Consider the following 72,089-nt stretch of genomic DNA (forward strand, 5'->3'; position numbering starts at 1 on the left):
GTGGATGAGGAGTAAGCCTTGGGCAGGCTTCTTTATTAATTCCTATCCTTGCTTTTGTGGACCGTGATCCGACTTGGCACTGTATCAAACTATGTTGGAAACTTTATTTTCGAACTTATTTGCTTTCGCTTTATCCATCAAACTCGGTTTGTAATAACTTTTATCCGTACTCTGATGATGAAATGTATCTGCGAACTTTATCCTGTACGATGAAATGTATCGCGCGCACCCGCTGGCAAGTCAAAAAATCTCCCAGGCGATTCTACTCAAAACGTCCGGGGGCTCGGGGGCTACTGTCGGGGACCAAAACTAGGGTACCCGAAGAGGAGGGGCTAATGACCATCAACATTGATTCATCCGCGCGATCAAGAGCACGACTACACCGCTTACCAGGTCCCGTCTTGTCTGGCCATCGAGGCCATGGGCCCTGCCTCATCTGACCCCTGAGGGTTGGCTCTGCCTCGATGGGCGCTACTGGCCGTGGGCCCCATCTCGCCCGACCCCCGAGGGTTGGCTCTCCCTCGGCTGACTCTCGAGGGCTGTCTCTGCCTCGCTCGACGTCCGAGGGCTGGCTTAGCCTCGCCCGACGTCTGGGCTGGGTCCGCCTCGCCCGACCATCAAGGGCTGGCTCCACCTCGCCCAACATCTGAGGGCTGGCTCTACCTCGCCAGACCACCGAGGGCTGGCTCCGCCTCGCTCGACGTCTGAGGGCTAGCTTCGCCTCGCCTGACCACCAAGGACTGGCTCCTGCCTCGCCCGATGACTGAGCGCTGGCTTCGCCTCACCCGATGTTTGAGGGATGGCTTCGCCTCGCTCGACATCTGAGGGTTGGCTCTGCCTCGTCCGATGTCTGAGGGTTGACTCCGTCTCGCCTGACGTCTATGCGTGACTCCTTGACAACAACATGCGCAGCAGATAAGGCAAGGCGCTCAAAGTCAACCGCAATACCGAAGACCGTACCCTGCACACCTGCAGGACAGTACCATCAGGCCATGCCAGAAGGGTGCTTTGCGACCTTCGAGGCATGTCAGAGCCCAAACAGTGTTGTAGGCGCTGATATTTGCCTTACAGTGTTGTGGGCGCCGTCATTTGCCCTTGGGCACATATCCTTACGGAAGCTCACAACAACCACTATGGTCTAGAAGGAAACTCGCATCACCCATAGTAGCGGACGTGTGATCACTGTGTTGCCTGCTCCCTGTATAGTCGCTGATCAGCACCGTGGTCCGCCGCACCGCTCGTCGGGGCGGGATGGGATGTGACAGCCCTCTGACAATGCCAGGACATGGCATCGTCAGCGGACAGACACCCAGCGCGACCCTGTCAGGGTCAGCAGACATGTGCCCGGCGTGGGGCTATCCCTGTCACCGCCTGCCATGTCAGCGGGGCCCGCACAGAGGAAAAGGAAGACCCGACGTTCTTGAAGGACTTCCTTTGCCTCTCGTTTTCCTCTTTTCTCCCATCTGTAACCCGTGCTCTCCCTTGACCTATAAAAGAGAAAGCAGGGAACCCCACTAAAGGGATCAATTCATCACATCACGCATCACGCCGCATCACAGCAGAACGACTAACCTCGAACACATAGCTGAGCAGGGACTAAACTCTCAGTACCCATTCGACCTTTCCATCAGAGACCTGGGACATGTCCCTCTCTCGTCTGTTTGTAACTCCTATAAACTTTTTAGTGCTAATAACATGAGCAGCAGCCACGAACTGGACATAGGGACATTCTGCCCGAACCAGTATAAACCTCGTGTCTTTTTAGCACGTCATCCGAGCCAGACGCGCAATAACACAAATTTACTCGTTGGTGTTTACTCGAAACACCGACAGTAACTTTCGCTTCCACTTCTCATAATCTATACATTCTAAATTATAAGATATTTTATTTTTTTAAATATATTGTTTTTACTAGATATTTAGTATAGTATAAAAAATATGTATCTAAAAATTCAAAGTGTTTTATAATTTAAAACTAAAATAGAGGGGGTATTTGTTTAAAAAAAGGAAAAGGAAAAATATCATTCATCAATAGATAAATGTAAAATTCTGACTTGTTAAATATAATGTGAAAGTAGAAGGAAGAACCTCTTATTTAATCATTCGATTCGAAATGAGACCGGCATCAGAATAACCAGGCACAAAAACAGAATATACATAAATATCAACAAAAAAAAAATACAGACGAAGAACCGAAAACTCAAACTAGGATCATGATATGGCTTAGTATGCCTATGCATAACTTTGTTAAAGCCCCATGAGCATTCTTGAGGCCGTTCCAAAGATAACTTTCGAAATTCATAGGACGTGTTTGGAGGGGCTCCGGCCTCGCCACCGTACCAGAGCCCAAATTCATGGCTTTAACAGCTTCTCTTTTCATGTTTTGTGCTAGAGCCAGAGCCGTTTTTAGCTTGCTACATGTAGCCGGAGCCCAAAATCTTTTGGCAGCTATTTTTCAACAAATAGAAAACGGGCAGGATAAATATAGAAAACATAGAGATAAGAATTGTGGTGCGTGTGCATGAGTTTTAAAACCAACACATGAACTTCGTATAACAAATAAAAAACAATTGCGTTCAACCCCGATTGAATTTAAAGTTCAACAACACACAAGTTTAAAAATGGGAGAAAAGGACTAACCACTGTTCATGTCAAACTCCTACATGTCACATTAGCGGAATGGACAAAGATAATAAAGCCAGTTCGATGCAATCAGCACATATATCAATGTAAAAAATAAGATGTGGCATACAAAGTCCACTCGCTCAACAAATACAGATACAAGCTAACTCTAGAAATATTGCCGTTGACATTTATACCCACGGCAAACAACTGCCGATGAACATGGAGATATCAGATATGTACATCACTACTCTTAACTAAGAACTGAGGATTAATTAAAGTAAGAAAGGTCCACAGTCAGATTGATGAAGCAAGACCGGAACTGCCACCATCACATCCCAGCATTTGGATTGTTGCCAGCAAGGATGAGAGATATCTCCAAACCTCTGCTGAACGCCTGGTTGAACAGAAGCCGCGTCTGGAAAGTGGATATGAATGGAAACCACGAGCAAATGGCTATGGGTATGAAAATGATCATCCCCGTGCCAGCATCATAGAGGCGAGCTAGGGCACGGACAGTTTTCCACAAACCCAATTTCTTCACGATAGGTTTCCATGCCATGGCAATCTGTGAAAAAAAAAGACGAATAGTAAAATTTCAGCCAACATTTACAATGCCGAGTACAAAAGAGAAATGAAAACGATGAGAATAATTAACTGGTCAAGAGGAAAGCTAATGCAGTGAACAGAAATATATACGAATATAACTGTGAAGTGTTTGCAGAATGAACCAAAATAAAAGGCAAATCAACATACGGTCAAAAAAAGTTGGCATTAGAAGCTCACCGAAATGATTCCCCACCCAGTTGGCACAAATGCTAGAATGGAAGCAAAAACATCTCCGATACTGAGTTCCGTAAACAAAATTGCCAGGACCAGACCAGCCAAAACCATCAATAACGCTATACTTTTGACCAGACGCAGGAACAATTGGAAATGTACCATGGCCTTGGGGTTTAAACCAAAGACCTGCACAGTAATACAAATTAACATAATGAGTGCCCTGCTCAGCAGATGCCAAATGTAACAACAAAGAAATATATTACCAAGAGGAGGATGAAAAGGCCACCAAGCACAGCCCAAGAAATCCAATACACCTGCAGTGCCAAGGATTAATTTACGACTATTATTTTGACTATAGAGCACTACAAGCAAATGTGAACTGAAACACTAACATACCGATAAAGCTGTACTTTCTCTGCTGACATTCATGTGGTAAACAACTCCGTATTGGAAGACGAAAAACCTCAGGCTTAGTATGGTTTCCAGTATCCTCCCTCGAATGCTGTAAATATGTTGCTGAAACGAAGTGTTCCAAAATGAGGAGTTATAGATCCCATGAACAAAAGTGAAAAAAAAATCCAACATTTTCCAATGGTAAATGTCAGAAGCTTCCAAGTATGCATGTGTCTTAATGACTTATTGTTCTTTATTCAGACATGTTATATCTGAAGAATAGATAAGCACCAAGAATAAGGATTACATCATTGTAGCAGATGTAGTTGACAATATAGCAAGCATCCAACTTTAAAGCTATGCAAGAGTTTTAAACATTATCTAAAAAAATGCAAGAGCTTCAAAACCATAAGAAACACGAGTAGGCTAATCAGGTGCAATAGTACTACGTCCAGTCAACAAACAATACAGCACATTTTGCCTAAAGTGAATACAGGTCAAATTCAATTACCAGTTCTTCTTCCCACCAAGCTTCCCAGCTTTCTTCTCCTTTAACACCAATACCACCTCGATAAAACAGCCAATTTGTCCAGTCTCTGAAATCCTCGACGATCCTAAGGGGGTGAAGGGTTTGAAATATAATGTTCATAATGACAATTTGAACTTACAGTACATAGATACACAAAATGCTTAGTTGCTTACTTCTGCCATTCAAATCCAGATGGGTTAAATAAGTAGGGAGCAAAAAGCCAAGACAATGCCATAAACCAACTGCTTATAGAGAGTAAAATATAGCCAACTGCTCCACCATTGTTAAACCCATATGCTAGGAAGATAACCAACAAAAGTGCAACCTCCATCCTACAAAAACCAAGCACAATCAACACAAATGGTATTGTACTAGAAAAATTCCACAAGCAACTTTGAAAATAGCTTCACGTGATAACAAACCCTTTCACAAAATGGCTTCGAGCATAAATACGGTAGTTCTCAGCAAATTTGATATGTCGTACCACAAAACCTCTACCAGTTGCTCTATACTGGTAATATTAAAAAAAAAAGAATCAGATCAGTGTTCAGACATTTAGAAACTGATAAGCAACACTTAGTAACAAAAAGCCTACCTTTGCACCTCCATGTAATATTGCACGGCCAAAGTAGTGGGTCCTTGTTCCAAGTGAGAAAGTGAAAAATACAGAGCATAGTTGGAACTGCATTGTAATAAATTGAACAAAAGCCTGCACATACGCATTAACAAATAATGACATTTGTTATCACTCTTGGGGAAATTTTAGAAATGGCGACTGTGATTTGTGAAACAAGCTGAAAAATAGTGATAATGTTCCACATAGTAGTCAGGAAAAATAACTAATTTATGTAACCAATCGTCATCGGTGATGGTACAACGATTGGGATTGTAAGAAATATAGTTCCTCAACTAAAAAAATACTTGATGCTGTTGACTTCTTCCGGTCTATCATTTACAACTTTGACCAGATAAGGCCTAAGCAAACATGATTTTCTGTTACACCATATTAAAAAATATAATAATTTTATGAAGTCAAGAAGGTACCTTTTAGGAAATATATATATACATGATTTTTATGTTTGTAAAATATTTTTTAGTAAGTTATTGAAAGTCAAGGTTTGAAAAGATTGGAAGACAGTAAAAAATGTCAAGTCTTTATGACTACAGGCAGTATCATAGACAAAAGTAACCAACCATAAATACTTCTACAGAATTCACAGGCTAAGCCAGAAGCCAGCAGGGAAAAGGGAATACCGATAAGACACCTGATTCAAGGATGAAACCAAGAATCATGGGAACTGCAGTAAATGCACCAATCTGGAAAAGAAATTGAGTGTTCAGAGCAGCATCCAAGGCTGTGTTCGACAGTATATCCGCTCTATTTTGAATTGATTCTCCAACACCAGATAAGGCCTAAGCAAACACACGGTAAAAAGAATATGTCAGGACAACTATGGAAGAAACCAGATAATGTATGCAGAAAAGAACTGATAGAAACCAAGGCCAAAAAAATGCAAGAAACTTATGTCACGCCGAACATGTGACTGCAGAAGCCTTTCATGCTAAGTCAATGCAAAACTATTGAGGAAGTACTCTTGCACCATAATATCTAGCCAAGTACTCTCTCCATTCCAAATTGTAAGTCGTTATGGCTAGCTTTTGCTACACACCTAGATATACATACAAGAAAATTCCTTATTTGACAATAGAAAAACTTCTCCTTCCCTATTTGACACCGAAACTTAAAATCTTCCCTATCTGTCACCTATTTCATCTTTTGTTCCCAATTTGACACTTCCATAACTTTTTGGCTGTAACGGCATTAAGTCCAAAGCGAAAAGACCATATTGCCCCTCCTATGTGATTTTTAAGGCATGCTGTGTTCAGGCGTACTGAGAAAAAACATCTGCAAATAAATAAACGAGACAAAAAAAAATGCAGCAAAATGAACACAGCACGCATGAAAACACACAGGAGGGGCAAGATGGTCTTTTCGCCTTGGACTTAATGCTGTTACAGCAAAAAGTGACACAAGTGTCAAATAGGAAACAAAAGATGAAATAGGTGACAGATAGGGAAGATTTAAAGTTTCAGTATCAAATAGGGAAGAAGTTTTTCTAGTGTAAAATAGGGATTTTCCTCCATACATTGTCTTGATGCATAGTAAAAACTATGTATCTAGAAAAACTAGAACGACGTACAATTTCAAAAGGAGGGAGTACATCTCAAGTCATCCAAAAAAGGTGGAAAAAGAGAAAATTAGAAAAATCAAATGGATACCATCTTACCAGATACGTTTTCCCATAGAGAAATATGTACACCGTCAGCACAGTTAGCTGCAAAAGAACAATGAGATTAAAACTAGAAGCATAATAGTAATAACAATTTTTGTATATTTAATTTTATCTATGTGCCTTCAAATAATATTAACATGAATCACTACAAATGGAAATAGTTTCAACTGGACAAATCCTAACAGGCAAGGAAAATTAAATTACCATAGTACAGAAGTAGAATCCAACAGTTGTCACGTAGAAGGATAACATCCTGAAAAAGTCAAAAAGTTGTCCGAGTCTATATATGTCTCGGCTAAGAACTTGTTCACCATTTCCACCAGCAACTTTTCCTTCAAATAGTGCAATCTGATTAAGTCCAACATCCCTACCTTTGCCAACCTACAGGATAACATTTAATATCAACACAATGTTCACAAGACAGCAGCACAACCACTGTTGAGTTAGTACAGTGGAAAGTAATGGAGATCCGAAGGTGGTAAAAGTAGTAAACATGTCTGTCATCAGTAAGTTTGTTTAACCACTTGATTCACTCAATGAACAACTCCGGGTTAATATAAGTTCAGTGAGAGCTCGAGTGTAATATAAGTTCAGTGAGAGCACGTGCACAAGTAGAATAAACAGTGCACGTAAGACCAGTTGGATAAGATTTCAGACAAGTGCTATCCCTCTTGACTGGCAGCATTGATTAACATACCCCCCCCCCCCCCCCCCCCCCCCACCACCACCACCGCCACACCCCCACCCCCACACAACACTAGAAGCTTTTGATCCTAATCACCTATTACATAAAGGCAAGACCCGACCAAAATGGGGAGAGCACAATCTCGATATAGTCTTGATCTTCAGTTCTTGAGCTCTTGTTGGTTGATTTTCCTTGTTCCCCTTCCTGTCTAGTGTTATCTGTTGTGCGTTGCCCATGATTTTCCCAGCCGCGAGTAAATGGCACGACCAACAAATTCTAGTACTAGTGATACTATGCTAGTACTTCATTTACACTATGGCTCCTACATTACTTGATTACTTCTAGGTTCTCACCTTTCTTTTCGCTAATTAGAAATTTGGAAAAGAGCAAAACACCAATATTGCAGGCAATTTCAATGTTCATTTTGGCTGCTATGGTTCTTAGAATTCTAATATGTCATACTATTTATATTAAAAAAAATCTAAAATGTATCCGTGTACTAGGTTTTCTGGAAAAAATACAGCATCCGCTCGATACCGATAAATGTATCCATATGCGTGCTGCATAGTAGTTAACTTCCTCATGCGACTTGTATTGCCTACCATGGGTACACGAGAAATGACAATGATGCATCCATGCTCTAAACATATGTATATGAAAGAATGTGGGTTCAATATTTTGTATTTAACCGATTCTCGATGTAGAGCACGGTTCTATTAACGCACAGCAGCACAAACTAGGCTTGAGGCTTTCTTTGAAAAGTTTAAATGAGTTATGTGGATGATGAAAATTCAAAAAGCAAGGATAAGAGAATTAAAACCTGAATATACTCATGATGAGTTATGCATCCTTGACGCAGCGTTGAGTTGAATCCTGCAGTTCATAGATGGATCAGTAAGATCCACACCATAATCTTAAAGACAAGCCAAAATAATTTGAAGTTTTTCATAGGGAAAATTCTAAGAAACATGCCAATACTAGTACGTATGAATACTGAATAAGACTAAAAATAACTCTCAGAATGAGGAAAAGCAGAAAAAGAATACAAGTTTAACCTGCATATATATCCTCACTGATATTGATGCTGCGGGAGGCCTTACTAATTCCACCCCTTGTTATATGAAAAATTCTATCAAAAACATCTGGATGACCATAGTGCATTCTCACTCTACAAAAAAGGAAAGGTTTCATGTATTAACTACACACAATTTTAGCTGATCCTCATGTGAAACAGAAATATGTAAAAGCACTTACTTCAGTGGGTTAGCCAGAACACGTTGTCCTAATGTCACAAAACTTGTCTCTTGGTTAGACATAAATGAGGCCAGGGAGGAAACACTATAGAAGCATGATGTTAGAACTGAGTTTTACTCTAGAAACATCTGCATAACTTCACCACTGAAAATGGAATGAATAATACCTTCCCGTGAAGACATGCTCTCTAACACCAAGAATTGAAGGGTAATGCTTGCCACGCTTCAGAGAGAACTCCTCAAGTAGGTTTCTCATTTTAAGTGCCTCCTCGAAGTAGTTATCCTAAAAAAACAGCTAAGCACTGGTGAAACAAATACATGATTCCAACTGAACCGTTAGTCAAATTGTCAAACAGTGACAGTATCAATAATGGAATGATCTATTCGTCTTCATTTCATCCTTTTGTCATTGTTGCACTGAAAAAAGATTGGCCTCAGTAGAGCTGTAGTGCACTCCACAAAATACAAATTATAGAAGTAATACTGATCCTGACTTTGATTTGATCCAATATTCAGAGGGTGCAATTTCGAAAAGTCCAAATTACACCCTCCAAGTTTGGCCTATGTCCAGATAACCCCCTAAACTAACATTTGGTTCAATTTACTCCCTCTTAACTATTTCAGTTGGCCCAGTTTACACCTTAAAGAGATTTTTCTTTTTTGTTTCTGCGTACAAATTGTGTTTTAGCTTCCAATTTTGTGAGGTGAAAGAGGACATAATATCCTGTGTTAGAACAATAAATTATGAATTTTTCATCATTATGTTTTGCACGATATTATATCTCTAGTGTTAATTTATTACTAAATTTCCTAAGCTATAAAAATAGTGGCGAAAAATTAACGTATATTTTCTAACATACCTTATGAAGTCCTCTATCACCTCACAAAATTAAGGTAAAATTCAACTTATACGTGGAGAAACAAAAAATAACAAATCCTGTTAAGGGGTAAACTAGACCAACTAAAATAGTTGGAGCGAGTAAATTGAATCAAATGTTAGTCTGGGGGTTATTTGGACATAGGCCAAACTGGGGGGGGGGGGGGGGGGGGGGGGGGGAGTAATTTTGACTTTTTCCAAACGAAAAATGGCAGGTCAATACATCACATAACTCAAATAGTTGGAGCGAGTAAATTGAATCAAATGTTAGTTTGGGGGGTTATTTGGACGTAACTCAAATGAGATTGGTGACAGGTTACCTGACAACTAAATATCATTAAGGGCTTGTTCGGTTTGGGCAAAATGACACCAGGAATCATTCCGGCTAATGAAAACTTATATAAGGGTGCGTTCGGTTCCTTGGGATTTGGCCCAGGAACAATTCCAGTTACTCAAGACTATACAAATTAGTGAAGCAATCCAGCTACGAATTATTCCATGCCCTCGTTCCAGAAGAACCGAACAAGCCCTAAATTGACTAACGATTCCGGCCAGGAATTCTTCCTGGGAGTGCTTCCCGGGGAAACGAACAGGGCCTAAGTGAACATTCTAAAGTATTTAATGTAAAAAAGATGTAGTAATTAACTAAATAATAGAAAAATGGGGGGGGGGGGGGGGGGGGGGGGGGGAGGAAAAAGAGTACATCTGTATACCTGATTCATATCAATAGTTTGCACTGCATTTCCACGAGTGAATATTATGGCATGATTTTGATTTTCGGGTTTTCCCTCTCCAAGCTTTGGATTGCCAGGCAATTTAATCGAATAAATTTCCTGTAAGACAAAGTTCAACCGGGTGAATATGAGAATGAATGCGCTATTTCAGATAATTTGCTGGGACCAGTTTGTAGCTGCCATGCTGCACAGCAAAATCTAGTCCACTACAAAAATGTTTATTATTTCCGTTTAAGAATTTGCTGCTATGGATCCTAGCCAAAAGACCCTAAAACTAGCTATGCCATCCAGATGTAGAAAATAATAATATGTACTTTTGAAAAGCCACCACATTGGCATAGGGGGCTTATGAGCATGCCCACTATGGAACTAGAACGGACAACCAATGCCCCCTTAGTATCAAAACCATGATACGAAGTTACGAACAAGGATATAAAGTTCAAATACTCAAGAATAGGGACATGCAACAGAAATGGAAAAACAACAGCTAGAACCCAAGAATATTGCAATTGACGATGGCTCTTACAAGCTACAGTATAACGATGATAAACCCTAGAGAAAGGAAAGACAAGTAGCTCTATACAAAAAGAGAAAAGAGGTATCAAAGAACCTAATTCCTCTGATCAGAAATGTAAGTCCATCTAGATCTGTACTAAGTCAAACATTTTTCTACCTTTGACTATCAATATCTAAAATGAAAATCACATATAGAATGTTGACACAAGTGTTAGCGATAGGCGCCCTAATGGGCTGTTATGGGCCGGTGCGGTTAAGCACCTTAGGGATTAAGATAGATTGATAAGGCAAGGATCACCGTTGATTGGGTGTTTCTATAAACCCTTAGGGATCCTTGCCTATATAATGTACCCCTGTACCCCTTTAATCAATCAATCAATCCCGAGGCTAATTGCTCTCATGGTATCACGCTTAGGTTTAGACTTCCGCTGCACCTTCCTCGCGCGCGCCGGCCCCTCGCCGTGCTGCGCCTCGCACCGGCCCCAGCCGCGCGCCGCTCCACCCCCCGCGCGCCGGCCCCTGCTGCGCCGCGCCGCCATGGGCTCTTCTCCGCCTACTCCCAGAGACGACGACGACGGCTCCGCCACCTCCCTCCAGGCCGACGAGGTTGCCCGGTGGCTCGCCCAGGAGCAGGCGAATGAGGCCGCCGCCACCGCTCAGCGCCTGGAGCGCGAACGCAAGGCCACGCGCGACGCCGCCCTGGCTCGCGCCCTCGAAGCCGAGCAGCAGGCCGCGGCTGCCGCCAAGGAGCGGGACGAGGCGGCCCAGCGCGCCAGAGACGCCCTCGCGCGCGTCGCCATGGAGCGGGCAGCCGCCGACGCTGCCATCGCGCCCGAGTCTTCGGGAGGAGCCACTACGCCGCCTCGAGGAGCTCCTGCGCCGACCGACCTCCGCGCGGCCATGCTTCACCACGAGGCTGTGGCCCTGCTCCAACTCCACTCACAGGCCGTCGCCGTCAGCAACATCCGAAACCACGTCACCACCATCCTCGACGTCGACTCCGGTAACTTCAACCGTTGGTGCGATCAGTTTCTGCTCATCCTCGGCAAGTTTTCACTCCAGGGCCATGTCCGCGAAGATCCTCCAGTCCCGATTTCTCCTGATTGGGCCCGGATGGACTGCGTCGTCAAGTCCTGGATCGTCGCCACGCTCACGGATGATCTGGGCGAGATCATCCGTGCCCAGGGCTCCACAGCCCGGCACGCCTGGCTCGCTGTCGAGTCGCAGTTTCTCGGCAATCGGGAGGCTCGCTCCATTCAGCTGGAGATGCGGTTTCGCAACTTCGTCCAAGGCGACCTCTCCGTCACCGAGTACTGCCGCAAGCTGAAGAAGATGGCCGATGATCTCACGGCCCTCGGCGAGGTCATCACCGACCGCACCCTCGTCCTCAACGTCATCCGCGGCCTCAACGAGCGCTTCGCCCACGTCGGCACGCTTCTTCGCCGAGCCAAGCCCTTCCCCACGTTCCTGGAAGCCCGTGAGGACCTCATCCTTGAGGAACTCACCATGGCGAATCGCAAGGAGGCTCCAGCAGCTGCACTCACCGCCTCCACTACTCCCACCGCGGTACCTCCACCTTCTGCAGGCTCTGGAGGCGCTGGAGGGGGCTCCAAGGCTCCCAACAGCCGCAGCAGCAAGCGCGGTGGCGGCGGCAAAGGACAAGGCAGCAGCAGCGCTTCAGGACAGGGCTCCCGGCCCCCCTGCCGGCGCCACACAGCAGCAGCAAGCTGCTGGACAGCAGCAGCAGCCGGCTGGGGGGGGGGGGGGGGGAGCGCCCTTGGCCCAGCTTCTACAATCCCTGGTCCGGCACCATCCAGATGTGGCCAGGAGCTCCTCGTCCGCCTCTGGCACCCATCCCGGTGCCCCCTCACCTCCAGGCGCAGCACCAGGCCCAGCAGCAGGCGCAGCACCAGGCACAGCAGCAGGCCCTGCTTGCTCAGCAGCAGCAGCAGGCGCTTGTTGCTCACCAGCAGCCCGCTGGACAGTGGGTCGCTCCGGGGTATTACAACCCTATGACCGGCCTCTCTTCCTGAGACCCGACGGATCTCGCCGCCGCCTTCAGCACGACATCGCTGACCCCTCCTTCGACCAACGAGTGGTACTTCGACTCAGGTGCTACTTCACATATGACATCTCAGCCCTCCTCTCTTTCACATGTTCTTCTCCCGCGGTACCCTAACCCTTCATCTATTATTGTCGGTAATGGCTCCCTTATTCCTGTCACTGCCACTGGCTCCACAGAGTTATCATCCAATTTACGTCTTAATAATGTCCTTGTGTCGCCACAAATTATTAAGAATCTTATCTCTGTTCGCCAATTTACTATTGACAATAATTGCTCTGTTGAGTTTGACCCCGCTGGTTGTTCTGTGAAGGTTCTTCCATCTCGGAAAGAGATCGTCCAGTGTAATAGCTCCGAGCCATTGTACCCACTTCGCCTTCCACCAGCACTTTCCTTTGCCGCTCAGGGCTCCTCTCCACTGTGGCATCGGCGTCTTGGGCATCCTGGTCACGAGGCCTTGTCAAAGCTCGCGTCTAGTGTTTCATTCCCTATTCAGGATTGTTCCGATTTATGTCATGCTTGTCAGCTAGGGCGTCATGTTCGTCTGCCCTTTCATGTGTCCACCTCTCGTGCGTCTAGCAAGTTTGATCTTATTCATTGTGATTTATGGACCTCTCCAGTTGTCAGCATTTCTGGTTATAAATACTATTTGGTCATTCTTGATGATTGCACTCACTATTTGTGGACATTTCCTTTACGACTTAAATCTGACACTTTCAGCACGCTTGCTCAATTCATCGCCCATGCCTCCACTCAATTTGGCGCCCGCGTCAAAGCCGTACAGTGCGACAACGGGAAAGAGTTTGACAACTCCAGCACCCGGCACTTCTTCCTCACCCAGGGCATCCACCTTCGCATGTCCTGCCCTTACACCTCGTCTAAGAACGGTAAAGCTGAACGCATTATTCGCTCTATAAATAATGTTGTTCGCTCCCTGCTCTTTCAGGCGTCCATGCCTCCCTCCTACTGGGTGGAGGCTCTCTCCACGGCGACTGTTCTCCTCAACATATTGCCCACCAAAACTCTAGAGTTCTCCACACCTCATCTTGCCTTGTTTGGCAAGCCACCCACATATGATCATCTGCGAGTCTTCGGTTGCAAATGTTATCCCAACATGTCCGCCACTGCCATTCACAAGCTTGCCCCTAGGTCTGTCCTGTGCGTCTTCCTAGGCTATTCAGCTCATCATAAAGGGTACCGCTGCCTTGACCTATCATCCAATAGAGTCATCATCTCCCGGCACGTCATCTTCGATGAAACGGCCTTCCCTTTCGCTGAGCGTCATGGTCCTAGTACTCCAGCAGACCTCGAGTTTCTTGCCGATGACACTATTGATGCTGTGCCCGCTCCTATTGGACCGTCGCACAAGTGTTTGCCTGCAGGAACTCCTCCCAGTACCTCCGACGCCACCCGCGCCCCTGCCGGTCCCCGTGAGGCCGTGCCTGGGGCGCCCCTGGAGCCTCCCGAGGATGCTGAGGATCCTCCGACGCCCGCGCTCTACGTCCCCCCTGCGCTGCGGGTGTCGGGGACACCCACCGCGCCACGCGCGGCCCTGGAGCTGCCCGACGTGCTGCGTGCCGGCGTGACATCCCCTGCACCCCTGCAGGCGCCCCGCGGGCCACCACCAGGGTTCCCACCTCTCCGGCCGGCTCGCGACTTCACGTACGTCTACACGCGTCGGCCGCGCGAGCCACCGACCGCCCCGGCTGCTGCACCGGCCGCCCCTGCTGCAACAGCAGCCCCGCTGCCCAAGGGTGCGGTTGCTGTTCCTCCGGTGGCCAACCAGCACTCCATGGGCACCCGTTCGAAGAGCGGCTACAGGATGCCCGCTATCTACCACGCCGTGCCTCTATCTTCGGTGCCGAAGACCTTCCGTAGCGCTCTTGCTGACCCCAATTGGCGAGCAGCTATGGAGGAAGAACACAGTGCTCTCCTGCAGAATCACACTTGGGATCTTGTGCCCCGTCCTCCTCGGGCCAATGTTGTCACTGGGAAGTGGATCTTCAAGCACAAGCTTCAGTCTGATGGCTCCCTCGAGCAGTACAAGGCACGTTGGGTTCTTCGTGACTTTACCCAGCGGCCTGGTGTGGATTTTGATGAGACCTTCAGCCCTGTGGTGAAGCCTGCTACTGTCCGCACGGTGCTCTCCTTAGCGCTCACTCGCCACTGGCCCATTCACCAGCTGGATGTGAAGAACGCCTTTCTTCATGGCAATTTGACTGAGACAGTGTACTGCCAGCAGCCGTCCGGGTTCGAAGATCCAGCCCATCCGGATTTTGTCTGCCTCTTGAAGAAGTCGCTCTATGGCCTGAAGCAGGCTCCTTGTGCTTGGTACAGTCGGATGGCCTCTTACTTGCTGTCTATTGGGTCTGTCGAAGCCAAGTCAGACACCTCACTCTTCATCTATCAGCGCGGATCAGACACAGCCTACCTGTTGCTGTATGTTGATGATATTGTCCTCACAGCCTCGTCGTTAGATTTTCTTCGGCGGATCATCTCAGCACTTCAGCGGGAGTTCGCCATGAAAGATCTTGGTGAACTACATCACTTCCTCGGTATGCATGTTCAGCGACGTGGTGATGGACTCCTGCTCTCACAGCGACAGTACATGCCGGATATCTTAGATCGCGCCGGGATGACCGAGTGCAAGCCGTGCTCTACACCAGTTGACACCAACTCTAAGGTTGCTGCAGCTGAGGGGGGCCCTGTGTCTGATGCTACAGACTTTCGCAGTCTTGCCGGAGCTCTTCAGTACTTGACGTTCACTCGCCCAGACATTGCATATGATGTTCAGCAGGTCTGCCTCCACATGCATGACCCTCGAGAGCCTCACCTTGCTGCTCTGAAGCGGATTCTTCGCTATGTTCAGGGCACACTCCACCTCGGTCTCCTGTTGCGACCGACTACTTCGACTGATCTTGTTGTCTACACCGACGCTGATTGGGCTGGTTGTCCCGACACTCGCAGATCCACCTCGGGTTATGCAGTGTTCCTCGGTGACAATCTCGTTTCCTGGTCTTCCAAGCGCCAGAATACAGTATCAAGATCAAGTGCTGAAGCCGAGTATCGCGCAGTGGCTAATGGAGTTGCAGAGGCGACCTGGCTACGTCAGCTTCTTTTGGAGCTACATGCCCCTCTTCGGCGCGCCACACTGGTGTACTGCGACAACATCAGTGCCGTCTACATGACCTCCAACCCGGTGCAACATCAGCGCACCAAGCACATTGAGATCGATCTTCACTTCGTCCGAGAGCGAGTCGCCATTGGTGATCTACGAGTTCTGCATGTTCCTACCTCCTCGCAGTATGCTGATATCTTCACCAAGGGACTGCCTACCTCAGTGTTCACGGAGTTTAGGTCCAGTCTAAACGTGCAAAGTGGCTGACGTTTTGACTGTGGGGGAGTGTTAGCGATAGGCGCCCTAATGGGCTGTTATGGGCCGGTGCGGTTAAGCACCTTAGGGATTAAGATAGATTGATAAGGCAAGGATCACCGTTGATTGAGTGTTTCTATAAACCCTTAGGGATCCTTGCCTATATAATGTACCCATGTACCCCTTTAATCAATCAATCAATCCCGAGGCTAATTGCTCTCAACAAGAACAAGATTGGCATTACTGGACTCGTTATAAGAAATACTTTCAAAAAATAGTTACTGTTACAGATATATATTTGATCAAAGTGTCATATTGGAGACTACGCTGATGTCTCAAGGGGCTTATATTTGTGGTACTAATGACTGACCTTGTCCTTTCCATGAATATCAGCTTTCACAAGCTTTGAGTAATACTCGGTGATGGGTTTTCCGTTCTTAGCATTCTCGACTTCGTCGATGTAAGCAACTCTAAGAGCTTCATTCCTACAAAAGATAGTACAGAATGTAATAGGTGGTGTACACAACAAATAACAAAGCAAAATAGGCCTCGGAGTGTAATAGTTTATGTGCATGTGCTCAAGTGCTTATCTGTGAGAGACGGAGAACTAACCAGGCCCCTTAAGTCCTTTACAAAGAGAGAGCTAACAAGCAAAGACATTTCTAGCATATTAAATTAAATGTACCTTTGCATTAGTAAGGCTATGTCTGCAGCTTCGGGTTTCCCTTCCCCCTTCTGTTTTCCATAAATTTGGCAGGTAACCACATATGTAAACTTCAAATCAGCCTGTGCACGCGCCTCAGGTGACAACTCAAAATGTGTATCAGCTGAACTAGTCAACCCTAATGTAGATTCCAAATCTAGTAAAGGAAAACAACGGAAAAGGGGATATCCATTCAGATAAAAATAGTATATATGCATCTCACATGCTAAGCAGTGCAGATACCTTCAGATTGTATCCTCTCCAAATAACTCTGCAGCATAAGGGCTTTCCTATAGTACATCATGCCACGGACTGCAGAGTAAAACAAAAAAAAAAAGTTGATGTGAACTGATTATATTCAAAGATACTGAGGGAATGAGTTCCACTTAGAAATTCTTGTAGGCCAAACAGATTAATCTTTTGTGATGTCATCAGACAAGCACACATGACTTGACACACTAGAGTGAAAGATTATAAATACAAAAGTATAGGTAATACCATTGTGTTCTAAATAGGAATAGTACCACATTGGCTACCCACAGAGTCCTATGTACCCTATATAATCAGCCCATGAGGCCCAATGCAATACATCCAATTATCCCACCAATTCTATTCTCCTTCACATTGGACATTCACAGATTAATCACAAATTTTGCTGTTGGTGCAAATTATTCCATACCCAAATAGGAAACGGAGTGTGGTTTGAGTCAACAATGAATTAAAAACTTGCCAAAAGCCCAAAATACAAGTGTTCACTACTTGAAACCAAATCTACGAATTGAAAAACAGGATTTAGTAAAAGCAAATGTGAGCCTATCAACAAATATACCATATATGTATAGGTTTATACAGAGGATAACAAACCAGTTCGAGCTAAGGTCTGCCCACGATAAGAAGCCCATAGACGTAGTTCAAGTATGTCATTTGGGTTGCCAAAAAGCTCAGAGTCTGCTGCATTTTCATCCCTGTTGATACGAGTAAGAAAGTTTTTCCATTCATCTGTTTACAGAAAGTCGACCTTTTATTAGAAATGTCAAACGACAATTTGGGGGAGACATAATTTCATACAAAAGAAAGCTACTATGCTAGCTTAAAAGGAGCAGGAGATAGAAGTCTAAAATCATGTCATTTAAACTAAAGAAGGAACTGCAACTATGTTGAAAACTTCAAATATACGGGTTTTTGTTGAGTACCCCTAGACAATAGATCCCAAAATTACAGATGAAATCCTAATATAGAATGGGTTCAAAAGCCTTAAGAGTGCATTGATAGCATGGCATAACATGATAATTAAAGATCGTGTGGACAGGTCCGTTCTTATGTCTTGAGCATGGCCTACATTTCGGACAGGGTTATATCTGTCTTAAGCCATAGAAAGCCAGGCAATTCTTCGCAAAAAAAAAAAGAAAAAGAGCCAGGCATTTGTGAGACTTGTGTTCATCTCACATAGTTCCTGAGCAGATGGATCACAAGAGAAAGGGGTTTTACATAAGTCGGTTGGGAGCCCCCTAAGATGTTCCTGCATAATTTACTTGATCATTTCAACTTCTTAAAGCTGCATGAGAGTTGAGGAAAAGGGTTCCAGGTTTGTCACTAATAGCTGCCACTGCATAGTCAGTTTGAGTAGTGTCAGTGTTCCTTGGAAAGACCCTACGTGTTGCCACTGCATAGGTACTTTGAGTAGTGACAGTTAAAAGGAGCAACCAGTAGTGTAACTGAAACAAGGCTCTTACAAGGATGCTCCAATCAGGGGTGAGTGAGCGGCAACTTTCCAAGACCTAACGTCATCCCTCAAAATTCGGACTACATCTCGTCCTTAAGCTTGTACCACTTTCAGTTCCAGACAGAAAGAACCCAAACAAACTGTTAGTGTTGTCGTTGTAGCACTGTAGAATAACCATTTAGCAATTGCAATGCCCTAGTTTTATGGAACTTGCTTGATGGAGACATGCACAAGTAATTGGGGGAGAAACACTTACCATTTTCAAAGAAATTTCAACTTCCAAGTTTGTTAGAAATACATATCACAACAGGATAAATATATAACCAAAGGATCACAAGAAAAGGTTACACTATAGAGAATCTAGGTATTTCTTTCAGCGCTCATGGAAATGGGAAAGAAGTAAAGACCAGACCTGGGTAAATCTTCTGGAGATAAAACAGTGTAGTTATACCATCTTCGTTTTTCTTCTGCAGTTCAGCCATGCTGTAGAGAACAATCTCAGAGTAATATGGAGTAAACACGCTGCATAACAAAAAATGAAAACACAGAATGTAAGAAAATAGTATAACTGAACAGCAGAACCAGGAAAAATTGCATAAAACAAATAATCAAATTTCAACAAAAACAGAAGTGACAAGTCTACAACTAAATGAACAAGTAAAAGGACTAAAGGAGCCCCACCTAAAGCAGACCATTTCTGAAACAGGCCGTGCAAGAGGCATTTCCATGAACAGAGAGTTTGTAAAGAACTGAAGTCTCCGCCTGGCTTCTAAATTTTTAGGGACAGTTGCTGCTGATTCTTTAATTGTCAGAAGCGAATACAATCGCTTGATCAAGTCCTTCTGGATAGATTACCAAAGCATAGATCAGACTGATGACTAAAGAAAAATGCAGACTACCAAGAAAATAAACACAACAACAAAATGTGCATCCAATAGTTAGAAAATACCAATTTGGGATCATTTGGCCACTTGAGTTTATTGAAGAGGCGACCTTCAGCCCTTGCTAAATTAATTTGATCCCAGTCTTCAACGTGGCCACTAACATTTATAAACAAAGGGCTTTAGCAAAGCGAATTTATAAGCGCACAAAATCTGAGAATAAGGTTGAAAAACTACAGGCAAACGGCAGACCTCATATTAACAGAAAACGCTTCATGATGAACATCATCATATAGGTCTTGAATAGCATTAACCAAACCTTTTTTCAGATCACTGGACTCTGTCGTACCTCGCTACAAAACAGTGTTTTCACAGTTAATACACACACATATACACACTTGAACCATCCAAAATAAAATGTTCAATTAGTGAAAACGCAAGTGACATCTGACATACACAGCATACTTTTCATCAGAAGGAAAATTTTGCCACTAACAGACTGCTAGGGCAAGGTCAAAATGGCTGTGGTTAGGGTCTAGGAGGTTTTGGCATAAATTTGATGGTATCATGGATCACCATTTTACTCTAGTATATTCTAGTGAAAAGGTAGAAAGCAATATAGTTTCTAAAGAGAATTTAACATCGTAGGAAGCCAAATTTGAGATTTGACTCATGAATACAGTGATCCTGTAGCTAAGTTTGAGAATTGGCTCACCAATAAGGTGGTCGCATAGTAAATAAGCCAAGGAAATACAAGTTAAACACCCTAAAAATAAATACCAAAACATCATACATACCAGTATTCCCAATACAGCAACAAGCTTGGCAATAACATTAGGCAACTTTTTGAAATGAAGATCACTTTGGATGGTCCTGTTTGAAATGCTGTCTCGGATACCACCATAAATCCTTTCCACCCTAAATTTTCCAAATAACAAAGCAACATAAAAAAATCTGTCAAATTTATGAGGTGAAATGAAACAACAGCAATAAAAACAAAGCCTTTCAGTCCCAAGCAAGTTGGAGCACGCTAGAGATAAACCTAACAAGGTCCACCAACCAATATGATGTAGAAGAATAAAAAATAGCATTAGTAAGTACAATAGTAACACTAATTACCAGAGGCGTCCTTCTTTCTCTAGTATAGACGTCAGAATATGATAAATGCTATGGAAGCACTCTACAACAGCATATTGCATGTATTCATCCTTCGATATCCTTAGCCAAAGTTCTTCTTGTGAGTCTTTGCAGTCCTCTGCAATCTCTTTGGCCAAGAAAACCTACAAATTGGAAAGGGGAGGTGCTGATTGAAGAAACAGAATGGAAACAAAACTTATGAATCAAGCAAGGGAAAACTTTTAAAACAGTTAAAGTTGTTTTCGATTTTTGACCTTGCTAGCAAGCAAGAAAAGTGGCCACTGCACAATCGGAAGCACTCCAACGTCATTTTTGGGCATCAAAAGCAATTCTAATTCACTGCAAATAGGATAACAGTCAAACTATATCGACATATGGCAGTCAAGAAAACTGTATCATAGTAGCATAGGAAGAAATACTTACAAATTGTTAATATAATCCTCTTCCCGTAAATTCCTCACGATTTCATTCCAGAAGGGGGAGAATCTAGATGCATCAAACTTGTTTAATTCTGTTTCCTGGAAAATTTGATGCCTCCAGTGTCAACTCTTTGTAAATAACAATAAAGAATGGCATACATTATTTATACATACAAACAAATAATTCAAACAAGTATTGTGCTATATCCCAGATCCCCGAAAAGATTGAAAAAATTGGATCAAAATGTACAGCTACTCAGAGGTCAAAATCAACATACAAAGAAGTTCCATAACAATGACGACTCATACCTGACCAGAAGATAGCAGTTGCTTCCTGTATAAAGGATTAAAACCAGCTTTAGATTATGAAAACAAAGAAGATAAACAAGAAACTAGGAGGACATCACAAACCTTTTTGGAACAGCAACATGAAGTCTATGCATGAATTCTCTAGGAAACTTCTCAAAGAATCTATGTACTGCCTCGACATTACTAATCTGTAAACACAAATAAAAATACCAGACAGCATAGATTAACAAACAAACAAATACATGTTCTTTTATATTTCCATTCCACGGTACTTTTTTCCCAAAGAACCCCAGCCAAAGGCAAATAGGAACTGGTACTTGGACTTGAATGGGTATGGTATGGTGGAGTGGACTGTGTGCCATTAACTGGAGGTGGAAACAGCGACGAGAGGTAAATCGTCGTACAAAGAGGAAGTGACTGCCACGTTGTTCAAGCGCTGGAGTCTAAAACAACAATTCCCTCCTCCCAAAATAAATGCGCTTCTAGGATTTGTTACTGAAATCAATGTTACTCAGAAATTACATATATACCCCTCACATAAGTTATGCAAGCATGTAATAATTGCATTCAGGGAATAGAGAAAGTAGTAAAGCCTACTAGAGCTAGGTGATCCCATATCTAGAAGTGCACTAATCATGGAACAACTTTTGAATGCTAAAAGTGCACTTATTATGGGACGGAGGGAGTAGAGAATAATAAAGTACATTCCACTGGAGGAATACCCAACCTTAACACAGATCCAATAAATGTTTTGCAATTCGGTTTAGTGTTTTGATGTTATCAAAACTAAAAAAAAAACTGTATTCGCGTAATCAAATGCACTTAGCCGTTGTCTAACATCTTGCTGGCATAGCGTGCATTGTGCAAGCATCGAAGCATTAAAAATCTATATTTGAGAAGTATGACAAACGGCTAAACAAGAAATGAGATTGCATAATATTAACAATCTAAAGTGATAAGGTTGATAGATCAGCCAGAAGCAACTTCATGGATAGTCTGACAGTAGTTCAAGGCTAAAGTTTATGGAGCTAACCTCTCCCAAGCGATCGCGTGCACCAAGGAGAAATCCATAAATAGCAGACAATACAGTGTAGAATACATGAATGTCCAAAAGGTAAATCTGCATAAACGAATGCTTAATATAAGAAATATAATTTTCAAATGTGATCAAGAGAAACTAGACAGAAGTCGACTCATTATTTTATAATGAGCTTACGACAATTTCGTCTAGAGATATCTAATGTCAATTTTTCAACAGTCATAATTTGTTTGCATATTGTGCCTGTGATTCTGACACATAAAAGGAGTTAAGAGAGCTAGAACTAGAAGCAACCAAAGGTTACTTACTGACAGCACTGGAGCCCATAAAGAAACGATTGTAAGAGCATTATGATTATCTGCAAGCATTGTAAGAACAATTCGATTACACACATTTAATCATAAATATTTAGAAACAGATGGACACTTCTCAAAGTTCTGAAAGGAACAATTTCCAAATACACAATAATGAAATTTTATAGGATCAGAGGGTGTGGACAGGAAAAAATATATCATGGTAACATTTGTGGAAAAAAGTAATGCATCCATACTCTTTGAGACAAAGTCATGCCAAGCATACTGCAGGCCTCTGAAATTGATTATAGTTCTTGTTGGTTTTACAAGAGGTTTTATCTGCATAATAAAGGCCAATGTTTCAGGTCCAAAGGTCAATAACTATGAATTGTTAAAAATGAAAAACTAAGCTTTCCTGGAGAAAATAGGTGAATGAAAACTTTGCACCAAGAATTGCAATCCAGAAAGTGGCGTATCTGCACAGTAAATATAGTAAATAATTAAGAAATTCCAGTTTGTGAGCTGGATGACAGAATTATGTTTCAAAGTTCTACAGTTACTTGATATAGTCAAGGACACTCTCATGCATGCCTCTTCCAACATAATTATTCTCCTTCAACAAAAATAAAATGTCAGATATTCTCAGTAGAAGACATCGCATACAAAGATTTCAAAAGATAAGAAGTCAGAATATGCTAAAGAAGGACAAGACCTGATGCATCCACTTAACAAGGCGTACAGCAGGCCAGCGATAGCAAGCCTCAGCCAAACCATGGCAACAAGGGACACTCGTAAGTACGCTGATAATTATCTTAGCGCCCACATATGCACTGATTACAAAAACATATATCTTGAATGTTGCTGACTTTGTGCCATCTTGAAGTGCCTTGCTAGAAAATGATCAGACTATTAGAATTTCATCTAGTAATTCTCCAGGACAAAAGGTTCACTTAAATATCAAGTGCTGATATGGAGTTGGGACCAGATAATCTCACTTCATGATTAAGTTGAGCGGCCAACTAGAACTATTCTACAGTTGAACACAGGTAAATTTAAACTCATCAGTTCTACAGCTTTTGAAAAATCAAATTCATCGTCAAATTTTTACCACTTAGCACTTCGACTTTACTGTATTACTAGTGAATCTTTGGCAATATGACTGAAAACTGTAAATAGCACATAGCATGTGCCAAGTATCAGAATTGACCATATTTCAACCAAGCCAGTAAAAAATCATATTGGATAAGACAGACGACTTCAGAATTCTTAACTTTTGAATGACATTACAAAGTGTTACACGCCGAATATCAGGATTGAAATATTTTATGGTTTCCAAAATTCATCCCGAACCATGTAAAAAAGGCAAATGTGGTATTTGTTGCCCCTTCGTGTTTCAAGGCCTCAACATGTGTCATTACCATATGATAAATGACTTCAAGACAGTCTTTCATAAGTGAACTCTTTTTAATTTATAGGGTAAGAAAGAAATTTTCAGATATCACAAATGGATTTAAAAACATACATATATAGGTAGCAAATCGCAACTGAAGCTACAGTAAACCAGCAGAATCGCCATGCCACTCTGGTGATTGCAGATCGACGAGACGTTGAATAGGCACCATACATCATTAGAATATCCAATAGACCTTCACAGTAACAAAAGGTAACAAAAGAAATTAGCCATCAGGACAATTTACACAAATCATCATATTACAGTAGGTAAAAGATCTGTGCTCACTCTCAATAAATTTCATTACAACATAAGTAGGACCCAGACTAAGAAGTTGCAATATGGTCTTCCTGTCAAAACTACCATCATTGAAAGCAATGATAGTTAGTCCCTGCATCAACACAAATAGAACCACACATAGGTTACACCAAACCAAATGTATAAAAACATTAAAGAAGGCAATATAAAGCACCTAATGATACATCATACGCAAATTAAAAGACAGAATCCATTCTCATGGCCATATAAGGACAAAAGAAGTCAACACATCTACAGGTAAACATCAATTTCAAGATGTTTATGGTAAATTTTCACTACGGGTTGTAACATACAAAGTCAAACCTATACATAGATGGAAACATGCTCGCTCATAGCGAAGCAATATACAATCATGGAACAGAAATAAATCATTGATAAATACTTTTGTGCCAAGAAACAAAACAACAACAATGTCCAGCTAAATTCTCTCTTTCCCGTGCAAAAAGGTCCCAAAATACAAGCCAATATTTGCTTTAAGCAATAAAACCACCGACAAGTTAAGGTCTTTATTAATAAACTCCATACAAGAACGTATGCATCGGTCTAACACCAATTTGTTTTAAGTATTGGAAAAGCCACCCAGGACCAGTCTATTATTGAATACCCAGGTGTAGCGGTGATGCAAGAATCTGATGGAAGACATTATAGTGTGCCACGCCCAAGGGAATTAAAGGGGTGCATTGCTACTAACTTCATAGAGTGCCACGTCCAAGGGAGGTAAAAACAGTTATCATGCGAGAACATGTATTTGGAGAAAACTTGTGTGTTTTTAGAGAAGGGGGTGGCCAAAAAACTTAATTGTGTTATTGTTCATCTAGCAACTCAACACATGGAATAAAACCAAACTAAGAATTCCTTAAACCAGTGGGTACTCAATCCCAAACAAAATAAGGAATAATGGTAGCATGACTAGAGTTTGCATTCACCTGAAACATCATAATAAGGAACATCCAAAGGCGATGAAAGCTGTGGTAAAGATGAAGAAAAGTCCTATGTTCCACAAAAGATGTCTTTCCGTAGTGATGATTCCTACCTAGCAAGCCCTGGAAAACCAAATGCGCATCTTGTAAGCAAAACAGACAAACAATTCGCAAGAAATAGAAGCAGTTTTGTAAGCCTATACTGAAGCTTGGTTAAAGTGAAAATGGGCCTTATCTCATTGTTGGCAACATGGTATGATGGTCAAGAAGCACAAAACGTATTACTTACAAATATACAAATACTGATTTGGTGACAGATACTGAAAGATCAAAATAATTGTGATTATGATTAATATAAAAAAACCAACCTTATCCTTCCTACTGGGCTTCGAGAAAAATGGGTCGCTCAGCTTCCAAGGCCATCCTAGGTTAAAGCACTTATGAGACCTAGAAGAAACCGTCAAAAGATTATGAGAAATATAAACAAATCGAGAAACAAAAGTAACCTGATTGATTTGCTTATACCAGAAAAACTCATTGAAATCATCATAATTTCTCCATTCAGAATGTGGTGCACGCCCATTTTTATTATTGGCTGCTTCCTGCAGCAGAATCAACACATTCAACATTAAGAAAACCATATAGAACCAAAAATAACGAGTGATATTAGCTCACCAGCAGGCACACTTACCGCTGCAATGATTTCATACAAAGGATAAATGACTTTGTCAAGAAACGACACGACACCACCAGAACTACAGCTTTCAGCTGGCTCTGCAGTTTGTTTTTGCAGAATCTCCCCTAATTCTCTTGCTAGCTGCAAAATTGAAACAGAAAACAAATGTTAAGGTCTTTAGTAGCAGCCAACACATGTTGGAATCCAACCCAGACATTGGTATCCGACAAGGCAAACTTCAAAAACTGGGATTTGGGTTCATCATTTTGATTGCATAGTTGCATACTGTGAACATGGAGTAACCATGATGGAATAGCTCTTTATCATATTTTATTTGGGTCTGAAGCATAGCACCCTCTAACTAGTTCCTCCCTCTCACATAGAACATCTCCTACAATCCTCACATATCATTATTTTAAGAAGAGACGGGGTAAGGACCCTGCAAAAGCACACACGCCCACAGCAAAAATAGTTTCAAACTTATGTGTCCGTTACACTGAGGCATGAGCATAACTCTAGCCACAGCGACATGAGAAAGGGACATATGCCATACTGGTGTGTGTCACTGAAAAAAAAAAACAGCTCATGGAGTAACATTTTCACACAAAAACAGAAAAATAAAGGAAAATCATGCAGCATGAAAGAACATAATAGGTAACTTTATTAGAATCATACAGACTCACATGATGAAATATGTAGCATAAGCCCTCTGGAATAAATCGGACGTTGGCAGCTTCTCCCCACATCAAGTAGTACAAACACACATATAGCAACTTCTTTTCCTTTGTCAATGAATCAGTGCTAAAAGAAAACCATGCAATATCTTAAAACCAAATGAGGTGTTGATACGGAGTTCAGTAGATAAGAGCAAAGTATATTAAAAAATACATACTTATCCCAGACAGGACGAAGGGGCAGATAGTTGCACCATTTGATATAGTTATCAAGAGCTTTAGAAAACACAGCATGCACGGCACCCTCATCAATTTTCTGTATAGAAACAAAAATACTGGTAAAGATACAGGTGTGAACAACTCCAAGCAATACAGAGATAAATATCTTGGGGCAGAACCTGGTAACTGATCACATTAAACTGTTGCCAAAGCAGTGTATTTTCTAAAAAAGGACAAAGGTAAATCTCTGAATTTGAATGGTAGATACTGTAGCAACATTGATGATCAGGCAAAAGAAATTAGTGGGTACTGAGTACTATGTTTTTTTAGAGTGTACTGAATACTATGTTGTAGCGGGCAAACACTTGACGATCACGTTATACTTTTTACTATGAGCATCCTTTCTATATCTAGAGGATCAGCAAATCTGATCATGGAACTTCAGTGTATCATTAATATTAAAACTCAAACAGCTGCAAATCACAATCAGCATAAGCCTGTAACAAATAAAACATATTGCTTGGAAAGCACAGCCAAATAATAACTCAACCGTGAATATCAGGATATAAACATAGCTGCCTCTGTCATTACAGTTTAGAATGTCATTTTTAGATTTCATATGATTAGCAAACTGAACAGAACTATCATTAGGGCTGAAAACAGTCAGTAACGATATCTTTTATACAGAAAACGATTCCTGGTCGGTCGGTAATGGTCGAAAAGTCATAAACGACATCATGTTTATGGAAACGATTCCCAGTAAATGGGATCATCCATTTCTGCTTTCAGCCCTAACTATTTTTTTGAAGCCTCTCATCTGAGTACAGTTGTAGCATATGTTCATGCACACACACACACGCATCCACGCGCACCACACTCACACCACACGTGCACGACTAGACCTACAACTACACACAGAATAGAAGATCGCGTCCTTCTAGAGATCACCGAAATCATCGTAGCTTCGTAGTCGACAGGAACATCGCAGTCCCTTTGTGGCACTGCACGAGAGAGGCTGTAGATTTTATTTGGGAGCGAGTCCGGGTGAGAGACGCGAGTCCGGGTGAGAGACGCGAGTTCGATTCCAGGAACCGAACCCGTGCCGGCTGCATGGCACTGCCGCCACTAGCCACTCAAGCCTCCGCTCGGTCTGTTCAGTCCTAACTATCATCAATGCGTTCATCACATAGGCTAATGGCCAGCACAGAAGTAGAAATTTAAATAGATAACAGATAAGCTTTTCAATTAAAAAAACTCAGAAAAGAGCCACTAACTGAACTTTTAGGCATATTACAAACGTAAAGAAAGGGACCATAACTCAAGAAAAAAGAATACCAGAAAAATGCTAAATTATTGCTAACATGGCAAGCTATTGTTGTTATTTAAAAAAAATAGCACTAATCATGTCCAAAATTATGATACGCAATAAAATAATGTCAAACAAACAAATACCGGTTCGTTCCCTGATAGTTTTCCCACACGAGATTGTTCATTTGCCAATAGGTGAATGATATGCTCTCTTTGGTTTTTCACATTATCCCCCTGCAACAATGAAGAAGGGTTATAGCTTATTTCCACAAAGCCAACAAGGCTTCAAAATATTGCCAGATAAAGTAAGACAGCATAGCAAAGTTATAACTGCACAAGGATATATATTTACATAATTTGAAATAGAGCATGAATAATGATGTATGAGTGAATGCCATGTAATGGCATTGCTTTCCTACCATCTGACTCCATCCGTTGAACAATGACCAAAGATGCTCCTATGAATGGGCTCAAATTCACAATAAATTACATGTCATCTATGAATGGGCTCAAAATTCATGATGCATATAGAATTTCTATTCATATTATTTTACCACTATTAGGGCTCCTTCCTCTACTGTTCAACTTAATGAATCTGGATCGTTAGCATGTCTATGATCACCCAAAAGGACTCAGCTAGCTAACTGGCTGGTGCCTGCCTACAGTTAAAAGATCAACCATACATTAATTATACGATTAAAAGTTCAGAGACCATACTTCACATCGTTTTTTACACCTTTCTTTCATATAAACCTTAGAAGCATGACACAGATTATACAGTCAAGGTTAGGAAGCAAAATAGAGACAATAAGGAATTGGACAAGCTGCACTTTCTTAATATAGTTTGTATGTAGGCCGTGACCGATAATACCTGTTTTGCAATTTGCAACAAGACTTAAAAACGTAGTAGCAAATATGCAGATTTACTTATGAAGAAATCCGATCATATAATTGGCCATGAAGATCAGCAAATCTATTCAGACTTTTTATCACTTAGGTTGGCAACTAACATTTCTCATCTATTACCGTAGCAGTATTACAAAATGTGCATGTTCCACTGTAATACGATTACAGTAGTTATCAGCCTGGAACAAGCATATGAAGATTGATATGAAATATGCACCTCATAAACACTAACCTGAAAACCAAATACACATTGTAAAAGATCCAGGATATCCGAATTCCTAGCATCAGGGACTGAAAAGGTACCAGGAAGCCTGGGCAGATCCCTATGGTACTGCGGAGTTGATATTGCTGCCCTCACCTGAATTGAAACAATTCATATGTATATAGCCACCTCCAGATCCAGCAAATTGGCAATAAAAAAATACCTTACTCTGAACTATTACCTCCGGAAAATTCACAATTGCATTAGTGGTAGAAGTCAAGGAATCTAGAGGAATAATATTATATGGAACAAAATCCTCCGTCCTTGCTGCGTCCTTTTGCATGACCTTTTTCATCTGACCAAAACAGAATAAATAAATAAACTGATAACAAAAGGTGAGACCCCGTACTGGTCATGATTATATTCAAAGGGTTGAATTTGAAGGAACATAAGTTCATAACCAGAAGATATCAAACAGTCACTTAGATTTTGTACGCAACTTACTCAACGGTGCGATTTGTCACAAGAAGATCATTGACATAACACTAAAAGATAGATAATTAAAGAGCTTGCCAACAATCTACATCCTCTGCACTCAGCACACTATTCTAGAGAGGAAACGTAGCGGCAAGGTGAGAAATAAAACTGCAGTGCCATTCTCTACTTTTCAGCATCTCAAAGATACAAGTCCATATTATGATTCAGGCACATTAAGATTTAAGGTAGCTTCAACGACAATCTGCTATCGCTCTTTTAGATGCCAATCTAGATGCTTGACACTTGATACTTGACTCATAGCAAATCAAGTCTGGATGCATGCAAACCAAAATTATAATATGGTTTCTGTAAGGAGCATATCCTTAATACTTGTGTTTCAGGCACACATTTATACCTTAGATAAAACATTTAGCTTGTCAAACCCATCATGCTGTTATTTCTTTATGAAAGAGAGCTCAATGCATATGGAGGATCAGAACGTTAGGGCATGTGTTTGGTAAATTTCAGTGTAACCAGAACTCCAGAAGATCATCTTCTGAGCAAGTCTTTGGTGATATCTGCATACATACACATAGAAGCTCTTGACAGAATTGGAGTTTTAGCAAATCTTGGAAGATTGGTATTGCCTTCTTATGGCTAGTAGAGAAAACTAGAGTGCTACCAGCCGCAGGTTACAGTGCTGCGTGTTACCAATCACGGTAGCATCTAAACACGTGCATGAAAAATTATGATTAAAATATGAACAGATAGAGGATACAATCATCTTGCGCATACAAAATTTGAAACAGAACAAAAAAAGGGAAATCAGCACATCAATAGTTGCAGGTTGCAGATCAGAAATGAACAATTGCACCCACAACTATCCATGTGCTGATTCTCTTTTTGACAAACTGCCCAACACAATATCTATAGATATGACCAAGAAGCTGTATTTTTTTCCAATTTTCTGAAATCAAGTACAAACAACTAAATATCAAGGATAAGAATTCAAACCTCTTCAGATATCAAATTTTTTGCATCCTCCGGTGATATTTCCTTTGTCATATCCTCTATTACTGACCATAAGACCTTCAAAGTCGCAAGTACTTTTTTGCGCTTCCTGGTTTTCCGTTCCAGCCTGTTCAAAAAAAAATGCAGACAGGGAACATCATCCAGTGACACAAATTTATTTATGTTATGCTTAACAACATGGCACAAAAGGTAATGAAGTACTAGGATTTTGTAAGTTTTTTACAGAAAGTAAATGCAGTGTGTTCATTAAACTGCAGAGAAAAACTTACTCTCCAAGGTTACCGCTGAACACAGCTGATTCCCTCAGCTTCATTTCATCTTCAATCAACTCATCCACTTTATGCTTTTCTCTATAAAGCTTGTAAAATTCTTGCAATTTAGCAATATCCTGACTTCGGTCAATAGCAACACCTTCCCTCTTCGCTAGTTTTTGCTAAATTCATAAACCAGCAAGTACTGTTAAAAAAATATACCTAAAGTTCCGAAGGTCTAATTTAGAATAATATGTCATCTATGGTGCAAATTGATATGGTGTGGTACTGTGGTGTGACTGGGATGTGGGATGACCCCAAGGCATTATTATACGATACAGCATAAAGGGCTTCAAGGCTTAAACGAAATAGCAGCAATCACAATGGAATGTAGACAATCTACTACAAGGACATATTATCAAATTGCTAAATACTCCCTATGTTCATAAGCATCTGTCATTTTAAATAATGCAGCAAAACATTCATCATTGTTACCAGTAACAGGTAAAAACATCTAGAATGGCCTTATAAAAATAATAGTAAAAGATTCACATACAAAAAAGGCATGGATTCATGGTGATAGATTTCTATGGTCTTTACCAACAAAATATGAAAAATGGAAGTTTTTTCTCCAATACTGTAGAAGTTCAAAAAGGACATCTTAAAGTATGAAGTCACATAAGATGTGTAAGTGAAATGGACATACCCTGATCACTGACATTAAACCGGTTTTGAACTGCAATACTCCTCTCCCTTCGCTGTTGGGATCCAAACTCTGGGCTAGCGTGTAAGCATGCTCACAAACTGCACGAAGTACAAACATAAACGTTACCAGATCAAACCAAGTTGCACACTGCCTGTTTCGATTGTAAAATATTCCATTTTAAAACCGAACTGTATTTCAGTGTTGGCTTTTGTCATCAGTTCGTCACCATACATTGACATAACCAAGGACCCCACCAGCTAGTTGAAGAACAAAGTGGCAATCGGCAAACGATAGGAACCTGGCTAAGCGGCATAAAACAACATTTTTCCTAATTTTATTAGACAGGTCGAAATAAAACAACAGAATTGGTGTAACGTGTAATATAACTTAGTTGCAGAAATCTGAACGAGTTTATTTAATCATTATCCTTTGATTTGGTGGAAGTTTGATTTTCTGTAGTGGAGTACCACAGTACTGTTCAAAGGATGAACTAAGCAGAATATGGAAACTGGAATGATGTCCAAAAGTATAATCAATGATACAGGCATCTAAATTCAGAGAACTACTGATGCATTGAACTAAATTACCTGCTAGATACATAACGGCAGCAAGGTGCCAATGTCCAACTAAGCTAAATGCATACAACTAAAACTAGCCTAGCCATGATTCTAAAACAGTGGCAGCTAATTACAGAGAGAATATGCTAGCACTCTAGCAGGCAACATGAGCAATGTAGGCAAACAAAAGCCCAGTGTCATCACAGGCACCCGATGCATGAATAAGCTGGAGGGGAAATTACTCTAGAAGAAGCAAACCACACACCATGTCAGATATTCATAGATTTATATGAAAAATAATAAAATTCTAGTCACTATTTCACTAATAGACAATGTTGGCTTAACCAAACTATCTGCCAACTTCAATAACGTGACACAAGTGACCAGGTTTGAAGTGAAGCATAATTGTCCAGAGTTATGCCAAAAAACTAGAGAACCAGCATAACGAAGCAGTCTAACCGCTACTAGAACAAGGGAGGGACAGCTAGTCAGCAACAAGAATGAGCGATAACCAAATCCGTAGCAACGGGCAGTCGGGCACGCACTGCTCCCGAGCTCAGCGGGACAGAAATGATAGCGAGACTTACGGATCCTGGCGACGGTGGGGTCTTCATCCTGGATCTCGTCGGCGGCGCGGAGCACCTCATCGATGTGCACGTTGTTGCCGAGCGACGACGGCACGTTCCCGGCTATGCCGGTGACCGGCTGCCCGTAGGCACCGACGAGCTGCTCCCCGCGCAGCGCCGCGCGCACCAGCCGCTCCCAGTTGGCCTCCGCCCTCGCCATCGGCGGAAGCCCCTCGGATCTAACTAGACGACACCCAGCAGTCTAGCCTTTTGCGCGCTCAGAGGCGGCTCGTCATGGGCCCCGAGCCCGTCCAAGCGTCTGCGATCGACTGGCGACGGGGATCGGCGCTAGGGTTCCGAACGCCGCGGGGGCGCGGAGGCGTGTGCAACGGAGGTGGTGGCGTTCGAGCTGTGGGCGGGGAGAAGAAAGGAGGAGCAGTGGGCTAGTTGGGGGGAGAAGGCAGCGGAAGCGGAAGCGGAAGCCGGAGAGGACGCGAGGAAAATCTCAGAACTGGACTCGATGAGATCTAGGTGCGGCTAAGGCTGGATAACGAGCCAGCTCGGCTCGTTTGGGCTCGGCTCGATCTGGCTCGTTAAGATAACGATTTAGCTTGGCTCGGCTTGTTATCCTAACGAGCCAGAAAGCTAGCTTGGCTTGGCTCGTTAAAAGCTCGAACTGGCTCGTTAAGCTCGCGAGCCAGGTATAAAAAATACACAAAATATAATATTTGCATTTATTTAAAGTTTGAGAATAATAATAATACAAAAGAAATGATTCTAACAACCTTAAATCAAATAAAAAAATTAATATGCACTAATATATATACAAGTATAATAAAATACTATAGTATTCATACATCTAACTACCCTAAATAATACTTTTTTTCCTGAAAGCTTGGCTCGTTTAGCTCGTGAGCGGCTCGCGAGCTGGCTCGAGTTGGCTCGTTATAGTTAACGAGCTAAAATCTTAGCTCGGCTCGGCTCGTTATCTTAACGAGCCGAGCCGAGCCGAGTCGAGCCAGCCACGAGCCGAGCGAGCTAACGAGCTTCGAGTTTTTCGTCCACCTTAGGTGCGGCGTGTCGTGCAAATCTGCGCGTCGAAAGGCGCCACTTGCCGGAGCCGGACCAGGCCACACGAGCCCACCGCTGCAAGTCTGCAAGGAGTTTAAGCGGACAAGTGAAGGTTTCGTCAAAAACCGCACAAAATCACTCTATCTCCCGTTTTGGTTTTGGGAAGCTCAGGCGCGTGATGACACGTTTTTAAGGAAACTAGTGCCTATATCTGAGATCTATCTAGAGATGTAGCATGGCAATTTGTGGTTTCGTGAGTAGGGTACCGAGCACGCAACGGTGACTGCCGAGGCGACCCAAAAGAACGCGTTTTTTTTTTTCTTTCCTGCTTGGAGTTGGAGGAGGGTAACGCGGTTTTGAGCGACCCTGTGGAAACGCTGAGAAAAATAAACGACGGATGAGGAGATGAGTCCAAGTAGGCCGCGAGCCCGCCAATCTTCGGGAGCCGGTGAGTTGTCGTCGAGCGAGTATTTTGGGCCGATAATTCTGAAACGGGCAGATTCAGCCCGACAACGTTTCTTTAGAGTAGCATATGAACGCCGGGCCCGAGTTGGGTCGTTGCATGGTGCTAGAGATGACTGGTAATATTTTAAACTCAAGACCCAAGAACCAGTGGACCATAACTTGAGCCAAATTATACATGGACAGCCCCACATTGTTCCGCGATTAGTTGCGTGTCATTAAACTTGGTCTAGGTCAAGGACGAGTGGACGACTATGACAAGGAGTGGTTTTTATAGCGAGGGAGATCAGCCAGCCATAGCCATTGATTTGACATATATTGTACACTCATAATACTACTTCAGTTCCGGTGTGCGACTCACTTCGCCATCGATAGCAGACTAACACAGTTCACAGTGCATGAGCAATCTAATCCACTTCACCGAGCCAGCAATGGTCGCTTTCAATTCCTGCTGCTGCTCCAAGACGTCCAGTAGCGGAGAGACGATGCCGAAGACGGGTAGTTTTGCATAGCCGCCTGCACACGGGTTTTCAAAACTTTACGTCCGAACTGCAAATCAGATACGTACTAATGATCCACCCACCGTCCTGCAATGAATTTCTGATGAGATGCGCAGATTTTAGGTCGCCATCGGCCATAGCCAAGAAAAAATGTTCAGAAACAACACAAACCAAGCAGAAGCAGAAACAATCGCACCGCCCTAGCTCACCGTACCCTCTTTGCCTGGCTAGTTGCCGTTCTCGGTTCTCCTACGTACATGCATTTCTATTCAGCAATTGGTATTGGCAAGCACCGAATGCAAGTGTTTGGATGGTTTCGAATTTGGAATTGGAAATCGAGTTCAACCGGTATTCAAAGCACTTGCTTGCCGCATCCCTCAATACGAAGCCTTGCCCCTCTGTATTACAGGGAATCGAGTCTCGCGACAAAAAAAATCGCTCCTTCCTTCCTCGTGTTCGACGCCAGCGAACCAAGCAGCCCCTCCATCTTCATCGATCTACCGGTGGCTCCTCCTCCTCCTCCTTCGGTGGCAGCTATAACACCCTCGGTGTTTCACCATAAGTCATCTACTAAAATATGTCATGAGCACATACTTATGTGTAATGCATGTGGTGAAGTGAGTAGATAATGCACTGTGTTGGGTTCATAAATCCGGGGTCCCTCGCGAACCGGCTTTCCCGCAAAGGCTCGGCCCAAGCAGACAGCGTGCAACTCATGGTCCGACCCAAGTGTCTAAAACAACAGTGCAGAAGGGCAGTCCAGTCACCGACTGGAAGATCAGGCCAAGGAGAAAAAGCGCCCGCTTGTCGACTCTTGCCCACCTCTCCGACCGGAGCGCTCACTTCGGTCTCCAGCGCCTTCGGACGGTCTCTCCGACCGGAAGGCCTGGCAAAGCACTACCTCCGACTCCGACCCCACGTCTCCGATCGGGGTATGCAAAGACCCTGCTCACTGCTCTTCTCCGACCAGCGCAACCAGAGCCGACTGGGACCAACCAATCGGGGACGCCCGCCCGGAAGGGACCAGGGAACGAACGGAGAAAGCAATGCAAGACGCTCAAGTCAAACCATGATACCAGGGACCGTACCTTGTCACCTACAGGAACAGTGTGGCAGAACCGTCCGAAATAGCACGCTTACGGAGGTGCTCGTCTCCCACCAGACACTAAGCACCCCGAAAACATACTACCGCGAGCGGTATCCGTCGGACACACCCCAAGGGAGAACCCGAAAGATCCACATTTTTCTCAAGGATCCAATAATAAGAACGAGTTACAATACAAGTCCATTTCATACATCAAAGATTCTTAAAAAGTACATTATTACATTACCAAATGTCAGAGTGCGGAATGATAAACAACGGAATTTAAATAAACATCTAGCGATAGGAGCGAGGATTTCGTCTAAGCCCACTAGAAGAATTCTCCACACAAGGTACTTCCCATGCTTCACCTGCAACAGGGGTAAATAAAACCTGAGTGCACAATGTACTCGCAAGACTTATCCGACTAGTGGGAATATTTTTCCGACTCCAAGCAATATGATAAGCTTTATGGTTTACTGGTTTCTTTTGACAGAAAGCGATACTAAAAGTGAGTCCTTATTTATGTATTATTATCAGCCGTATTAAGTTATCATCTAGCCAGTCTATATAAGCATTTGTTCTACTTTTAAGTAAGAGTTGAGCAATTAGTTCCATTTCTTCTCATTTCAACTTTCAGTTCTCTACTACGGTGCTAAACCGTAGACAAGCCGTACCGGATTTCCCGACGATTCGTAAATCAATGTGCCCAGCTGGATGCCCCGAAAACACACGTCCCACTTGTACCCTATGCACAAGCAGAACGAACCCATCACTCTCCTGTCCTAGGTGTCTAGGTCCCCGTCCAAACTTGGACTCCAAGCCCCCACTCCTAAGTCTCGGACTCAGTGTGGTGCAAGGACCTCCACCGTCTCCGCCTCCAATCAGTCGGTCCAGAAAGAGCCGGATCCGCGACAAGAGAGCAACAAGTCTTCCCTGCGGCCATACCCAAGTATGTGCTCGGGATAATAAATCTGTGACTTGTCTAGAGTCATATGCAATGACCGGTCCTTAATCGATACAGACAGGAAAAAAATGTAACCGAGCTATGCCCTATTGGCCGTAGGACACAACCCTTTACACCCACCAATACCCAAACAATATCCCTGCCCGATCACAATTTACCTTTACACATTTTATCATGAGTGATCATATTTATCACCTACTTACGAGTAACGGCAGGTTACTCAGACTACCGATACCCTGAGCATAGCAGCCACTCGACCTGTACTAGTAGGACTCATGAGTAGATATATTTATGCATGTAGTTTTCATAAAATGCTTATAACATAAATACACATCACATATATATATTCAGTAATCATTAAAATAGGGGTTATGTATCGAGGCGTGCCTCGGGCAGGCGACGGGTCAGTAAGTTCAGCACCAACAGGCTCCGGGGCTCCCTCCTGCACGAGGATCTCCTCCTCGTACTCCTCATTCACCTCATCGTACACCTGCTCATCGACGTGCACGAAATCTACCAGCTCGTGATCTACATGCATGAAATGATGATGCAATGCTGAGTAATATAGCAACAGCAACTCTTGAAATAAAGGTACATCTGTTTAACCACTAAGATAGTACTACTGACCACAGTATTAAGCTATCTATCGTTGTCGATAACCAATTTGACGTATGGCATACAATATTATAACAACTACATGTATTCTTACTCCTAACGCTGATCTACGCTATATACGATAAAACAAGGGTAATAGCTATTTTATTTCGCAACGCATTCAAAGGCTACAAAATTTACAGCAAGTACAAGATCACCTAGCGAGCCTACTGTAAAAATTTTATACTAAGCCATCCCCAATCTACCATAAAAATTACTATAATTATTAATCTACATAATACTAAGCCATCTAGTTTGATTTATGAACCTACCATTGTCATGGCTAACTGTAATCTAACTGCACTAACAGGTAGATGGTAATTTTGCGAACCTAACAAACTTGATTTCACTATTTTTGGACATCTATAGAATTTACTACAATTTATCAAAGTTCGGCTCATAACTAAATTAAATAAGCATTTCTACTTTACTGGAAATTGAAGAAACCCATTTCTAACCCGCGGCCCAACTCGCGCGGCTCGGCCCACAACAGTGCGATGCGCGCACAGCGCGGCCCAGCCGAACGACGGCCCGCGGAGGGGAGGACCTGCGCGCGTCGGTCAAAATGCAGAAAACCCCTCGGACTACTCTGTATTCCCCGCGAGCTCTACGGCACTATTCCGTTAGTCTACGGTTTTATGGTTACGCCCTTGGAATATTCTATCTTTACAACAGCGACACCCCCACGGCACCCGCGCGCGCACTGTCGCGGCGACGCTGACACCGATGGCTGTGCCGGCCGCATTAACCCTTCCCTGTCCTAACTACAGAGCCGACTCTTACCTAAGAGCGAACACGAAGCGTCGGGCGGTGGAAACATGAACCGGGCCGCTGTAGCGAGGTCGGACCACGATGGCGGGTAACCTGCAGCCACAACGGGGTGTTCCGGTGAGCGACAGCGAAAATGGAGCAAACGAGTTAGCTAGTGAGCTCAAGGGACTACCCACAGAGATAGTCGAGGCGTCGGTTCGGCCGAAGACAGCCCAAGCTGAGCTGGCCACGTGCGCACTGGCGGTGCGGCAGTGCACGGCGATGGCTCGGCCACATCGGGGAAGGCTAGGCTATGGTAACGCTATGGCCAAGGTGCGCAGGGTGCTTAGGAGGGGAAGATGAGGCCGGTGGTGCAAGTAATTGCTACGAGGTGCTTAGGGTCCGTGGGTTGCCGACGGCGCAGACCCGTCCGGTCTTAAGGACCCGACGGAGTGGCAACCCCAAATTGGGACACTGTGCGGTGGCTCAAACAGCGCAGTGGGGTCGGTTGGGTGGCCGGCTACCTAGCGGAGCTGAGGACATGACTAATTGAATCACGGTACTGTCACCACGGTGAATCGAAGGAAATAGTCCCACCGGCCATGGCGACAACGGAGACAGTGGGTTTTGGCATGGCTTGGCTTGGCATAGTCATGGCCGTCAACGCAAAAGTACAAGTGCACACAAACGATGGGGAACAGCGAGGCGTGCTCTAGGCGGCTGTTCGCATGGCCGAACCCGCAAGCCAACGAAGCTCGGTACTACGTCACAGTGGACGGCGCCGGACAAGGGAAGTAATAGCGCAACATGACGCCGAAGTGATGGTGGAGCAGGCGACCGTCCCATGCGTGTGTAGCTATGGCTGGTCAATAAGAGTAGTGTCGCGCGGTGGCGATGGATGGCACGCAGCGCGACCAGAGTACCGTGCGATGTGACGGCGAGGCAGAGCTGCCAGGACCCGGCGCAGTGCGCTTGTGTGCGTGCGTGGTGAGTGCTGGGTAGATACGTCCGCCCGAGCAGCATCGCGGGACCCAGCACACCTCCGACCAGTGCAGGGCAGGGCGCGCGCGGTGTCCCGAACGCAGCGCGTCAGCTGCGGCGATGTGAATCGCGCGCCAGCGTGTGGTAGCAGACAACTGAGGCAGCAGCGAAAGGACCATGCGCGCGATGTGCCTGCATAGGGCTGTAGTGAGGACGCAGCTGGTGCTTCGGCGTGTGCTGGGAGAGCCAGCAGCAGCGCCAAGCCGAGCAACGGCGGTGACCGCGGCCGTCGCGGGCTCTGTTCAAAATAGGTGACATGCACGCTTTTTAAAGCTATCGCAAAAACCCTACCCGAAGGTCCAACGCCAAACCACTTCTTCTATACTCCAGTGGGTACGTAAAGCTATCGACCTATGCCACGACATCATGCTACTTCTTAAGCTGATTTCTCTACAAAAATTGACAAACGTGGCTTCGTCGACCCGTTTTCAACTTACGAGAAATGACTTAAACTTCGAACGGTTTCGCGTCGAATTCTAATTCCGACCTACTTGATATACTAACTAGCGAATCTCGTCCTTGACCGCACATATTTTATCGTCGCCTACGAAGTACGTACTACAATATTTATTAAAGTTCGCATAGACGTTCTACATCATTTTATTCGATAAAAATTACCTTAGAATACTGAACGATATAAAGCGACATGAAACGTAACACTTGTTTCTTGTTTCGGATGAATGTTTCAAGTGTCGTACATTGATTTATACTTTATGTTACACACATTTACACATAAGTATGATGCTCATGCAGTATTTTATCAAAAACTATACACTATAACACCGAGGGTGTTACAAATAGTACTCCGCAACCGCCCTGACACAAATAGTATTGTAGACGCCGATATTTTCCTCTATAGTATTATGGGCGCCATTAACTCCTATACGGTAAGGCCCCCCACATGCCTCTGGGCATCGATAGTGTGGTGGGCGTCGGGATTTACCGTACCAAGTGAACATGGTAAAACTCCTCACATGCCTCTAGGCATCAACAGTATATGCAGGTGCCGACATCTGCCATACCCGACACAAGACGACGTAACCTCCCACATACAACCGACATCCAACAGTGTTGTGGGCGCCTACCATCCTTATGTACCCGCCAGCGTGGGCAACAAGACTTAGAAGCATACGAACTCTCTCCCTCTCACTCGTAAGGCCATCTCTTTCATCTATAAAAGGGGATGCGCTCTATCCCAAGAGACTAGGTGGATTCATGTTCATATAAGTTAATCCAAATCGATCAAGTTCACTAGCTCACAACTATAGAACTGCCAGGTTCGGACATCAAGCACACGCTTGAACACTTAGCTCATAGAGGAGCTCCTATCGCTCTCGGCCCTTCAGACCGGAGCCGACCGGACCTCTTGTGCACCCCATCTTTCTCCTTCTCGTTTGTAAACCCACTGCAAACTTCGAGCACCTGGGCTTAGGAATAAAGTCACCGACCGACTTAAATTGGACGTAGGGCACGTTGCCTGAACCAGTATAAACCCTATGTTATTGAGTGCTAGGCCACCTCCGATCACAACATACGGTAAAACTACAAATATTTATTTGTTGGTCACTTTCTGCACCGATAGTTGGCGCCGTCCGTGGGGAAGACGTTGTACGCTCAACACTTTTTGGTCATCGGATGGCCCACTTTTCCACCACCCTCGCCGTGGCGGGCTCTGGCGATTCGATTCGCTTTGGCTCACTGAAGTTTCCCGCGCTCCCACCTATTGGGATGTGGGTTCCACCTGTCTTAGAGCCATCCCAGGCCTTCCTCCTCAAAAGCCTAGACTTCATCGTCGACCGGCTTGACGTACTACACCTCCGTGAGGAGACACTCATTCCGGCACCCGTCAGAGGGGCGCCATCCATCGACTCCGGGACGTACGACTTCGAGGACGTGGCATCCACGCTTCATTCCGAGCAAAATCTCTACTCAAACCCCGCTGTGAGTAATGTACATATTGTTATTTACTTACTATTCTCTATCTTCTGCCGATTACCCGAAGGGACCCCGTTGTCCCCGACGCGACCGCCATACGACCGGTTCCCCTATGGCCTCACGTCTCCCGCGGACGCGTAAGCTCAGGGGTTCCGAAGGATGCCGACGTCGCCCCCTCTCACATCCGAATTCGTGGGGATGGCAAGCTACGCCCTCACCTGTTTCCTCGACCTCATGGATAATGATGTAGAGAGTGATGGCTCTAGCATCGATGACGTGGTGCCTAGCCACCGTCCGTCCCAGGAGTGTGCTATGGCGGACGCTCTGGGATAGCCACCGGCGGCAATGTAGTCCTTGCAGACTCACGCCCCTCGGGATCATCATGTGGAGACCCCTGAGCGTGCACGCGAGCACGGCGAGGAACCACGACAATAGTGGTTGCACCAGCCACCGACTTTGCCAGCGCGCTCGGCGCACCACACTGCGCCCCGTGCATGTAGACCGACGAGCGGCGCCCGAGGTCACGCCTATCGGGTCCAGCACAACACCATGGATAGGGGAACGATCTCCCACAGTTCGCTTGGGCCAATCAGAACATCGCCGCCGCGGCAATGCTTCTATGCGGCCTGTCCGAGCCAAGTGACCCTCATGAATAGACGATCCACCGGAACCTCTGGGCACTAGTGGAGACCACCGCCATTCAACAAGTGGAGAGCTTCGTATCACAAAGCTAACTCGTGGCCTCGCTCCCCACCAGGGGAATGGGGACGCAGCAGATGGGTCGCTCCACCCGATCACCGCTATAACCACCGAGCGTAGCACAGGAGGCCACATTGGCACCTCGTCTTGACTTGATGACCGCTCCGCACCGACCGCCTATATACGCGTGGCTCGAACCAAACCGAGACACACGCAGCAGCGACCGGAGTCCCAACCCTGATAGCTCGGGACCACGGACCTTTCTCCAGCACCTCCAGCAAGCACCGCTCCCACCGCATTCCAACGGAGGCCAAGGCAAAGGTAAGGCCAAGCGCTAGGATCAGGATGAGGGCCCCTCCACGTAGAGGGGAAAAAGAACAGAAAGGATCGTCGCCGACCGGCCAACTCCGCATTGGTCGCCACGGCTGATCACGCGGGCACGTAGCCCCAGCAGAACCCTTCAGGCCATTTCCACGAGCTCATTGAGAGCCCATGCACCAATCACGACTACCCCATCAAACACCTCTACAAGGACTGCCAGCACCTCAAGCACCTTATGCGGTAGGCCGACAGGCCAAAGGAAGAAAAAGGTAGAGAAGCAACGACCGAGAAAGAGGGCGTAGCGAGCAAGGATCCGAACGACTGAAGGTTGAAGTGATCTGACCGGACGCCTACCGACTGAAGGACAACAACGATGGCATTCTCTCCGAACGCTTGGAACAACTATGTCATTTTTCTTCCCCTAAGTTTCAGTCTTACCATTGTTTACTTAGCGTATGCTCCTATAAAAGCACCCCGACCTGAATACTTTTTGGCCCAGGGTGTTCGGGGGCTCCACTAGGGGACACTACTACCTCTCTATTTTGTTTACTATCATATGGTGAAATTCCTTCCTACCCGATCAAAAGGGGAGTTCGTTCCTTTAATTTGCCTTATGTAGCTTTGCTTTAAAACATTACGAACGATCATACCCCACCTTTTCCTATGGTTACAAGTAGCTGAGCCTCACGGGCCATGCCCCGAGCACCCAAGGTTGCAGCCTACAGGACAAACGGGCAGGTACGAGAAAGAAAGAATAAAAAACAAAATTATGCTAAGGGAAAACTAAGGAACAAAAGGGAACAAGCTTCCCCGAACGAAGTGACTCCATCACAGAAAACAAAACCAACTGCAGTCATTAAGCACACTAGAACGTTTACACGGGGGCTCCCCCATGAACTTAAACTCTCACTCCCCAACGGCATGACATTCGGCTAGGTCAAAGCCAGGGTGATGTCCACCTCCGACCCAGGCTCCGTGCCATCCGTAGGTTGGACAATGTCCTCCCCACGCATGCTTCTGGCCATGTCTTCACAATGGACGTCCATCACCCACTGAGCAGAGACTTGGTCTGCCACCAACCTTGCGTGCGGCAGTAAGCTCTCCCTGATCAATTGGATGTATTCCGTGCTCAAGCCATCAGCATACCCACTGCAGATAGTAGCGAAGTCCAGGTTCGGATGATGCGTCGCCATCGAAGTCAACACCCACGACACTTCATAGAACAGCCCGCTCGTGATAAGATCCTGGACGGCATCCGGGACCTCCGCCAGCTAGACGGCGGGCACGCTAGTACTTGGCACCGACCCGAAGACCTCCGAGACAACGAGCTAGACAACATTGCAGATCTAGTCAAGTTCCCCCTCGAGAGCACGTCGCTCATCACGAGACTTGGCTAGCTCCTCTGCATTCCGACTAAAAGTCACCTTGATCATCTCCAAGTCCCACTCTAGCATCTTCACCCTTCCGCCCAGCTCTGAAAGAAGGGTGACAAGCTCAAAAATAGGCTAAAGGAAAAAACCAACACGTCGAAAAATAGAAAAGGTACGTACCGACGCGAAAGTTCTCAAGGGTGGAGAATTCCTTTGTCTGCCGGGCCACCTACTCGTGCAGCCGGGCGCTCGTCTCCTCTGTCCCCATCACCCGACCCTGAAGCACGAGCACTTCCCGGTCTGCCTCTGACCGGGCCTTCTGCTCCGACTCTAGGGCTTTTCGCTCTGACTCCAGGGCTTTCCGCGCCAACTCCAGGGCATTCCACTCCGACGCCAAGGCGCTCTGCTCCAACTCAAGGGTCTCCAGGCATTTCTGGAGCGCCACCTCGGTGTCCGCCAGGGATGTCCGCAACTCCGCCTCAGTCTCTGCCTGGCGGGCCTTCACCGCCTCAAGCCCCCGCTCGACAGCGGTCGCCCGCTCTGCTGAATGCTGCCCCTCTGCCCGCACCATAGTCGCCTCGGCCGCTCGGTCCTGGGACTCACGGCGAGCAGACTCTAGTCGACGCTCAAGCTCAGTCATCCAGGCGTGCTCCATTCGGAGGAAGCAGGACTTGTGGGACAACATCCCCTTCAGACTCTACGAAAAACAAGCATGCTAAGGCAACCAACAAAAGATTCAGAGGTCAAGGAAAAGTATAGGAAACTCACCTCCGCAACAAGCTATAGGTCGACCTCGACTAACTGCTAAGCAGACTTAACCCACTCCTAGATGTCTCCGAGCTTCATGGACAGGTTGGCGAGTTCGGACACCGTGACATGTCCTTGCTCCCTAAGGATGTCCCAGAGCTGATCCTTCTATGAATCTCGAAGCACGAACCGCACCTTTGTTGGGTCCTCGGGGCAGGGCCACTCTAGGTCACCCTCTGGCAGCCCACCAAAGGGCCTTGCCTTGGACCGAACCACCGCCAGCTCCCGCAACAACGACGGTGGCTCTGCCAGAACTTCCGCCTCGTCGTTAGATGGGATATCCACCACCTCAGGTGCGCGGGCCACCACCGGGCATTCCGACTCTGTCCTGGCCACATCTCCCTCTGGCACTTTTGGCTCCAACTAGAAGGGTGAGCCGTGCAGCTTCCCAACCAGCGAGGCAGGAAGCTCGGTCTCCCTCTCCTCTTTCGCTGCGGCTGGTGGAGGAGGGGCCATGAGAGTTACCTCCGACGCGACCTCCACCGTCAACACCGGGATCACCGCCAATGCCGACACTACCGCTGCCACTGTACCAGTAACTGACCTAGGGGGCACCACCTGCGGAAAGGAGGGACTTGCCGCCGCCAGCCAGTTCCCCCCGCCGCTCACCGCGACATGTTGCAGGGTGGGCCTCCAAGCCTTTTTCACGGGAGTTAGGGTGATGCTCAATCCCATCATCGCCCGGCCACTGACAAAAAGGGTAGGTAAGTCAAACTCCAAAAAGACTCAATAGCAAAAGATCGAAAAGAAACAAAGGAAAATGTACAGAGAGGTGAGCAGTACGACTCTGAAGGCAAGACCCGATGATGACGGGCCTATAGGACAAGGACTGCACCCGGGCTGTGACCCGTGCCCCCTCACTTCAGCCGGGGGTGGTGTCGCCCCAACCGGCTCCTACCCGACCTGCGGGTCACCGTGACCCTTGGCTCGGGACTTCCCAACCGGAGTAGTGGGTGGGGCTTCCTCGAGCTGCGAGTTGCGCGACACACGGGTGCCAATCCGCTCCTCGGACCGCCCAGCTTGCTCGACCGCGTCCGTGGCAGGATGGGCTTCCTTCGGCTATGAGTCACACATTGGCACCAGTCCCAGCGAGGCACAAGTGCCAGTCCGCTCCTCGGACCGCCTGGCTTGCTCGGCCGCGTTCGTGGCAGGATGCGACGGGACCGGCGACGCCACCAAGGGGCGCAGTGACTGTATCCGCTTTGCCTCCCATTCACCGATAGCGTCCGCGCTCGCCGCACACTTCCTCGACGTGGGAACCATTGCGCACCGCTCTGCTTCCTGCTCATCACCAGTGGACGTCACCATAGGGTCACGATTCTCCGCCGAGGTAACAACGACCTCCCGACTTTCCTCCACCTCAGAGAAAACCTTGTCATCCACATCCATGGGACCTTTGACGCGAGCTCCGACTCGACGTCGCTCCAATGTTCCTCGGCCATCACGCGTCGGCAGATCTCCTGCTCCTTCTCTCGCTTCCGCCGAACCTCCCTAGTTCTCTTCTTCCTCCTGGCATCCACCGCCTCCTTCTAGGTGGCCTACCAGGTCATGCCCTCTGGTCCCTTAGGAAGGTGCGGCCGGGACTTGTAAACTCCAAGCCCCTACGGAACGAGTGGCCTGAAATCAAAAAATAGGAAAGCAGAGGAAGAAGCAGGAAAAAAAATAAAAGGGAGCATACCAGTCTGGACACATTCGCAGAGTTGAAAGGTGCGGGCTTCCCTTCGACCCTCTCTTTGGGCTTTAGCTACAGCACCCAGCCAAGGCGACTCCAGACCTCATCGTGCGGTAGCTCCTCCGACGACGCATGGTCCGGGGCCGATGGGCCGTTGTACATCCACATTAGCCGCATCCTCTCCGCCAACGGCGCAACCCAGCGGAGATAGAGGGTGTGGAACACCCGCACCCTATCAAGATCGTGTTGTATGATCTTTTGGAGCTCCTCCTCGATGAACCCCATGACCAACTGTCCTACGTCTCTGGCCTCCCACCAGTGAACGTCGAGAACAGCGCCTCTGTCAGATTCCTGATGTAAAACCACTCCCCGTGCCACCCTCGGTTGGAGTCGTAGGTGATGTACATGGGATAGGAGGCTCCCGCGCTCGGCTTCCTCTGTAGGGCGAAACCTCCCACCGGCACGATATCGGCCGGATTCCCCGCCGTCAAGGCTCTCCTAGAGAACAGACGCCGAAAGAAGTCCGCATGTAGATCCATCCCAAGGAAAGCCTCGTAGACGGTGACAAAGCCGGCGATGTGCAGCACCCCCATCGGATTAAGGTGCTGCAGCTTCAGACCCTACTCATTGAGGAGCCCGCACAGGAACTAGTGCGTGGGGTATCCTAACCTACGCTCGTGGAAGGTGAGAAAGGACACCACCTTGTCTGGCAGAGGTTGTGGGAACTCCTCCCTCCCAGAAGCCCTCCAGTGCGCCACCTCCTTCGGCGACAGGAACCCCTTCGCGACGAAGGCCTTCAACACCGACTCCCTCACGATGGATGACCTCCAGTCCAACATTTCGCTCTGAGATCACAAAAGGATTTGTGATTTTCTTTTTTCTCCCTCGCTCTCTCCCCTTTCTTTCCTAGAAATCTCCGTGGCTCTCAAGAACACTCTCGGCGAGAAGGAAGAGAAAAGGGGCGGCAGATGAGGAATAGGCGAAAGAACAAAGCGAAAACCTTCTCCCTCCTACTTAAGGAAAATGGTACAGTAGTTAGAGGAGGGCGCGCCGATCGAGAAAGGTGAAACGGCGGAACAAAAAAACCTCTCTCTTTCTCATTTAATGTAGATGAGACGCGCCCTGACCGATGAGACGTGCCCTGCTCGATGGAACGACTCCTGATCAGATGGGACATGGCATAGGTATGGCCCACCACTACCGCACGCCAGCCACTACCGCACACCGGGCATGAGAACCAAAGTGCCACCACACACAGGCGGCCTTCCGCTTCCCCGAGCAAGACTTGGAAAAACCCAAAACGGGATCTCCGCCGAGAGAGACCATCGGGTTCCCAAAAAGTCGATCGAACGGCTCAGAAAAACACATTGAGAGAGAGGTAGGGAGCAAAGGGACGCCCCATGTAGGCCATGCCGACTCCATCACGAACGACGAGCACGGGTCCTGGTCGGACATTTCTGACTGGAGCTCTCCAAACCCCGTCACTCGACTCATCAAGGTAACACTACCAAAGCCCCTCTATTTCTTTATAAATCATTTCATACATCCATACACACATTCATTCCAAACACCCGTGCCTCCCGGATGATTTAGGCCCTGAACCGCTCGGGGGCTTGGTTACTAAGCATCGCACGTGTAGCGAAATGCATCACAACGCTCTGTGTTGCGTCATGAAGCGGCGGTTGCCTCATTCGACATGAGCAACCAACAGAGCCTAGTAGAAAAACATAGATGAGCCCCGTGTGGCCCTCGCCCAGTCTGGCAGACAGGGTCATCTCAACCTTCTCGTTCGATCCTAAACCTCTTGCCAAGCCCATAGAATCTCCATCGAGGGGAGGCCGTTAGGCCACCTGGGTCGGTCTTCGGAATGACCTAGGCATCTACCGAGTTGCAGGTAAAGGAGCAGTGGAATGTCACAAGAGGGTAATGTTGACCCCATCACGAACGATGGACCCGGATTCCACTCGATCATACCCATTAGCGAACTCACCGAGCGTATCACTCGAGCCCGAGCGATCGGGACAAGCGACAAAACTCAGCCCTCTGGTTGTGAGGAACCGAGGATGGGGTAACGCACATAACTCACACCGACCCCTACTAAGGCCCAACAGGGCTCGGGGGCTCAAGACACAAAATGCCTAGGTCTGCAACCCCGAACTCGCCCCATCCAGCAACGCTCCGACTGCACTCCAAACACCTAGGTCCATGACCCCAAACTCGCCCCATCCAGCTACGCTGCGACTGCGCTCCAAAACACCCGAGTCTGCGACCCTGAACTCGTCCCATCCGGCTATGCTCCGACTGCGCTCCAAAACACCCGGGTCTGCGACCCTGAACTCGCCCCATCCGGCTACGCTCCGACTACGCTCTAAAAAACCTGGGTCCGTGACCCCGAACTCGCCCCATTAGGATTTACGAGCTTCGGCTCGCCCGATCCCAAACTAACCAAACTAACTGCCTTGTCCGATCCCATGGCGCGCATCGACGCTAGGGTCCGCAAGCTCCTTCTCAACCGATCCGTAAAAAACTAAAGCACCTCGGCTGCACAATGACGCCTTGGTTAAACAAAACTCCATCTCAACTGAAGAACACACACACACGCCCGCTAACAAACACCCCCTAGACGGTTCTGCCCGAACCGCCCAGGGGCTACACCCACCTATGAAACAAAAACCTCCCCCGCTAGCAACACGGAAACCCCCAAGACGGTTCTGCCCGAACCGCCCAGGGGCTTAGGGGCTACATCCGCGGGTGCGCTCGCACACACCCACCATCGAGACAAAAATCCTCCAAACGATTCTGCCTGAATCGCCCAGGGGCTCGGGGGCTCCTGTTGGGTTCATAAACCCAGGGTCCCACGCGGACTGGCTTTCCCACAAAGGCTTGGCCTAAGCAGATGGCCCGCAACTCATGGGCCGGCCCAAGTGTCTAAAACAGCAGGCCAGAAGGGTGGTCCAGTCACCGACCGGAAGGTCAGGCTGAGGAGGAACAACGCCCGCTTGTCGACTCTGGCCCACCTCTCTGACCGGAGCGCTCACTTCGGTCTCCAGCACCTCCGGACGGTCTCTCCGACCGGAAGGCCTGGCAAAGCACTACCTCCGACTCTGACCCCATGTCTTCGACCGGGGTATGCAAAGACCCTGCTCACTGCTCTTCTCCGACTGGCACAACCCAAGCCGGCTGAGACCAACTGACCGGGGACGCCCGCCTAGAAGGGACCAGGGAATGAACGGAGAAAGCAAGCCAAGGCACTCAAGTCAAACCATGATACGAGGGACCATACACTGTCACTTATAGGAATAGTACTTTGCAACCGCCCTGACACAAACAGTATTGTAGGCGCCGACATTTTCCTCTATGGTATTGTGGGCGCCGTTAACTCCCATACGGTAAGGCCCTCCACATGCCTCTGGGCATCGATAGTGTTGTGGGCACCGGGATTTACCGTACAAAGTGAACATGGTAAAACTCCTCACATGCCTCTAGGCATCAACAGTATATGTCGGTGCCGACATCTGCCATACCCAAAACAAGACGACGTGACCTCCCACATACAACCGACATCCAACAGTGTTGTGGGCGCCTACCATCCTCCTGTACCCGCCGGTGTGGGCAACAAGACTTAGAAGCATACGAACTCTCTCCCTCTCACTTGTAAGGCCATCCCCTTCATCTATAAAAGGGGATGCGCTCTCTCCCAAGAGACTAGGTGGATTCAAGTTCATACAAGTTAATCTAGATCAATCAAGTTCACTAGCTCACAACCACAGAACCGCTAGGTTCAGACCTCAAGCACATGCATGAACAATTAGCACATAGAGGAGCTCCTATCGCTCTCGGCCCTTCCGACCAGAGCCGACCGAACCTCTCGTGCACTCTATCTTTCTCGTTCTCGTTTGTAACCCCACTGCAAACTTCGAGCACCTAGGCTCAGGAATAAAGTCATCGACCGACTCAAACTGAACGTAGGGCACGTTGCCTAAACCAGTATAAATCGTGTATCATTGAGTGCTAGGTCACCTCCGATCATAACGTACGGCAAAACTACAAATATTTACTTGTTGGCCACTTTCTGCACCGATACATTGCAACTAAAACGATCAACAAAAATGTGAAACGGAAGTTGCTCCGCGAGTTGTACAGTTAACAAGTAGGGGTGTAAACTAATTTTTATTGAACAAAAATACTATAGAACATGCGTGTAATACTTAAATAAAGTTTGAAGTACAAACTTTGTAGATGACAATAAAATAGTTGCTTTTGAAAAATAATATTGCTTTGTAATATTTTCAATAGCCTAGAAATCGCAAATGGAAATCATGTTCAGTTCAAAACTTAAAAAATTTCCAAGTCTGACAATAGCTAGACATCGCAATGTTTAGCAATTTATTTTGAGAGATTGGGTTTAGGGGTAGTGTAATGATATAGCTCGATTTGGTAGTCTTGTGTGCCATCTTGAGCACGGTAAAGATGGTTTAGCTCCAGAAGCAACCGTTTCGTTTTCATGGGCGCTTTAAAATTCATGCACGTCACATGTTTTGGGATGGTGGCGTTGTGTGCGTGGTCACCGCACGGCCACCCCGCACCGCGCCGATGACCGCATCCTGTGCGGTCACCCCGTACCACCGTGCTTGGCTGGTCAGGCCGCCTGGGCTTGGCCGAGGCTGGTCGCAGCGAGCTTCTGGCCCGCGCCCTGCTGCCCAGCCTCGTGCTGCCACCACGATCGCACTGCACTGCCGTCGCATCCATCCACCGTTGCCTCGCGTCACGGCGCTACCGCTACCGTCACATCGTCGTCATGTCTGCACCTGTCCGTTGTACCCCTGCGCCACTGCTGCACGCACGTGGTCAAGCCGCCATCGCCATGTCATTTAAGACACTACGGCCGCACGGGACACGCCGGTCGGACGCACGCACGCCTTGTCCGTAGCGCCCGCACGTGGGTGTCCTGATCGCGCCGCTCGCGTCCGGCCAAGGCGAGGATGAACCGAGCCCACTTGTCGCGCCATGTTTCTCTATCTTTCCTTCACTCTATTTTTCGCCGCCGTCGAGCAGCGGGCACGGTGAGCCAGAGAGCGAGCACCTCTCATCAATTCCTCGTGCCCGCGTCTCTGCCTTTACATCCTCTTGCCGACTGCCGCATCCCACTTTTGGAGCTTTGCCCGCCACCGTGCCGTTAAGACCCATCACCGCCCGCACCGTGGCCAGCTTCCACCACTTCACCCCACGCAAATTCCTCTACACCACTAGTCTGCCTTGGCTCCCTTTCCACCGTATGCACGCCAGTGGGAGTGCTACCGCCTCCCCACCACCGCTGACGTGGCCATGTCCATCGTGGCTCATCTCCATGCTCGTCGCACGCACATGGCCCACCTTGCTCAGGTAGTCGCCGGCTGAAACACCACTTTAGGTAGGTTCGTGGTGCGCCCCTAGTGCTTATCCTCTATCTCTACCGTCCTGTTAGCGATGTAGCTCGTTGGGATGACCGCGACGTCGTCGTGGGTGACCGCGCGCGGTGGCAGCTCGCTTCCAGTGCACCAAGTTGCTCCGTATCATCGTTTAGGGTAGGAGTTAGGGTCGTAGATGGGGTTCGGCTCGTTAGTTGGGTTGGAGCGAGCCTCGAGTGGCCAGCGTACCGCCTAGTGCCACCGCCTGTCGCACCGGCGAGTGTGGGGCGTCTCGGGGACCTCTCCGGTGCGAAGGTGAAAAGATACGAGGGCGTTGTTGTAAAGTTGTTGTCTATAGAAATAGTACGTGTAGTGTTCGCGCTATTGTCTGATAGCGCGAGGGCGTTTTTGCAAGAGTGACAGCACGCGCGTGGGCTCCCCACCGCGGGCTGCCTCCGCGCATGGGCCGAAATCGGTTTATCTTTTTTTGGAAAATAAAAATAGCTTTTCATTTTTATTTCTAAGCTGAACCTTGATAATTAATATAAAATAATGTAGTTATTCAAAATTTGTGTGTTAAGTTCTCAAAATTATGCTTTATCTATTAGTGTACTTACTTCATATATATGCATGTTGATACCAGGAACTATTAAATCATTTGAAAATGTTTAATATTGTTAGGAGCATTATTGCAGGAATTTTTGGGGTAAATTGGTGATAACTTTAGCCCTAAAATTTTTATAGCAGCATCGTAGTATTATTATGTGCTCACTGTAATTTTTGTAGCTTTAGAATAGACTAAACATAAGGGTAGTTAAATGCTCTTTGTTTCAAATATACATTAAATCATTAGTAAAAATAAAGATATATCCTTCAATTGTAAAGTTAGGTGTTTGTTAGTTGAACCCAACACTTTGCTTGGTAAAGATGATAGTTAGCTTAGTATCTTAGTCATTAGAGTTAGCCTAATAGATTAGTAGATGTATTCTTATTTTAAGAGCTGCTGTTGCTAAAATACTAAGTGTTGCATCATCATTGCATGCATGTAGAGAACGAGTTGGTGGAGTTCGTGACCGTCGGAGAGCAGGAGTACGAGGAGGTGATCGAGGAGTACGAGGAGGAGGTCCTCGTGCAGGAGGAGGTCCCGAAGCCGTCATTGACTGACTTAGCTGATACCCCACCTGCCCAAGGCAAGCCCCGGTATATAACCCTTATTTTGAATGATTACTTGATATATATATATATATATATATATATATATATATATATATATATATGCATTTACGTTATAGGATTTATATTGAAACTACATGCATAGATAACCTACCTATGAGTCCTACTAGCATAGGTCGAGTAGCTGCTATGCTTGGGCTATCGGTAGCGTGAGTAAACTGTCGTTACTCATAATAGGTGATTATTATTATTACTCTCATGATAAAATGGTGAAAGAAAATAGAGTCCGGGCAGGGATATGGTACGGGTATTGCTGGGTGTAATAGGTTGTGTCCTGCGGCCAACGAGGTATAGCTTGGGTACATTGTTTTCCCTGTCCGTGTCGGTTAAGGAATGTCTATTGCTGTGAATTCTAGTCAGGTCACAGACTTATTATCCTGAGCACATACTTGCTTATGGGAACGGGAAGGCTCGTTGCTCTCTTATCGTGGGTTCTGGCTCTTTCCGGACCGACTGATTAGAGACGGGGATAGTGGATGTCTAAGCACCACACTGAGTCCGGGACTCAGGAGTGGGGGCTTGGAGTCCAAGTTTGGATAGGGACCTAAACCCCTTAACAGGAGAGTGGTGGGTTGGTCTTGCTGGTGCCTGGGGTATAAGAGGAGCGTGTGTTTCGGGGTACCCACCTGTGATACATTGGTTCACAAATCGCCGTGTGATACGGTACGACTTGGCTATGATCTAACATCGTAGTAAGAACTGGAAGATGAAAGAGGATGAATGGATCTGATTGCTCAACTCTTACTTTAAAGTAGAACAGGTGCTTACATAGAATGGTTAGCTAATGAACTAATCATGACTGCTAATAAAATACATACTCCCTCCATATCGTATTTAGGTGTCGTTCTGGAGGCCAGGCCGGTTGCGGCAAAAGAAGTCGTTCACGATAACGAGGGCGATTTTGGACACGATTACCCCTGGCTAGGCATGCGCGCCGCCCGTTCACGTGGCCGCCCGTTCGCATGGTCTCCTCAACATTAATCGTGGACTCCTCGATTGAAGAGATCGCCTCAGCACGCAGACCGCCCACAGCACGCTCGCCGCCTGTCCGCACGCCTACTTCATCTTCCTCACGCTTGCCTATGGATTCCGACGGCTAGGGTTTAATACTGTTCGGTTCGTTTCGTCGCTATGGAGACCGGCCGGAGTCGGAGGTGCTCGCCGCGGAGGACATCGGGCCGGAGTCGGAGGAGGTCGCCGCGGAGGATGTCGTCGACCCGCTGTTGTCCGTGGACTCCGACCCACTGCTGTCCGTCGCGCTGGATTCGCAGGAGCCGGACGAGGTCATCGTGCTGCTCGCCGCAGACGGCGTCGTGCCGAAAAAATGAAAAATTAAATGGCACGAGCGCTCAAACTCGATGGTACCGCGCCAAAACTAGAAGCAAACGCGCGCCCAGGCGCGAGCGCGCACGGCGGACTCGTTCCGCACAGTAGCATGCAAAATCGCCATGCAAAATAGCGAAATCCAAAAATATGTGCGCCCACCAGGAATCAAACCTGGGACCTTGGGGCACTAACCGCATTGCGCTAGCCACTCCAACTCTGATTCGTTCTCGTATACAATGCACCCGCAGGCGTATTTAATAGGGGCAGACAGGGAAAAATACCCTCTAATTAATGACTCCTTGGTAATCACACTCATGTCCTAAACGACTTCTAATTACGATACGGAGGGAGTAGGATTCACTACTAGTAATGCTTTTCGCAAAAAGGAAACCCAGCAAACTATAAAGCTTATCATATCCTTTGGAGTCAGGAACTTATTCACACTAGTCGGGTAAGTCTTGCGAGTATATTGTGTACTCAGGATTTATTTACCCCTGTTGCAGGTGCAGCTTGAGGAATGACTGTTGTGTGGAGGATTTTTCTGATGGACACAGACGGATCCTTGTACCTTCGCTCGAGCTCCTCCCCTCCATGGCCGGCGTCGACCTCCACCCGAGCTCCTCCCCGCCATGGCCGCCGTCGGGCTCCTCCTCACCATGGCCGCTACCGGTGGGCCCAGGTCCGCCCTGCCATGGTCGTCGTTGACTGCCACCCAAGCTCCGCCTAGCTCCACGTGTGTGAGAGGACAGGATTTTCAATTCCATATGCTTTTACATCAAAACAGGAAAATGGATTTGAGCTACTTCACACGATTACAAAGGCCAATTCAATGTCCATCCAAACGACAGTATTCGAATCGGGCCCATTTCAATGATATGGCTGATTTGGTATTAAACTCAATTCAATTCTATAGTCTCCGGTATCTGCGTCCAACAGAGCCTCGGTGGTATTGCAACGACGAAAGCCGTACTAGCACGCATGAGACGCAGGAGTATTACGGAGATTATTTGATCACAAAATACCACTTGAAGAAAACGTGTGACATCACGCCGTATCTTTCTTGGTACCAGACGAACCGGCCACAACGTTTGGTCAAGGCGACGTCGTCTTCCTTGGCCGGGCATCTTCCCTACCCTATCCCAATCGCGGTGGCCCCGGCACCGGGAAGCTGCCGAGCCCGAGCGTATGGTGGAGTTTTTCCGGGGAGACAAGCGAGAGCCGGCGCTGCTGCGCCATGCATGCTTGACGACAATGGCGTCTTTCGGACACAAAGTACTGCTGTTTGTCATCGACTCATCGTGCTAGAGAGAGCTTTATCGGTCCTCAAAAACTGAAAAATTCTCACAGCTTTTCAGGCGACGAAAGGCCCGACAGCCGCGTCGATAAGCGCATCCATCGTTTGTCATCATCGGCCTCGCCTTTTACGTGGTTTTCACTTTTTCACCGTACGTACGTAGTACGTGAACTCATGCTCATGGGCCATGGCATGTTACCAGCTTACAGTTACAGTGGTGCTTTCGGGGAAAAAAACATTTCCCTCTGTGTGTTACAAGGAGCAGAAGTTGGACACTCGTACTTCCGCTTTCCGACGGCACTACATCGCCTACTATAAGCCGGCCATGCTGTTTTGGTGAGAAAAACATGACTGATAAGCATGGGTATATACAGCAGTACGCCGGTACATACGTACAGTACCTACGCAGTAGCTAGTACATGCCGTGCACGGTAACAAGATTCTTGCGCAATAATTGACACGCGTTGCCGCCCCCTTCCGCTTCGCACCTTCTTCTATCTTCTGTGATTGCGAGCGAGAGCATGGGTGCATTGCTTCGCATGGCTATCCCATCCAGACCAGAGCAGATGCGAGGAAAAGGATACGCAAGGCAGGCAGGCAGGCCGGTCACCGGTGGCTGCGTTGGCATATGGATATGGCAGGCTGCCATTCGGCCATTCCCACACTGGAATCAAGCAAGCTATCCTGTTCAAATGGGATGACTCGTAGTCGTTCTTTATCGCGCGGGGTCTCTAACTGACGGCTGGTCCAGGACAGAGGATGGGCATGGAGCGGGGGTACAAGTTGAGCAGGGCCGGCCGGGGCGGACCCGACGCGCATTGCCGCTCTCGTGCAAGCGACAATCTCGCTCCTGCACACACGAGATAGGCAAACGAATGCCTCTGCCTGTGACCCTGCCGATGCCGATGCCGATGCCGAGCGAGCGCCGCCCCTGAGGCCCTGACCGCGCACGCTTCGGGGCAGCCGGGCCTGGACCAGGAGACGCCAGGGATCACGGCCGGCACCCGCCCTCCGGACTCCGGTCCGGTCCATCCAAATCAGCTGGCCGCAGCAAGCAGCAAGCAGCAAGAGCGCAAGCAAGGCAAGCGGACTCCGGGCCATCCGTCCCCATTGAATCCCGGTCCGCCTCAGCACAATGCTAGTATGTATCTTCTACGACTAGCTCCGTCCGTGCCGGGGCACGCCTGAGCCCGACAGCTCGACGCAATAACGCCCATCGATCAGGACCCCGGCCCCGGCCCGCGCGCGCGTACGTGCCTTCGGTCGCCAGCACTGCACTGCACCGCACCAGGTCCAGGGCGCCGCTAGCTAATACTAGAGCTCACGGAGGCGCGCGCTCTCGGCTGCCTGTCGCGCCGCACTCGTTGACGGACCACGCACACACGCTCAGATTCGGGTGCATCCGTGGATCCCGTGGGTGGCATTGCCCCCGGACCGCCGGCGCGGCGCCGTTTCGGCAAGCTGGGAGGAGCTGCGATGATTGATGGCTCAGATTTGGTCTTATCAGTCGGATGCTCCGGCGAATGATTTGGTGCGAATAATGGCGGCGGATACCGGGTGGGTGTCGGGTCGTCGTCACGGCAATCGGCAGGCTTGCATTGCATGCATGGATTGCTTGGCAATCATGGAATTGGAAGCAGCGATAGCTAAGTTTGCAAGCTGTAGCGAGAGGGATGTCGCTTTGGTTGGTGCGGCCTGGGTTTCATCAGGCCGCTGCATCCTGCCTGAGATTGGCCGATCCATTTGAACGAGCGGCGAGCTAGTTGGACTTGTCTTCTCTGCTCCCACAGTCCCAGTCCTCCTCTCTGCATCACTCTGCATGCATGCATCGCCATATATATTATTGGTACGTTCGCTGGTCCGAAACTTGACTAAAACTGACCGGTTTTATAAGAGAAAAACACTGTAGCATCTAGATGATGAACAGTATTCGCTAAGGAGGATCAGCCGGCTGAACGCGGTGTATATCTTGGACGATTGCACGTAGTACGTCCGTCCGGCGGTCCGAGCGTGTGGTGGGCAGCCACTGCAGTTGGCGGGTTTCGACCACCGCCGGGGCTCGAGCCGCGTGGAGCCAAGATACGCACGGCGCCAGTCCGCACATACAATGCCCAATGCTAATCTACGTTTTCATGCATGATTGATATGAACGAAACCTGGCTGCAGAGTTTATATTTACAGTACGTTTTGAACATGTTGGGTTTGGTAGAAATTTGCTCTAAAAAGCACCACAGATCGACCGAATTTAGCTCAGGGAATATAATGTTGTATAGTCATGGTATGGTCAGGCATACGGGATCTGATGATGGCATTCTTATCCTCGATCCATAACTATTGCAACCCGGCGTGTATGATACAGAATAGAATAAAGAAACGAGACTAATTATTGGAGAGGATATATTTAGCCCGACTTCATTCGCGCCTATCTACGGGCATAAATTAAAAATCCTTCGAGCGGGACTGATCATAGCGTGTAGTATATATATACACACCTAATTAATACACTCATCATCATGGCGACAATAGAAAAAAAACTCGCATCAGATTAGTATTGTTCCTACGCTAGAAGAGGTAGCTGCTTATCTTTGCTCCTACATACAGCTACCTTTAGGTTAGGTTAGGCAGACGTACCATTCCATGGTTTGCATGATCGTCAATCATCAAACCTGCAGCGCGATGATGCATGTAATGTAACCATTTCCTTTAGGTGCCTGTCGGGCACGAATTCGGCCGGAGGCTCTCATCCGTGGAGGCGGAGCGGCCGGCATGGTCCGGGATCCCCACCCGTGCTCTGCTCGAAGCCCCCCAACAGGGGCCACGAACGGAAGGGCCGAAGCGGCGGACCGGTAATAAGTGCATGCCCTAGCGCTGACGGCAACGCATGTTTGCAAACGTCGCCATCACAAATTATTAGTAGTATAATATAATGTTCCAGTTTATCTATCTGTCTCGACATTCAGATAAGATTAATTTCTGAGCTAGATTACGCCGGCCGGATTGCCGAAAACGACGTGCGTTCGTTCTGCGTTGCGTGCGCAAAATGCATGCCCTGCCCGGTGTGTTGTGTTGTGTCATCGTGTGCAGCTGTGAGCTGTGATGGATACGATACGATCATACGAAGCCGGGGGCCGGACGGGACGAGCGAGCAGTCGTCGGGGATTCAGAGTCAGACGAGGCGGCTGCTCAGGTAGGCAGGCACCAGCTGGAAGGGCCAGCCGCGGCAGGAGCCTGCGCGCACGGCTGCATCAGGCGTGGGAATTGAAGCTGCCAGAACAGCATGGGCCATGGCTGCGGAGCAGCCTGCGGCAAGCGTGCGTGCTCGCCCAGCTGCCAACCAGCACCAAGCGCCACGCCACGCCGGTACCTGCGCACGTGCTTGTGTTCCGCGGATCGCACAGCGTGCTGGTGGCTGGCTGGTTACTTGAGCCGCGACCAAGCTAACCATCGCCGCTTAATCTAAGCACGGATCCGGACGGCGGTTCTTTATCCTGGGGGCTGCGGAGGTCGGTGAGTTTCTTCGCGGAGGATTCTGGCTCGCAGACCGATCGCGTCGAGTACAGGGCGTGGGGCGACGCTGTTTGCGCGCGTCCAGCCGGCGGAACCAGCGGCGCGGGGGAGGACGAACCGAGGGAGTGCGTGCGTGCCCCTGTCCTGTTCCTGCTGCTGCCACCGAGGCGGTTCGTGCGCTGGGAAACCAAAACCAACCGAACCGAGGTAGTAGTGGGGCGGCCGGCCGGCCGCGCGCGACTGCCGGAAAAGAGGGCGAGGCCGCGGCCACGGTGAGCGTTTCTCCCGGAAGGAACGGAACCGCGCGCAGTTGCTCGTGCTCCCCCACTACTGCGTACGCGTTACTATACACGAAAGAAGATGGTGCGCTCGACGTGGGACTGCGCAGGTACGTGCTCGGCGTCCGTGCTTCTAGTGATAGTGTGCATGTAATCATGCAAGGGTTTGGTGGATGAGCCAAAAGGAAAAGGATTCTCGATGTATCATTGCTGCGGCTTCCATCGTCAGACAGCGGAACTGAAACACAGGAAACCAAGAACGGTGCTGCCGATTATCCTAGGGGACGGAGAGGATTATAGTACTCGACGAGATTGTGGTGCTTGCCAGCCCGTAAGCAAGAGCATAATCTATCCGGTGCGTGCCTCCCGAAAACGTTTGTTTCCAGCTGCAGAGGACGCATCGGAATTCTCGTTTCCACGTCAAGATGTTGGAGGAGTAGTCAACAAGCCAGGCCCCTCACTCTCTTCGAACAATCGTACCATGTCTAAAAAAAAACACAATTATAGTTCTTTTGTTGATTAAATTATGAGGAAATTATTTCCTTGGCCCTGAAAAAGTGCTACTTAGTTTTTTTTTGCCCTTTTTTCTCGAACTCGTTTATTTGGCCCTAAAACGAATTTCTTTTCGTTTCTCGTCCCTTCTGTTAGTTTGATGGGCTAACGGTGTTAAGCTGTACGCGAAATGATTCTTTTACCCCTGGCTTTAAAGATAATTATTGAAAAAATAAAAAATAGAATGATTCCATGCTTGAAAAAATATTGCATCTTATTTTGGAAAATTATTGATAGAGGCACCCTGAAAGATATGTGAATTGTAGCCTTCGGTGCGATAGGTAAAAGAGTCATTTCACGTACATCTTAACACCGTTAGCCCATAAACTAAGAAACCAAAGTAAATTCGTTTTAGGGCCAAATAAGCAAGTTCGAGAAAAAAAAAGGCCCAGAAACTAAGCAACACTTTTTTTAGGCCAAGAAAATAATTTCCTCTTAAAGTATATCTAAAGCTTGATTTGGTTTATAGAAAACTTATAAAAAATTATGACAACATGAAGATATACTATTCAAATATATTTAATTATTTTTTAATAACATTTTGATTGGTATATCATATTATTTTGTATAGACTTGATTGCTTTCACTCTTCGCTGGAGAGAAGTGTTCTTCATATGAGTACGAAAGCAGAGTCGCATGCTCCAGGACCGATAAATATCATCCTTGACAAGGGTTCCTTACTCCAATTTTATATTCCTACTACATCTATAGCCCCAGCACTTCCATCTCTTGATTATCTTTAAAGAAAAGCACTCTCCCATGTCTATCATTCTCCCGACGCAAAGCGACAAGCGATTCCGGCGAAACGTTTTCGAACGCTGCTCCTGGCTGAGACATCTGTCTGTCGACGCACATAACCAAAAGAATGATTGACCCCTGCGCTGCGCACCCATTTCACAGAAATACACAAACACTAGTCCTGCGACCAAGGATTTGCCCCACCGACCCATCATTTGCTCTGTCGCCGACAGGTGGGCCCCGGTACCGAAAGCGGGTGAGGCCCCTCCACGGAGGCCACGCCACCAACGGCGAATGCATGCGGAGCGAGAGCTGAGGCCTCGTTTAGATTGCAAATTTTTACGATCTGGACACCGTAGCATGTTTCGTTTGTATTTGACAAATTTTGCTTGATCATGGACTAACTAGGCTCAAAAGATTCATCTCGTGATTTACAACCAAACTGTATAATTAGTTATTTTTTTATCTACATTTAATGCTCTATACATGCGTCTAAAAATTGATGTGATGGAGAGAGTGAAAAAACTTGGAATTTGGAGGTGATCTAAACAAGGGCTTACGCCTTAGACGAGGCCATGCGCAGCGTCACAGGGTGCTGGAAGGACTGACAAGACGACGCGATTCGCTACCGTCCGGGGCGCCGTCCAGCTCACGCGTGGCGAGCAGCGGTCAGCGATCCACGGGTTCGGATAGGGAGGAAGGACGACGCGGGTTGGGATGATGCCGCCGCTCAAATGGCGTTGGCTCTGGCTCTCAGTGCCCGTGGCTGTGTGTGGGCGTGGCTCCTTTTGTTGCAAGCACCACCCTGCGACCGGCTAGCGTTCTGTCAAACGACGTTTAGTTCAAGGGTTTTTTTAACCATACCGTTGCAATTTTGCAAGTCTAGAGATACAACATTATAATTCATCTATTTCGAGAACTGCCGTTGATGAGAGACAGAATTATAATACCAATTCTTGAAATAGATGAATGTAATGACATATCTTCAAACTTGCAAAATTGTAATGGTATGGATAAAAAAACCCTTAGTTCAAAGTCAGGATGATTTTTTCACACACCAAAGCATCAGCGTGACGGGAGTGGTAGAGTACAGGCCTCTCTTGTGGAAAGAAATCATTTGCGTACGTTTTGAACTGTACTTGCTTTTTCACGAGGATGATCCATAACTCCATTCTAAAAAAAAGTTTTACCGTGCCTCCGCCGTAACTGATGTAGTTACTCCACGCATTACGTTGAGTGCTGCTTCAGGGGTAGAGTAATGCCGTACAGTTCATGAGGCAACAGCTAAAAAGAAAGCGTGAGAAATGAATGGAGGAGCGTGAAGCCAAGCCACGGCCACGCCGAATCCATGGACCTCGCCGGACCGGAAAGCAGCCCCAGACTTCTAGACGAAGGGCCGGGCAAGCAGCCCCTATTGGCACGTCGTTTTCTGATCCAACGGTCGCTGTGGTCACCGCCCACCCGGAGTCGGAGCCCGGCGCAGGGGAAGGGGGAACAGTAACGCCAGTGGCATCACCAAATCAAATTCAAAATCAGTCCAGTCTGCTCTCCAGCTCACCGCCAGTGCTCTGCGCTGCCCATCACTCACTCACTCCTCTCCTTCCCCCACCCACTGCCGCTGCTGCCTCTGCCTGCCGTGCCACCCTACATAAACCCCGGCATCCCCTCGTTGTTGCCACGCCACTTCACTCCCCCCTCCCCTGCCCTGCTCCCTCGCTTCAAATCGATTCGGCGCTAGCGAGCGCCGAGCAGCAACGCCAAGGCGGCAGCAGCATCCAGCAACAGCAGCCGCTACCTCCCTTTGTCGAGTAGTCTTCCTCCCCCGGTCCACTCCTGCTTGCTAGAGTGCCTAGCCTCATGAGGACCCAAAAAAGCCTCCTTCCCCTCCTCCTCCTGCTGTCCGCCGCCGCGCTGCTCGCCGTCGCCGACGCGCAGGAGCGCAAGAACTACGTGGTTCATCTCGAGCCGAGGGACGACGGCGGCAGCGCCGGTTCGCTGGAGGAGTGGCACCGGTCCTTCTTGCCGGAGGCCACGCTGGACTCGGCTGCGGATGACGGTCCGAGGATCATCCACTCGTACAGCCACGTGCTGACGGGGTTCGCCGCCCGCCTCACCGACGCGGAGGCGGAGACGCTGCGGAGCAAGGAGGGGTGCCTGCGTCTGTACCCCGAGGAGTTCCTGCCGCTGGCGACCACCCACTCGCCGGGCTTCCTCGGCCTCCACATGGGCAAGGACGGCTTCTGGAGCCGGTCCGGGTTCGGCCGCGGCGTGGTGATTGGGCTCCTCGACACCGGCATCCTGCCCAGCCACCCGTCCTTCAACGACGCCGGGCTGCCGCCGCCGCCCAAGAAGTGGAAGGGCACCTGCCAGTTCAGGTCGATCGCCGGCGGCGGGTGCAGCAACAAGGTCATCGGCGCGCGTGCGTTCGGGAGCGCGGCCATCAACAACACGGCGCCGCCCGTGGACGACGCGGGCCACGGCACGCACACGGCCAGCACGGCGGCGGGCAACTTCGTGCAGAACGCCAACGTGCGCGGCAACGCGCACGGCACGGCGTCCGGGATGGCGCCGCACGCGCACCTGGCCATCTACAAGGTGTGCACGCGGAGCCGGTGCTCCATCATGGACATCGTCGCCGGACTGGACGCCGCCGTCAAGGACGGCGTGGACGTGCTCTCCTTCTCCATCAGCGCCACGGACGGCGCGCAGTTCAACTACGACCTCATCGCCATCGCCACGTTCAAGGCCATGGAGCACGGCATCTTCGTCAGCGCCGCGGCCGGCAACGACGGCCCCACCGCGGGATCCATCACCAACGGCGCGCCGTGGATGCTGACGGTCGCGGCGGGCACCATGGACCGCACGATACGCACCACGGTGAGGCTCGGCAACGGGCAGGAGTTCGACGGCGAGTCGCTGTTCCAGCCCCGGAACAACACCGCGGGGCGCTCGCTGCCGCTCGTCTTCCCGGGCCGCAACGGCGACCCGGAGGCCCGCGACTGCAGCACGCTGGTGGAGGCCGAGGTGAGGGGCAAGGTGGTGCTGTGCGAGAGCCGCTCCATCACCGAGCACGTCGAGCAGGGGCAGATGGTGTCCGCGTACGGCGGCGCCGGCATGATCCTGATGAACAAGGCGGCGGAGGGGTACACCACCTTCGCCGACGCGCACGTTCTGCCGGCGTCGCACGTGAGCTACGCCGCGGGGTCGAAGATCGCGGCGTACGTCAAGTCGACGCCCAAGCCCACGGCGACCATCACGTTCCGGGGCACGGTGATGGGCTCTTCCCCGGCGCCGTCCGTGGCCTTCTTCTCGTCGCGCGGGCCGAACAAGGCGAGCCCGGGCATCCTGAAGCCGGACATCACCGGTCCCGGCATGAACATCCTGGCGGCGTGGGCGCCCAGCGAGATGCACCCGCAGTTCGCGGACGACGTAAGCCTGACCTTCTTCATGGAGTCCGGGACGTCGATGTCGACGCCGCACCTGAGCGGCATCGCGGCCATCATCAAGAGCCTGCACCCGAGCTGGTCCCCCGCGGCGATCAAGTCGGCGATCATGACTTCGTCGAACACGGCGGACCACGCGGGCGTGCCGATCAAGGACGAGCAGTACCGGCGGGCGAGCTTCTACAGCATGGGCGCCGGGTACGTGAACCCGTCCCGCGCCGTCGACCCGGGGCTGGTGTACGACCTCGGCGCCGGCGAGTACGTCGCCTACCTCTGCGGCCTGGGCATCGGGGACGACGGCGTGAAGGAGATAACGGGGCGCCGCATCGCCTGCGCCAAGCTGAAGGCCATCACCGAGGCGGAGCTCAACTACCCGTCGCTGGTGGTGAAGCTGCTGTCCCATCCGATCACCGTCCGCCGCACCGTGACCAACGTCGGGAAGGCCAACTCTGTCTACACGGCCGTGGTGGACATGCCGAAGGGCGCGTCCGTGGTGGTGCGGCCCCCGATGCTGCGGTTCACCAGGGTGAACGAGAAGCAGAGCTTCACCGTGACGGTGCGGTGGAACGGGCCGCCGGCCGTGGCCGGCATCGAGGGGAACCTGAAGTGGGTGTCGAGCGAGCACGCCATCCGGAGCCCGATCGTGATACCGCCGACCAAGGCCGCCGCCGCGTAGGCGTAGCTTCCCAACTCAAATCTGCTTGACGGCCGGCATGACCGTGCTCGTGTCGTATCTCCAAGGAAGAAGGTCATCAGTGTTCAGTAGTGGTAGGTAATCATGAGTGTGCCCGGTGTACGTATGGCGAAGGAAGTAGGCAGGCGACTGTTGTATAGGCAGGCAAGGGTACCCGATCGTCTGTGAAGCAGCAAGCTCAGCTGCAATGGCAATGGCAACGGCAATGGCAATGGCAATGGCGCGTTCGTTCTGTATGTAAAAATGGCGGAAATAATTAATCGCTTCGAAAATCCCCAAATGTCTCTCTGTTTGTTGTGTTCCATCTGCTAAAGTACCACCACTACCGCACCCGAACCTAAAGTATCAGGCCCTGTCAAATTAAGAAATTTGGCTATCGTAGCACTTTCGTTTTTATTTGATAATTAGTATTTAATCATGGACTAATTAGGCTCAGAACATTCGTCTCGCGATTTTCAACCAAATTGTACAATTAGCTTTTTTTTTTGTCTACATTTAATGCTTCATACCCGTATCGCAAGATTCGATGTAATAACTACTGTAGCATTTTTTAAGATAAGTTTTTAGAACTAAACTAGGGCCGCGTTTAGTTGCTCGCAGATTCAGCGCCGGCTCAATTTGCCGGGACTGTAGCTACATTGTAGCGTTTGTTTTTATTTGATAATAATTGTCCAATCATTGACTAATTAGGCTCAAAACGTTCGTCTCGCAAAGTACAACCAAACTATGCAATTAGTTTTTGATTTCATCAATATTTAGTACTCCATGTATGTACCGCAAGTCTGATGTGATGGGGAATCTTCTTTTTGCATAGTGCCAAATTCTGAAAAATGGGGAACTAAACATGGCGTAGACCTCAGTAGCTTACCTATTGCTCTATCTAGAATTTCCATGGACCTCAGTAGCTTACTTTGGACGGTTTGGGGAATTTCCATGGACCTCAGTAGCTTACTTTGGACGGTTTGGGGTCCTCCGTCCTCGTGACCATGCTACGATGCCAACGCGTCTGGGTTGGCGACTTGGCGATGGCAAGGCCATAGTAGGCTTTTGATCTCGTTCAGTACCACGGCTCTGCTTGTTGCCTTGTTGGAGCCGGAGCTCCAAAGAAGACGACGACGGCCGTTGCGTCGCTGCCTGCCTGCCTTGATGGGTGCTGCTGACTCGCCTCCACCATTGCTGCCAGCCAGCCTAGCCAGGAAACGTCACAGGAGTAATAGCGAGAGGTTGCAGAGGAGAAGAGGCGAGGGGTGTTTTGGTTCCACGGATCAAATTTGAGTCCCTATTAAATCAGATGTTTAATACTAATTTAAAGTATTAAATATAGATTAATTACAAAACTAACTGCACAGATTGAGACTAATTAGTTTATGATGAATTAATTAGACTTAATAGATTCATCTCGTAAATTAATCTCCGTCTGCTGTCTGCTAATTAGTATATAAACGTCCGACGTGGCGGGGCTAAACTTTACTGGAAGACGCGTCCCCATCCCCATACGCGTATGTACGAAGGAAGGAGCCGCCATAACTCCCGGTTTGAAGTGCCTGACGAAGGCTCGTCCATTCGCTTTAAGGCGGCAGCATAAACACATCACCTTCCCCTTTCCAGCCTGTAAAAATTCATTTACTTCCTGCGCCGCCGGACGCGCAGCAGCAAGTTACTGCTGCCGCTCTGTACGTGCAGGCAATTGCTGCGTTCTGATTTCTGAACCTGCCGCATACGGTACACGTACGAGAAGCTCAGAGACGACGACGGACGAGGAGGAGAAGAACAGTTCCATCAGTTTCGGCCGCGCAAGCAGGATCACAGCGGTTTCAACTTTCACGGCCATTAAGGCTTAATCGCGGCGCAAAGCACGTTGACGAGCGGCAACAGAACCTTTTGGGCTTTGGGCGTACGTGTTCTGTGCGCCTGTGCCAACAGTTAACGACTGCACTGTTCGGGGTTTAATCCGTGCTAGCTCTCTGCTCAGGGGAACCCTGCTCTGTTCTCGCTACCACGCATGTGACAGTGTATTTAGTGGGTAACAGCGGCGGAAAATAATAAGTAGGGACGCTGTGGTGGGTGCTACTGCTACCGGGTGTAGTGGTAATGGTAGTAGTACTGAGATCTAGCTTTCCCTCCCTTCATCACCGCTTCACCGGCTTGGCCGTAAAGTTAGTTAACGCCATCATAACATGAGCTAGCTGCGGGCACATCAGCCCAATGCGTTCAGGCACGCATTAAGCTCCATCGGCGCGTCCTATTCGCTTGGCTAAGCTGTATTTTTTTTTTCAGATAACAAATCAGCCAACAGTACTTTCAGTCATGTCTTTCAGCCAAGCGAACAGAGCACTTGCATTGCTCGTATACGATCGTGGATTATAAGCTTGAACAATATTTTTCTCTCACACCAAACCAGCTAATAATAAATAATCCACGATCACCGACGAAACGAACAGACTATTGCAGAGTATAAACAAGGTTCACACACCCACAAAAAAAAATGCTCAAGTCTCTGCAGCAGCGCCAAAGACACACTGATCGGTGATCACAAGTCTTCAGCTCGAAGGCAGGAAAGAGGATGAGATCAGTAAGAAAGCAACAGCGATTCAGCAGCAAGAGTTGTTATCTTATTCTCTCATATATTACCCTAATAAAAACTAAGGGGCGCAGCATGCCCAGTGCCATGCCACTCCCTAGCGCAGCATTTCACTCGATCATCCGGCGTGGCCGTGACTGTGGGCTACATGGCAGTTCCATGATCACGCTACATGGCTGTTCCATGATCACGAGCCAAAGGTTTCGTTGGGCTTACCTTATAATCCACACTATTTAATTTATTTTTCTAGTCAGAACAATATTTTCTCTCACAACAATTCAGCCAGAACAGTGTTTTTTAACCAATTCAACCAAGTTTCAGCAAGCCGAACGAAACCAAAACGAGAAAGGCGGCAAGCCGGCAAGGACAAGATGAACAGGAGAAGCAGAAGAGGTTAGATACCAGTCTGCATTGTGCTCGTTGCGCTGATGAACTGTACTAGCATAGCAAACATGTTTGGTACCTCGCCTCGTCCCAAATTATAAGTCGTTTTTACTTTTTTGGTACATAAATTTTACTATGTATCTAGATATAACATATGTCTATATACATAGCCAAATCTATGTAACAAAAAAGTTAAAATGACTTATAATTTGTAACGGAGGGAGTATGTTACAACAAAACATACGAATAGTTGTGTGATATTTGGATGACCCGGAGCTTGAAGGTTTATGCGTGTCATCTGTTTGAAACATAGTCCAGTATTGAATTTGAGTTATTCTGGCTTTAGATTGAAAACACCTGTAGATATTTCCTCTGTATCCAAAAAAACAAGAATAGAAATCTCGTCCTAAGAAATCAAATAAATTCAAATTTAATAGTTTATAGAAAAATATATCAGTATTTATATCTATCTTATAAAGAAAAATATATTTCATGATAATTTAATAATATTTAGGCCTTATTTGGATCTAAAAATGAAATTGAGGTTGAAAAATGAGGATGAGATACTAACACGTTGGATTCTAGAATGACACTTTAGAATTCAACTATCTACCCCATAGCTACTATTTGAAAATTTTAAAATACAAAGATAATAATCACTATGAGAATAAAATCTAAACATTCCTTGCTTTTTATCTAGGATCTAACTTTTACATTCATTATCTAAAATCTAAAATCTTACTATGAGAATAAGATACAAAAAGCTCGTATATCATAAATATTAATACTTTCTATATATTTTGTCGGGTTCATAAACCCGGGTCCCTAATGGACCCGCTTCCTAGCAGACGGCGCAGCAACAACGCGCGCCCGCCAAGGAGGAGATATAGTCCGACTCCGACCTCTTTTTTCGATAGGAAATACACCGGACCTCCGCTCGAGATTCTTCCCTAACCGACACGGTCGGAGCTGACTGGAAAAGACCGACCGGGGACGCCCGCTCGATGAGGACCCAAGGATCAGGCGGAGCAGATAAGATAAGGCGCTCAAGTCAACCGCAATACCGAGTACCATACTCTGCACGCCTACAGGGCAGTGCCACTAGGCCGTGCCACACGGGTACTATGTAACCTTCTAGGCGTGTCAGAACCCAAACAATGTTCTGGGCGCCGATATTTGCCTTACAGTATTGTAGGCGCCGACGTTTACCATACCGGGTGAACACGGTAAAACCTATCAGACGCGTCTAGGCATGAACAGTATTGTGGGCGCCGATAATTGTCTTGTACCCGATGGCGTGAGCAACAAGACTAAGTAGCACGCGTACACACACTCTCTATATCTCTCTCACTCGTAAGGCCATCCCCTTTACCTATAAAAGGAGATGCGCTATCTCCTAACAGGGACGGTCGTTCAGACTCTCTCTGGCTGGCTCTAGACAATCTGAGCATTCGAACAGCTCCACAGCTCTAAAACTCTAAAAGCTACACAGAGCATACACTCCAATACTTAGCGCACGTTAGAGCTTCCGTCACTCTTGGGTCTTCGGTTCAGAGTCTGACCGGACCTTTAACACACCCTTCTTATTCTCACTCGTTTGTAACCCCACAACAAACTTCGAGCACCTAGGCTTAGGAATAAAGTCATCGACCGACCAAAACTGGACATAGGGCACGTTGTTTAAATCAGTATAAATCCTATGTCATTGAGTGCTAGGCCATATTCGATCAAAACGCACGGTAAAACTATAAATATTTACTTATTGGTCACTTTTCGCACCGACGGTTAGCGCCGTCCGTGGTGAGGACGCCATGCGTTCACGCTTTTGGTCATCGGATGGCCCACCTTTCCACCATCTTCGTCATGGCGGACTCAGGCGATATGATTCGCTTTGGCTCGCTGGAGTTTCCCGTGCTCCCACCTGTTAGAATGTGGGTTCCTCCCGTCTTCTAGCTATTCCAGACTTTCCTCTTTAGGAGTCTGGACTTCGTCACGACCAGCTCGGCGTACTCCGCCTCCACGAGGAGGCACCTGTCCTGGTGCCTACTGGAGGAGGAGCACCGTCCGTCGGCCCCGAGCCACTCGACGACCTCAACGACAAGACACCTGCGCTTCGCTTTGAGCCCATGCTAGACTCAAACTCTACTGTGAGTAACGTACATATTGTTCTTTATTCACTATTTAACACCTTCCGCCGACTCTCTAGAGGGACCCCGTTGTCCCCACCACGACCATCGTGCGACCGGTTCCCCTTTGGCTTCATGTCTCCTACGGACGCGTATGCACGGGGGCTCCAAAGGATGCTGACGCCGCCCCCTCTCACATCTGAATTCGTGGGGATGGCGGGCTATGCTCCCGCCTCCTTTTGTGACCTCGTGGATGACGAGGTCGAAAGCGACGGCTCCAGCATCGGTGACGTCACGGCACCTGGCCACCCTCTGTCCCGGGAGTGTGCTATGACGGACGCTCCGGGACAGCCACCGTTGGTAGTAGAGTCTCTACAGACTCACACCCCTCTGGACCCCCGTGCGGAGGCCCTCGCGTGTTTGTAGGAACACGGCAAGGAGTTACGACAAAGGCGGTAGAGCCAGCCGCTACCTGCGCCGGCGCGCTCGGTGCAGCATGCTACGCCACACACGTGTAACCCGGTGAGTGGTGCCCGAGGTCACGCCCGTTAGGTCCAGCGTAATGTCCTAGACAGGGGGAACGACCTCCCTTAGTTCGCTCGAGCTAGCCAGAGCATCGCTGCAGCGGCGATGCTTCTATGTCACGTCCTTGAGCCCACCGACCCCTGGAAACAGGCAATCCACCGGAACCTTTGGGCGCTGGTGGAAATCACTGTCGTTTGACTGGCGGAGAGCTCCGTGTTGCGTCATTGGCTCGTGGCTTGTTTCCCCACATGGGGAATGGGGCTGCACCTATCGAATCGCTCCATCCGCTCATCACTACAGTTGCTGGGCATGGAGCAGGAGGTCGCGGCTGCACCACGGCCCGACCTGGCGCCCGCTTCACACCAACCACCGGTGTGCGAACGGCTCGGGCCGAACCGTGACGCTTGTAGCATCATCAACAATCGACGCCAAGCCCCACACGATGATGACGACCATCGAGTGGCAGCGAGGGCAAGCGATATAGGCCTTAGCCTGATCATCTAGGAGTACAAGGACATGCACCCTAAGCATGGTCGCCGACCAGGCGATCGGAGTCCTAGCTCGGATGGCCTGGGAACACGGGCCTTTGGTCGTCGCATCTAGACAGGGTTGTTCCCACCCCATTTTTGACCATCCGCCAACATCGCCAGATACACCCGGAAAACGAACCCCGGTATATGGCTCAAAGACTTCCGGCTCACCTGTCGAGCCAGAGGAGTGGATGATGACTATTTCATCATCCAGTATCTCCCCATCTATGTGGGGGAGCATGTTCGGGCATGGCACGAATTCCTTCCTCCCAACAACATCCGCGACTAGGCGGATCCCAAGAGGGTCTTCGTCGAAAATTTCTAGGGGACATGTTCGTCCTGGGAATTCCAGGGACCTCAAGAGCTGCCAGCAGGAGCCCAATAAGTCCCTATAGGATTACATCCGTAGGTTCTCAAAATGGTGCAACTCCCTTCCTGATGTCGTTGACGTCGATGTCATCAGTGTGTTCCTCTCTAGGACAACCTATGACTCCTTGATCCACAAGCTCGGCTGTCTGAAGCACCCTACCACCTGTTACTAGCTCAACATCACCACAAACCATGCCTCCAGCGAGGAGGCGGTCGGGGCGATCTTCAGCGACGGTCGGGATAAGGGCAAGGCCAAGCATGAGGACCAATGCGAGGGCCTCTCCATGTAAAGGGGCAAGAAGAACAAGAAGGATCAGCGCCGACCGACCAACCCTGCTTTGGTCGCCGCAGCCAATTGTGCGGGCAAGCAACCCCAGCAGGGCTAGCCCGACCACTTCAACAAGCTCATGGATAGTCCATGCACCAACCACGTCTACCCCATCATGCGCCTCTACAAGGACTGCGAGCTCCTCAAGCGCTTCTTGCGATAGGCTGAAGGAAGGGAAAGGGCAAGGAAGAGGCGGCCCGGAAAGGAGGCACGACAGGCAAGGATTATGATGGCTTCCCTGACCCCGAGGAATGCCTCATGATCTTTGGGGGATCCAATGACATCCACTCCAAGCGCTAGCACAAGGTGCGCTACAAAGAGGCATGTGTCGCCGAGACGGTCGTCTCCTCTTTCCTTAGCTGGTCGGATCTCTGATTACTTTTGATTGAAGGGGCCATCCTTCCCATGTTGCTCGATCGAGTCGCTACCCGCTCATCATCGACCGCATCGTCCGCAAGAAGCGCCTCACCAAGGTGCTAATGGATGGAGGCAGCAGCCTCAACATTCTCTATGTTGACACCCTTGACGCCATGCGCATCCCCTGGTCAGAGCTCCACCCAGTGAGCTCTCCCTTCCA

The 72,089-nt window shown here is 47.8% G+C and overlaps 2 protein-coding genes and 1 pseudogene across 2 annotated transcripts; 2 read left to right on the forward strand and 1 right to left on the reverse strand.

Annotated features, from left to right (window-relative positions):
* Positions 1-2,702: 2,702 nt before the first annotated feature.
* Positions 2,703-33,347, reverse strand: LOC136450348 (callose synthase 9). The gene is made up of 51 exons (XM_066450749.1): positions 32,909-33,347; positions 31,765-31,862; positions 31,077-31,240; positions 30,790-30,913; positions 29,540-29,653; positions 29,329-29,454; positions 28,335-28,424; positions 26,882-26,979; positions 26,673-26,790; positions 26,005-26,130; positions 25,839-25,915; positions 25,682-25,760; positions 25,320-25,436; positions 24,364-24,466; positions 24,148-24,271; positions 23,338-23,515; positions 23,186-23,238; positions 23,041-23,101; positions 22,883-22,964; positions 22,641-22,690; positions 22,327-22,413; positions 21,396-21,481; positions 21,294-21,318; positions 20,989-21,083; positions 20,820-20,904; positions 20,548-20,708; positions 20,226-20,346; positions 19,681-19,781; positions 19,497-19,587; positions 19,229-19,389; positions 18,960-19,069; positions 17,689-17,823; positions 17,068-17,136; positions 16,807-16,981; positions 16,492-16,606; positions 10,150-10,269; positions 8,727-8,842; positions 8,561-8,644; positions 8,362-8,474; positions 8,127-8,179; positions 6,826-7,002; positions 6,616-6,663; positions 5,582-5,740; positions 4,923-5,036; positions 4,750-4,838; positions 4,501-4,659; positions 4,310-4,412; positions 3,802-3,921; positions 3,669-3,719; positions 3,409-3,591; positions 2,703-3,190 (listed from the first exon to the last, which is right to left on the reverse strand). Exons 1-51 carry the CDS (start codon positions 33,105-33,107, stop codon positions 2,954-2,956), a joined length of 5,724 nt encoding a protein of 1,907 aa, XP_066306846.1. The 5' UTR covers positions 33,108-33,347; the 3' UTR covers positions 2,703-2,953.
* LOC136450356 (uncharacterized mitochondrial protein AtMg00810-like) lies at positions 14,790-16,293 on the forward strand (annotated as a pseudogene).
* Positions 33,348-62,243: 28,896 nt separating the features above from the next.
* Positions 62,244-64,954, forward strand: LOC136450367 (subtilisin-like protease 4). Its single transcript, XM_066450770.1, has one exon. The coding sequence runs from the start codon at positions 62,390-62,392 to the stop codon at positions 64,649-64,651; it is 2,262 nt and encodes a 753-aa protein (XP_066306867.1). The 5' UTR covers positions 62,244-62,389; the 3' UTR covers positions 64,652-64,954.
* The last annotated feature ends 7,135 nt before the right edge of the window (positions 64,955-72,089 follow it).

The sequence above is a fragment of the Miscanthus floridulus genome, chromosome 1, assembly GCF_019320115.1.
Source record: "Miscanthus floridulus cultivar M001 chromosome 1, ASM1932011v1, whole genome shotgun sequence".
NCBI classification, from domain to species: Eukaryota; Viridiplantae; Streptophyta; class Magnoliopsida; order Poales; family Poaceae; genus Miscanthus; species Miscanthus floridulus.

Excerpts from the sequence above, each read along its gene's own strand:
- LOC136450348 (XM_066450749.1), bottom strand. The coding sequence starts at position 33,107 with ATGGCGAGGGCGGAGGCCAACTGGGAGCGGCTGGTGCGCGCGGCGCTG. Across the intron at positions 25,916-26,004 it reads TGTATGAAATCATTGCAGCG|GAAGCAGCCAATAATAAAAA; the intron begins GTAAGTGTGCCT and ends ATTCTGCTGCAG. Across the intron at positions 23,102-23,185 it reads AGTGTCCTTGACTATATCAA|ATACGCCACTTTCTGGATTG; the intron begins GTAACTGTAGAA and ends TTTACTGTGCAG.
- LOC136450367 (XM_066450770.1), top strand. The coding sequence starts at position 62,390 with ATGAGGACCCAAAAAAGCCTCCTTCCCCTCCTCCTCCTGCTGTCCGCC.